General features: G+C 33.7%; 4 protein-coding genes and 1 non-coding gene across 7 annotated transcripts; 4 read left to right on the plus strand and 1 right to left on the minus strand.

Annotated features, from left to right (window-relative positions):
• Positions 1-802: 802 nt before the first annotated feature.
• Positions 803-3,515, plus strand: LOC25490674 (receptor-like protein EIX2). 2 transcript variants are annotated; one of them, XM_024777642.2, is made up of 3 exons: positions 1,039-1,125; positions 1,277-3,171; positions 3,282-3,515. In XM_024777642.2, exon 2 carries the CDS (start codon positions 1,290-1,292, stop codon positions 3,153-3,155), a length of 1,866 nt encoding a protein of 621 aa, XP_024633410.1. In that variant the 5' UTR covers positions 1,039-1,125; positions 1,277-1,289; the 3' UTR covers positions 3,156-3,171; positions 3,282-3,515. The 2 variants fall into 2 exon arrangements, with proteins under 2 accessions (XP_024633409.1, XP_024633410.1); XM_024777641.2 differs by having other exon boundaries at positions 803-3,171.
• A 2,482-nt stretch (positions 3,516-5,997) lies between these two features.
• On the plus strand, positions 5,998-8,860 carry LOC25490675 (receptor-like protein EIX2). Its single transcript, XM_013604298.3, has 2 exons — positions 5,998-8,445; positions 8,555-8,860. Exon 1 carries the CDS (start codon positions 6,036-6,038, stop codon positions 8,427-8,429), a length of 2,394 nt encoding a protein of 797 aa, XP_013459752.2. The 5' UTR covers positions 5,998-6,035; the 3' UTR covers positions 8,430-8,445; positions 8,555-8,860.
• A 9,294-nt stretch (positions 8,861-18,154) lies between these two features.
• Positions 18,155-21,185, plus strand: LOC25490676 (receptor-like protein EIX2). The gene is made up of 2 exons (XM_024779195.2): positions 18,155-20,631; positions 20,741-21,185. The coding sequence occupies exon 1, from the start codon at positions 18,504-18,506 to the stop codon at positions 20,613-20,615; it is 2,112 nt and encodes a 703-aa protein (XP_024634963.1). The 5' UTR covers positions 18,155-18,503; the 3' UTR covers positions 20,616-20,631; positions 20,741-21,185.
• Positions 21,186-24,770: 3,585 nt separating this feature from the next.
• LOC25490677 (receptor-like protein EIX2) lies at positions 24,771-27,599 on the plus strand. 2 transcript variants are annotated; one of them, XM_024779176.2, is made up of 3 exons: positions 24,771-25,081; positions 26,198-27,208; positions 27,354-27,599. In XM_024779176.2, the coding sequence occupies exons 1-2, from the start codon at positions 24,808-24,810 to the stop codon at positions 27,190-27,192; spliced, it is 1,269 nt and encodes a 422-aa protein (XP_024634944.1). In that variant the 5' UTR covers positions 24,771-24,807; the 3' UTR covers positions 27,193-27,208; positions 27,354-27,599. The 2 variants fall into 2 exon arrangements, with proteins under 2 accessions (XP_024634944.1, XP_024634943.1); XM_024779175.2 differs by having other exon boundaries at positions 24,771-27,208.
• A 16,675-nt stretch (positions 27,600-44,274) lies between these two features.
• LOC120579799 (small nucleolar RNA R71) lies at positions 44,275-44,381 on the minus strand. Its single transcript, XR_005645544.1, has one exon. It is a non-coding gene; the product is annotated as a small nucleolar RNA R71 (small nucleolar RNA).
• Positions 44,382-59,072: the final 14,691 nt, after the last annotated feature.

Raw genomic sequence — 59,072 nt, forward strand, 5'->3', positions numbered from 1 at the left:
AATGTAGAAACAAATTGATCATTTACGGCAGTCAATGTACCATTTGTTTGCAATACAGAACTACAAATATCATGTCTTTAAAAATGTTATCATAATGGTCAAGTTAACATATGATGTAACTTTTTTTATTTTTTTGGAAACACATTTCATGTCATGGTTTATTAGAGGTTGCTTATAGTCTAGAACAATCATATTCACTTAAAATTTATATCATATTTTGACCAAAAAAAAAAAAAAAATTTATATCATATTCAATTTGTATTAACCAAGTGGTCGGGCTCCAATGGTTAATGAGCTCTCTGTAAAACAAATCCTTTAGGAAAACCAAGTTTAAAGTCCGGATAACTTGTGTCCATTTTCCTTATAAATCAGAGGGTTAACTACAAAACAAATTTAAATTTGTATTACTTTGTTAATTTTACATGACAAAATTGGAATTTAGTTTTGCCAAATATATGCGGTATTCATAGCAATTTCCTTTCTCATATCAAAAAGGTTCAAATGATGGCAGGGTGATCCACATAATTGTTATCCGCAAAATAGTATCAATTAAACATTTACCAATCGTAATCGTAATATGATAAGTTTTGAATAATTTGGTACCAAGTTTTAAACATGAGGTTCAAAGAAATTATATTATAACAAGTCTTCCATGCCTATTTCATTTTTTCTAACAATCAGACCCCATTTGTATCAATCGAAATTGTTGTCCACATACTTTCTTATCAAGCCTTTTCCAATTTATCTAATATAAGCACATTAAAATCTCATAACAAATCATAATCCCATTTGAATTAGACATTCTTCTTTGATTCAAACAATTATTCATCATGACCATTTTTACTACACAAATTTCACTTCTTTTGCTTATACTTTTATCTATAACCACATTCCACAAAACGGTGTGCAGCAATCACACATTGGTTCGATGCAATGAGAAAGATCGAGAGACACTATTAACCTTCAAAGAGGGAATCAATGATAGTTTTGGTATGATTTCATCGTGGTCGATTGAAAAAGATTGTTGTTCTTGGGAAGGAGTCTACTGTGACAACATTACTAGTAGAGTTACAGAAATTGATCTCAAAGGACATACTTTTCATGAGTCAGTCAAACTTTTGAAAGGTGAGATGAATCTTTATATTCTAGAACTTGAGTTTCTCAGTTACTTGGATTTGAGTTTCAATGAATTTGACGTGATAAGAATTCCGTCCATTCAACACAACTTCACACATTCATCTAACCTTTTGTTCCTTGACTTATCCTTCAACTACAGTCCTACTCTGCACATGGATAATCTTCAATGGCTTTCTTCACTTTCTTCCTTGAAATATCTCAACCTCGGTGGAGTCTTTGGAGTTGATCTTCATAAGGTAACCAATTGGTTTGAAGTAGTGACTTCACTTCCTTCACTATTAGAATTACAGTTGAGTCGGTGTAACCTGAACAACTTTCCATCTGTTGAGTTTTTGAATTTGTCTTCAATTGTAAGTCTTGATCTTTCTTCAAACAATTTCACCTTTCATTTACCTGATGGGTTTTTTAATCTCACCAAAGATATCACCTATCTTGACCTTGCGATGAATAATATATATGGTGAGATACCTTCAAGCTTGCTAAACCTTCCAAATTTGAGACAACTTGATCTTTCATCGAACATGTTAAGTGGTTTCATTCCTTTAACTCTAGGAAACCTCTCATCCTTAAATTTGTTATCTATTGGCTCTAATAATTTCTCTGGTGAAATTTCTAAATTAACTTTTTCCAAACTCTCTAGTTTAGATTCACTAGACTTGAGTAATTCAAATTTTGTATTCCAATTTGATTTGGATTGGGTTCCTCCTTTTCAACTCTCTTACCTGTCATTGAGTAATACAAATCAAGGCCCAAACTTTCCATCTTGGATATATACACAAAAGTCACTGTTTGATCTCCGCTTATGGAGCTCGGGAATTTTATTGGTAGATAGAAATAAGTTTACGAATCTTATAGAAAGAATACGCGGTGTACTTTTTCTGTCAAACAATTCAATTTCTGAAGACATATCTAACCTAACACTTTCTTGTTCATTGTTACATTTGGATCACAATAATTTCACAGGTGGACTCCCAAACATATCACCAATGACCAATCATGTTGACGTGTCTTTCAACTCCTTCTCTGGATCAATTCCACATAGTTGGAAGAACTTGTCAGAATTGAAAGAGTTGAACCTATGGAGTAATAGGCTATCTGGTGAAGTTCTAGCTCACCTCTCTGCTTCAAATCAATTGCAATTCTTGAATTTGGGAGAAAATGAATTTTCTGGAACCATACCAATCAAGATGTCACAAAACTTATATTTGGTCATATTGAGAGCTAATAAATTTGAAGGGACTATTCCACAACAACTATTCAATCTCTCTTATTTGTTTCACTTAGACCTTGCACATAACAAACTTTCAGGATCTTTTCCACACTGCATCTACAACTTGACTAATATGGTTACTTTTCATTTTTATTCATATTATGTTAACACAATTGAGTTATTTACCAAAGGTCAAGAATATGTGTATGATGTTAAGCCGGATAGGCGAACTATTGACCTTTCATCCAATAGCTTGTCTGGAGAATTGCCATTGGAATTGTTTCACCTTGTTCAAGTTCAAACGTTAAACTTATCTCACAATAATTTTGTTGGAACAATACCAAAAGATATTGGATGCATGAAGAATATGGAATCTCTTGACCTCTCTAGTAATAAGTTTTATGGTGAAATTCCTCAGACCATGTCTATCTTAACCTTTTTGGGTTATTTGAATCTATCTTACAACAATTTTGATGGAAAAATTCCAATAGGAACTCAACTTCAAAGTTTTAATGCATCGAGTTACATTGGGAATCCTAAACTATGCGGAGCTCCTCTTAATAATTGTACCGCAGAAGAAGAATCTAAAAATGCAACACAATCTACAAGGAATGAGGATAGTGAATCCATAAGAGAATCATTGTATCTAGGCATGGGAGTTGGATTTGCAGTAGGTTTCTGGGGGATTTGCGGTTCTTTGTTTCTTATTAGGAAATGGAGGCATGCATACTTTCAGTTTATTAATAGAGTAGGTGACAAACTCTATGTTACTTTGATCGTAAAGTTAAACAGGTTTCAAAGAAATTAAGCTCCTGCCAGTTAAGGTCAGTGTAACCTACAACACAGTTTTATTGATCTGATTATAAAGTATTTGTTTTATTTTGTAATACTATGCAAAACTTAAATCCATTTCATTTGCTTCAATCTTTATCAGGTGATTATTAATGTGGAAGATTCTGCATTTTTGTGAAAATCGTGGATATCATTTTACAAACAGATAAGAGTTGTATGAGATGAGATCAGACATGACTGTACAGCTGCTCCTGCTCATTTCAGATTTCAGGGAATGAATGCATTCATATTGTCAACTGTTCTACCCATATCTCTCTTTTATTATTGTACCAAATGTAGTGATTTTAGACAATCTTACAGATAGTTTTGTGGAGAAAGTGGATTACTTCTTTTTATTATCTCTATATTTGTCTAATTATATAAATATTTGCAATGAAAATACCAAAGTCTTACAAAAGAGGATAAATTTCAAACAATACAGACAAAGTCTTAAAAAACAGCATAAGATTTCTTGTTTGCATGTTTCTCTGTTTCTTTTCCTAGCTTCTTTCGTACTCCAATATTTCTTCATAATCATATTCAAACACTCTACGATCAATCACATGGTATAAACATTAAGAAAACAAAATGACCACAACAGTCACATATAAACAAAAAAGTCTCAAAGAACAGAATTGTAATTTGTCTAGAACTGAAAAATAAGAAAGTTCAATGCTTAATAGCAAATAAAAACACCATAAAAAAGTCTTCATTATCCTTCTCGTTACCGACTAAATCAACTATGCGATCTTCATTATGCAGTTTCTCCTTAATTTTTATGAAGAAATTCTTGCTGATGTAATTGGTTTTTATTGACAAAGTGGATTACTTCTTTCTATTAATTTATATATCAATTTATGCAAAAGATTTTGTAGAAACTGTGTTAAAATAGAAAATTTGGTTTCAAAATAAGAAGTAAACATGCAAAAAACAGAGCTGTTGATAACAGAGTTTAACAAATTGTAGTTACGTCTTTGAGTTGAATTGAGATACAATTTGTATGCATAGAAGGATTAAAAGTACCAACTACCAACCAAGATAACAATATATTTAATGAACATTAATATGCAGTTACCTCCCTAAAAAAAATTAATATGCATATAAGTCATTAAAACACGAATCTGGTGCAAGAATAATACAATATTCAGAAACATAGCAAAAGAGGTTGCAATTGATGGTTGTGAATGAAAAGAACGCGGTACATAATAAAAAATAAAAAATATCATAATGTCGATCCAAAATGACTAGTCTAGTTTGAAATTATCTGATGAGTCAAGCAAATGCCAGCTTCATTGTTTCAATATTGATTAAATGCGACAATACAATATGAAACAGAAAGGATGTTGCAAAGTCAATCACACAATTTTGTGACCCCAACAAGGGTGATCTTCAAGAACTCAATCAAACTGAAGATTATGTTGATTCTCAACTTTCTTGTGATAATGATGAAAGAGAACCACCATTATCATTCTTCTATTGAAACTCATTGCGATATTTCAAAGAAAGATGAATGAGAATCATTATGCAGATTGCATATTTGTCTTGTAATGACAGATAGATACATTTTTGTTCATTACTTGCAAAACTTATTCAATTCTAAATTTAAATGAAGGTTCGTTCGAATCAGAAGACACTTACATCAATTAGTCGATACAGGAAGAAGGGGAGGCTAGCGGAATTACTATTTTGTCGCACAGTGATCACAAGGCAAACATTGCTTGCTATGTACGTTGTATAAACATATAGGTAACACTGTTGTCGTAAACAACCTGATCTTGCGACCTAGTGAATAATATTGTGAACAACGATATGCTATATTATATCATCATCACCCATCCTTTAATTACTGTGCTAAAGTAAAGTTAACTTTCCCTTTAGTCAAAAAAAAGAAAAAAAAAAGGTGATGGAGACAGGTACTTGTGTGGAACATGAACTGTAGTATGTCGTGTGCCAGTTAATCATTTAATTGCAAATTTCATCACTCTTCAGCAAGAAAAATCCATAATGATAAGTAATTGCACAAGACAGTATTAAACATGAAATCATTTTTTCACTATTGCTAGTTAACATTTTTTCATTAAAAACAAATCTGGAAAAAGATTTTGATAATTTCTTTTGGACAACTCTTTAATTATATAAATATTTCAAAAGAAAATATTTGAAGTTTTCCTAGTCATTTTTCCAAGTCTTCTTGTTTGGATATTTCCTATTTTTTCTTGCTTCTTCCATACGCCAAATTTACAAGAGAAGTCACTACACTTCCACTTGAATCATTCAATTATGGTCACTTCAAGACAAAATTTTAAAACATGACGTTCATAGAAATTCTTTAAATTTAAGTCTTCATTGATTTTAAAAAGGCTTTTTGTTTGAAGCTATTTCTTTTCTATGGCAATCAGAATCCCATTTGTCGATGACACCAATACATACAAGTATATTTAATCACTTTTACTTTCATATATTATTGTCGATGACACTCGCAGATTATATGCGTAACTTTAGTCTGTACGACATATATTCATAGCAATTACCTTTGTCATATCAAAGAGGTTCAAATAATAACAACATTGTTGTCCACAGAAGTTTCAAATAGGTTTGGCACCAAGTTTAAAACATGAGGTTTGAAATAAATTCTATAATTCCAAGTCTTTCTTGCCTTTTCAAAGTCTTGTAGTTTTAATTTGGAGCTATTCCATTTTTTCTAACAATCAGACCCCGTTTGAATGTTGTCCACATACTTTCTTAGAAAACTTTTTCCAATTTGTCTTTTTTAAGCTTTCCCAGGACCTAGCATCTTATATAACCACATTGAAATCTCATCACAAATCATAATCCCATTTATTACAAACAATTATTCATGATGACAATTCTTACTACACAAATGTCACTTATTTTACTTCTATTTCTTTCTATAACCACATTCCACAAATGCATATGCAGCAATCACACAGTGGTTCGATGTAATGAGAAAGATCTAGAGATACTCTTAACCTTTAAACAGGGAATCAATGATAGTCTTGGTACGATTTCAACGTGGTCAACTGAAAATGATTGTTGTGCTTGGAAAGGTGTCCACTGTGACAACATTACCAGAAGAGTTACAAAAATTGATCTCAACACTTATTTTTATGAATATGAGCCAGTCAAAGTTTTGGAAGGTGAGATGAATCTTTGTATTCTTGAACTTAAGTTTCTTAGTTACTTGGATTTGAGTGAAAATAATTTTGATGTGATAAGAATTCCATCCATTCAACAAAACATTACACATTCATCTATCCTTTTGCACCTTGACTTATCCCACTTATATGGTCCTCTGCACATGGATAATCTTGATTGGCTTTCTCCACTTTCTTCCTTAAAATATCTCAACCTCGATGGAATTTATCTTCATAAGGAAAATAATTGGTTTCAAGTAGTGAATACACTTCCTTCACTATTAGAATTACAGTTGAGTCATTGTAACCTGAACAACTTCCCATCTGTTGAGTATTTGAATTTGTCTTCACTTGTAACTCTCCATCTTTCTGGAAACAACTTCACCTCTCACTTACCAGATGGGTTGTTTAATCTCACGAAAGATATCAACTCTCTTAGATTTGAGGGTAGCAATATATATGGTGAGATGCCTTCAAGCTTGCTAAACCTTCAAAATTTGAAACTCCTTGATCTTTCTAGTAACAAATTACAGGGACTAATTCCAGATGAAATAGGCCAACTAGCACATATTGAATATCTGGATCTTGCTAGGAACATGTTAAGTGGTTTCATACCATTAACTCTAGGAAACCTCTCATCCTTATATTTGTTATCTATTGGCTCTAATAATTTCTCTGGTGAAATTTCTAAATTAACTTTTTCCAAACTCTCTAGTTTAGATTCGCTAGACTTGAGTAATTCAAATTTTTTATTCCAATTTGATTTGGATTGGGTTCCTCCTTTTCAACTCTCTCAACTGTCATTGAGTAATACAAATCAAGGCCCACACTTTCCATGTTGGATATATACACAAAAGTCACTGAAAGATCTCGACTTATCGAGCGCGGTAATTTCGTTGGTAGATAGAAATAAGTTTACGAATCTTATAGAAAGAATACCCAGCGAACTTATTCTGTCAAAGAATTCAATTTCTGTAGACATGTCTAACCTAACACTTTCTTGTTCATGGTTAAGTCTGGATCACAATAATTTCACAAGTGGACTCCCAAACATATCACCAACGGCCGAGTTTGTTGATTTGTCTTACAACTCCTTCTCAGGATCAATTCCGCATAGTTGGAAGAACTTGTCAGAACTTGAAGTCTTGAAACTGTGGAGTAATAGGCTGTCTGGTGAAGTTCTAGCACACCTCTCTGCTTCAAAACGATTGCTATTCATGAATTTGGGAGAAAATGAATTTTCTGGAACCATACCAATGAACTTATCAGAAAACTTAGAAATTGTCATATTGAGAGCTAACCAATTTGAAGGGAATATTCCACCACAATTATTCAATCTCTCTTATTTGTTTCACTTAGACCTTGCACATAACAAATTTTCTGGATCTTTTCCACATTGCATCTACAACTTTACTCATATGGTTACTTTTCATATTTATGAATTGTATTCTACCACAATTGATTTATTTACCAAAGGTCAAGAATATGTGTATGATGTAAACCCGGATAGGCGAACTATTGACCTTTCACCCAATAGCTTGTCTGGAGAAATGCCATTGGAATTGTTTCGGCTTGTTCAAGTTCAAACATTGAACTTATCTCACAATAATTTCATTGGAACAATTCCAAAGACGATTGGAGGCATGATAAATATGGAATCTCTCGATCTCTCTAATAATAAGTTTTTTGGTGAAATTCCTCAAAGCATGGCTCTCTTAAACTTTTTGGAGGTGTTGAATTTATCTTGCAATAATTTTGATGGAAAAATCCCAACAGGAACTCAACTTCAAAGTTTTAATGCATCAAGTTATATTGGGAATCCTAAACTATGCGGAGCTCCTCTTAATAATTGTACCATAACAGAAGAAAATCCTAAAACTGCACTGCCATCTACAGAGAATGAAGATGATGAATCTATAATAGAGTCGTTGTATCTAGGCATGGGAGTTGGATTTGGAGTAGGTTTTTGGGGGATTTGTGGTTCTTTATTTCTTATTAGGAAATGGAGGCATGCATACTTTCGGTTTATCTATGGAGTAGGTGACAAGCTCTATGTTATTTTGACGGTAAAGTTAAATAGCTTTCGCAGAAATTGAGCTGCTGCCAGTTAAGGTTAGTGAAACCTACTTCAAGTTTTATTAATCAAACTATAGAGTAATTGTTTCATTACGCAATTCTAATCAAAACTTACATCCATTTTATTTGTTTCGTATTTTATCAGGTGAGATTATGCATGTCGCAGTTTGTGCCTTGTTATCCAAATCGTGGATAGAGTTTACCAAATAGAGCCAATATTTTGATATCAACAATTAATAATTGTATGAGATGAGATCATATGTGATTGTAATACTGTTGTTTCTGAATTCATGTTTCACTTGTTTTGATGTTTTTGTTTATTGATTTTCTTTTTTTATAATAGTCAGTGAATGGTTACATTCATTTTGTAAGTTGTTCTTTGGGCTTGGCCACACCTCATGTATCTCTCTCCTTAATTTTAGTTTAAAATGTTGTGCTTTGGACTTTTTTTTATCTATCAACATATTAGTTTATGCAGGATGGTTTAAGAACATGAGTTTGTGTAGACACTTTGCTGCTTCCAATATGCTTTGGACATTTGCTCTAATCATATGTAACTTGTATGTTGAAGTTCCACTTGAATTATTTTATCTTATTCAAGTTCACTTTTTGAGCATATCTCATATTAAGTTGACTGGAACAAACAATTGAAGTCATGATAAATCAGAATCTATCTTGAAACAAAAGCTTTTCTTTAATTTTGACTACTATCCTCACACCATTACTTTATAATAAAAAAAAAATGTGATTCACTTTTCAGAAAGAAAATAAGACTGACATCACTCACATGTAATTTTAACCTGAGACAAACATGAGGACATGTTGACATTGATGACTTTGAAATGATAGTTTGAGTTGTGTTATGGTTTAAGTTTAAACTATTAAGTGAGAACTTACATCGAAATTTATATTTTTGAAGTTAAGAAACACAATATCGCTATGTAGAACCGAAACATAGAGATTAAAGGCGTGTCCAATACCATGATAAAGTTAACAATTAATTAACATTTGCTGCAGCTTTGTTTTCTTTCTTGAGAACTTACACGAGGATTGGAAATTACAAAAGGAAGATCAAAGGAAAATCACTTAATTATAGTACAAAATGACAAATTCTGCAATCTACTAAAATTTTCAAGTTGTAGAGATTTACTATGACTAATTGTTTTTTTTTTTTCACCAATCGCATGACGGTCTAAACATATTTAGAATAGATCAAACCTGCATGTGTAAAGCGATATATCTTTGAAGAGAATTATTTCATGATGTGAAAAGTAGATCACGCTTCTCTTAGAGACCATTAAATCATAGGCTGGCTATTGTATACAACTTCTTTTTTACTTCACACACGTTTTGTTTTTATGTATTTTTCGGCCTACATTTTTCTTGGTGATTCTTGAATGTAGCCTTTGAGGTACAACTCATAGTAATAAAATGAAATAGTTACTGTTCGTCACAACGAAGAGATAATGTGGTCCAAATGCACAGTAAAATGTATAGTTAATGATATGAAATTTAAGTCAAGAATTATTCGGTCGGTATTTGAAAAACTTTTTTTTTTTTTTTTCAATTATGGAACCTAGGAAAAAAAATTAAGGACCCTCCAACACGAATACTAACATAGCATACACATGTAGCAAACGGAGTTTTCGCATTCGTTACTATGAGTCGTACCTCATAGGCTACATTATCTCTTCGTCGTAGCAAATGGAGTTTCCGTACCTCATAGGTTACATTATCTCTTCGTCGTAGCAAACGGAGTTTCACATTCGTTACTATGAGCCGTACCTCATAGGTTACATTATCTCTTCGTCGTAGCAAACGGAGTTTTCGCATTCGTTACTATGAGACTCATAGGCTACATTATCTCTTCGTCGTAGCAAACGGAGTTTTCGCATTCGTTACTATGAGCCGTACCTCATAGGCTACATTATCTCTTCGTTGGGGAGCGGTTATGGTGCATAAGGAAATTCTTATGCACCGTGCATAAATCCCAACATAATTGCTTCCTACACCCCCAAAGGAAACCAAACAAAACAAAAAAAAACGAACCAAACGCGGAAACAAACTGAATCATCACCGTCGTTCATCATCATCACCACTGGAATCTTCAATCTCATCATCAACACCGTCGTTCATCATCATCACCGTACCGAAATGCCAAAACCATTTTTCTGTGGAAATGGTTTCTGTGAGTTGTACTCCAAACCATTTTGTTGTGGAAATGGTTTCCAGAATCTTCAATCTCATCATCAACACCGTCGTTCATCATCATCACCGTCATCATCACCGTACCGGAATGCCAAAACCATTTTATTGTGTAAAACCATTAGATGTACTTAATGATTTTCAACAGTTGTACTCCAAAACCATTAGATATACTTAATGGTTTCCAGCAGTTTCCCAACCATAAATTCCTCTAACATCACAAAGATTTTGAATCTAGTAACAACTTCAGATCTTAAACTGTGAACACAAACCGTGACGAAACAATAACATATAGCAATCGACACAGCGCCACTGGATCGAAGAAGAAGAAGAAGAAAACACGAGGGAAGAAGCGGAGCGAACCAGTTTTAATATTTAGATCTACTCATTCTCGTTGTGTTTTTGCGCGATCCGAGTTCGGATTTGGCTTTAAAAAGAAAATGGATGTTGAAAAATGACTTTATTTTTTAAAAAGGGTGAGTTTGGTTCTCCAGCACGGCGCTGCCGCCCGGCGATCACCACGCCGGAATCATCATCTGTGGCCGGAAGAGATGAAGACTCATCTGAATTGTAGAGAGGGAGAGTTTTATGTTTTAGTGAGGGAAATGATTGAAGCAAATGAAGTTTGATTTGATGTAGTTTGAGAAGCCTAGAATTATTACACGTGTACACTAAATCTGATGGTTGTGAAGTGTTTATGCACGGTGCATAAGGATTTCCTTATGCACCATAACTTTTGCCTTTTGGGGCCCATTACAGAAGCCTCTAAAATAAACTGCATTGAAAATTGTTAAATATATTTGGATAGTCTCTAATAAGTAATTAGTTATCTACTCTAGTTTAGAGTGATGATAGAGGTACAATCTAAAAACTGAAATTAATATTAGAGATGCTTAAAGTTAAAAAATGCTAATTATGCTTAATATATAAAAGGAATGCATCCCTTTAGGCTGGACTTTTCATTGCAATTTTGCACCTTCATTTAAATTATGTTATCATTTTTATCATATTGATAATATTATTTAAAATTATCGATTAAAAATTACTTAAATTCCATTAAAATAGGAACAACTGTTTTACGGCAATGCAGAAGTATAAATTTTATGTTACAAAAACTGTAAAAGTAACATGTATTACAACTTTGTTTTCTTTATAGTGAACTTGAGGATTGTAAATATTTGGAGCCAAAGCAATTAAGGAACCTTCAATGAAACTTAATTATGTATTTGTTTTTAAATATTTTATTAGTTATAGCTTTATATACAAGTCAAAGTTCAATAAACAAAATAGTGTATCAGGAATGATTGCATTGGTTTTTGTATATAAAATGGATTACTTCTTTCTATTAGTTTATATATCAATTTATGCAGATGCTGGCAGAATCAGAATTTGTATAGAAATTTATTCCCACATACTAGTAAGCTTCTATTGTTCTCTTCCCACTTAGAAATTGAGGGTGGTGATTAAAAAGAAGTACATAAAAACAGAAACAAAAGAAGATAATAATGTCAATCTGAAACGAAGTCGATTATAGTGAAATTTGTGCACCACTGTGACCCTTCTAAGTTATAGTGAAGTTTCCACTTTGACCCTCAAGGTAGCTCAGATGCCACAAATTTTATAGCCTTTACTTTTGACCAAGTCGAGAGAGATAATGCTTTTTAAAAGAAAAAATTCAAAATCAGCTTTATTAGGTATTTCAGGACCTTCTAGTTGAATGGTAAACCCACATACAAGAAATTGAAAAGAAAAAAAAAAAAAAAAAAGCAAATTGGAAGGGAAAATAAAATACTTGAAGGAAATTAATTGCTTTACATACCACTGGACTATAACATTCATATCACTAACTCCAAAATTCAAAGTCTTCCCTACTTTTTCCAAGTCATCTTTGTTTTGAGCTATTTTCTTTTCTAAAGTCACTTGTCTATTTTTCATGGGTGGATGAACAGAATGTGACTCCCACCATTAACTACAAACTTTCTATTTGCCAACATATCAATCAATTAGGCAATAAAGCTTTCTTACAAACATGGTTTCTTTGGTTTTCTTTTAAAACGATATGTTTTTTTTATATAAAATAACCCAATTTGAGTTAACTCACGCTGAGTTAACTTACGTTCGGGTTACTTGAGGAAGTTTGAGGGGAAATGAGCAAAATGTTTGGAAGAAGAGCAATTTTCCTCAACAAAAAAAAAAAACCAGAATAATTTATTTTTTTTAGACGTAAACTCGGTCGAGTTTACGAAGTTTAACACGTGTTAACTCGGTCAAACTCTCAGACATTCCAATTTTATCAATAATTGAGTTTACATCCGAGTTAACACATTTTTGACACCTAAATACGTAAACTCGTATGAGATTATGAGTTAACACTCGATTTGTGGAACACTTATTCTTATCACTTACTCCAAAATTCAAAGTCTTCCCTGCTTTTTCTAAGTCATCTTGTTTTGAGATATTTTCTTTTGTAAATTACTAATTTGATGACTTATCTGATTTTGTGGTTTCAATTTGGTTTGATAATTCTATTTTCTTCGGTTTTAGTACTTTAACTTTACTTCTACTAGTTATATCCGTCTTTTTCGTTAATTTTTTACCCTAAATGTACAACGTGGATCTACAGTGTAGATGATTCACATAGGCTATTGATGTTTTTATTTTAATCATTGGATTAGTCTCGAAAAGAAAAATAAACGATTGAATTTTGAAGCTCTACTAGAAAAAGAAAAGAAAAAAAAGATAACGATGAAGCATTATTAGATCTAGCAGACCTTCAAAATCCAATGATTTATTTTTTTTTTTATAAAAATATTCAATGGTTAATATTAAAAAATTAATGAATTTTTGTGTGTAGCATTTAAAATATTGATCCACCTTAGACATTTGAGCTTTAAAGTTAATATTTCAAATAAAGCCATTTTGTTTAAATACATCATCAGATAGTCCTTTTTTATACCATGGTACATATGAAAAAAGTTACCAATTCATTTGCCAATGAAATTGTAGAGAAAACTAAAAGAAAACTGAGTATTTCATTTTGTTAAAAAAAAAAAAAAACTGAGTATCTCATTCTAATTAATCAACTGAATATCAATCGGATGTCATCTTTAATTATATGGTAATTGTGCATATCGCTCAATGTACCATTTGTTGGCAATGTTACAATGGCAAATGTAATGTAACATATGCTGTTACTTTTTCTTTTTTCAATGTACCATTTGTTGAGAGATTATCTTATGTTATTTTTAGCTTGTTTTTCAGTCATTTTCAGTAGGTTTTACCAGCAAAATAGAGGAGTTTTACCTATGATTTTGAGATATTTATATTGTTTTCTATATTTGAGTCTGTAATTCTATTCTTCCCAAAACATATCAATTTTATGGTGTTCTTGATGTAATTCACGAAGAAATCATTCAAATCGGGAAAGCAAGACATCCAAAGATTTATGTGGTGCTTGGGAAGATTAAGAATGAAGCTTCAATAGGCCTCAGAAGACTTTACAGAAGGAGAAATTATGTTCCCATGTTCCAAGACATCTAACATTGAAGCAAACACCTGAACAGGTGAAGACAACAAACATTTTCAGCACATAACGCACTCAGAAGCCCCAAGAGGCATAGAACGAGGCACACATGCGCCTATAAGCTGAAGGAAAGCGCCCAGGCGCATGCTATCATACCTTTGGAAATTTTGCAACCTTGCGCATCAAGCAACAAAACAAATGCACATGGGTTGTTTTGAAACGTATAACACAGCTCTATATTTCTATGAACTTCAGGTGTTCAGCTTCTATAAATACAAGCATATCTCAATGGTATTTTGCAAGAGCTTACAATACAAAAGAATTCAATCTATCTATCTATCTCACATGAATATTTTTCACAATATTCAAAAGCTCTTCAACAACAACAAAGAAAACTCCATAATCTCTCACTATATTTATTTGTTACTTATTCTCTTGAGTTTGTTTTTATAATATCTCTTTTGTTTGAGATATCATTTAAAATCTCTTTTGTTTGAGATTCCATTTTCTACCACAACCAACCACCATATAAAGTGTAACTTAGATCTCAAGTCTATTAGGATTAGTAGTTTGAGATAAGAGTTGTTTCAAACCTTTCTTGTGTGATCATGAAGCCTGCTGAGGATAATAATACATAGTGCAATCAGACTGATATGGTGTCATCAACAACTTATAGTGCTATTCAGAAGTTTATGATATAGCTGAATACTATAGTCGATAATCTCACACGAAGTGTGGGGACTTGAAGTAGCCGATTTTGGTGAACCAGGATAAAACTCTTGTGTTCTCTTTCTTCTCTTATCTCTTAATTTTAACTTAACACACTTCACACACTATCACATATAATTAACCATATTAGTTTTTCCGAAGTTTTTTGGTCCTTTAACCTAAAATTAATACTTGCCTACTAATTAATATTTATCTAGAACTTTCTAGTCCCATTTATTTATTACTATTTTATTCTTAATATCTCCAGAGTTCTCTGGTCACTTTATCGCTTTATTTATTTCAGTTATATATCCAAAACCTTCTAGTCCTTTTATCGCTTTATTTATTTCAGCTATATATCCAGAGTATTCTGGTCGTTTTATTAAGTTATTTATTTCAGTCATATATTCTAGAATTCTCTAATCCTTTTATTTACTTTATTTTAAATAAATAATACAGAGATCTTTGGTCCATTTAATTATTAATTAACAACATAAATATTTTATTTGTTTAACCCTCACCAAGAACTTTCTTGAGTATATAAATTGATTTAAGTTTTAGGAATAATTTTTAAAAGGGTTACAATTCAAACTCCCCCTTTCTTGCGACGTTTACTTCACATGCATGATGGTGCTAGGCGCCCAGTTGCTTGCGGAAAAGTCCTAATTTTGTGACTTTTTGTGGTAGAAAGCCCGCGTTTTTGGCCTAGGTTCAGGTGGAAGCTTTCCCTATAAATTCCGCCTTTATCATTTTTAATTTCTTGTTTAGAACTGGAACAGTTCAAGAGGAAGGCGGATTCTAGGAGCTTTCAGGAGAAGTTTCTCTCTTCTCTCTCTAAGTATTTATAGGGTAAATTTCTTTTGTAATTAGTTTTTAGTTACCATGGACAACTAAATATTTTTAGGCTAGGAAGATGAACCTTTGTTTTTTTTATTAGATAATTATTTATTTATTCAGTTATTTTCTATTCACTATTAAGATTATGTAATTTATAGTCATTGATATGTATATATATTTAGGAATTAATTAGTTAGTAGCTAGACAAAAGATACCGAAAACGAGTTTACCCTAGTAGATGTGTTTGTAGAACTTCATCTATGACTTGTGATTGGATCATGCTAAAGATTTTATTGGAAAGTGTTATCCTTAAGGGATATAAGTATGAACTCATATGGTGAATAGTATGGCTATCCTGGAATTCGCTTATCTATCCAAACTTTCATCCTTGTCGTAGTCCTTTATCTTGAACTGTAGTCATGGGAGGTTCTACCGTGTGGCGACCCCGGGCGGTCGTCCGGGTTCGATCGATAATTTTTGCACATTAGACTCAACCTAAAAGTCTATTAACACATTTACAAAAAGAAAAATTTGGGCAATCTGAAAATTGTCACACGTAAATAGGTCTTGGAATTTTATTTAGCACACTATTGACAGTTTCATCTCTCTTATTTTAACGGTTAATTGTTCAAATTGACTCTGTAATATACTTTATGTTTGAAAAATGACCCAATAAAATACAAAACATATATTCTAGCATTGTAACTTGAATTTCTTCTTATTTAATTTTGACCACCTTATAATATACGTGTAGTCTAAAAATGCGACCTACATGTTGAATTTTTTCACTATTTTTTTCTTACATGTTTAGCACGTTAAAATATAGCTTTACACAAAATTAAATTTCTTCGACCAGCGATAAATTAATTATGAATTTTTATTCCCTCATAATTATGAATTTCTTAAACAATTTATAATTAATTTGTATCTCGTTTAAAATTTACAAAATTTCATTGTGAAGGTTTCTTATCATGTTCTAGTCATGCCTACAAAATTAGGAAACTAAATTTGACTGGTGAGTATACGCTTACGCGGAACAAAATTTCAATTTTGCACGTTTCAGTTGAAAAATCAAAATAAATTTAAACGACTTCGAAATGTAATGAAACTTTACAAATCCCTTTTATGTATTTTTATAGATGTCTTTGCAAATAATGAGTTCAAAATTTGATTTATAGATCGAGATTTCTGTTGTTTTGTTTTTTGAGCTTTTGACACTTTAAAAATTCATAATTAATTTGTCGTTTGTCGAAAATTTATAATTTTTTTGTTAAAGCCATATTTTAACGTTCTTAACTCGCCGCTGGGAAATCATGAAAAAATTCAATCTCTCAGTTGCTTTTTTGGACTTCGCGTATATTACAGGTTATAAATAATAAAAATCTCGAATTACATGGTCAGAATACATGTTATTTAATTACAGGGTCAATTTTCAGACTTCACGTATATTACGTGGTCAATTTCAGTTAATAACCTATTTTAAATTGTACTTTTGTTGATAAAATGATAAACCTCTTTTATTTTGATTTTTGTAGTCATTATTTTGTTAGTACAGTATGATATAGTTATATGAATAGGAATTATATTCTTTTCTTTCGAGTTGCATAATTGTTGAGCTAACCTTTATACACTTCGTCGATATTTAATTGACATTTCAAAGGTTATGAAAATAGATGAGAGGCTACTAGGCTAAAATTATGACGAGTTAGTGTTAGCCTACGCGTCAGTCACGACCAAAAATTGGGTCGTGACAAAAGGTAATTATCCTTTAACAACAAATAAAAGTATTGCACTCAATTGATTAAAGATTATTACTTCAATTGCTGATAGATTGTAATTTCCTCAATTATCAATGGCAACCAATTAAGTGAATGTGAACATTCTCAGCAATTAGCTATATATATATGGCCTATCAAATAATAAAACATAGGCTTAATTGCACTTTTGGACCCCTATCTTTCCAAAAGTTGCGGTTATGGACCCCTAACTAATTTAAATACAAAACAGCCCCATATGTTTTGATTATTTGGCAGTTTTGGACCCCCCAAGGTAAAAAAAAAAAAAATGACACGTGGCACCTCACTTAGGGTGCCACGTCAGCGTTGACCGAGTCAACAATGGACTGGGGGTCCAAAACTGCCAAAGAATCAAAACATAGGGGGCTGTTTTGTATTTAAATTAGTTAGGGGTCCATAACCGCAACTTTTGGAAAGATAGGGGTCCAAAAGTGCAATTAAGCCTAAAACATAAGGTTAAAAGTCTTCTCTGTTTTTTCAAAAGTCTTGTTGTTTGGAACTATTTCCTTTTTCATGCTTTCCCATTACTAACGTTCTTTTATTTTCCTACCAAACGCACTCAGTCATGTCAAAGTCGGTTTTTTTCAAGCCATCTTCTTTTTTCATGCTTTCCGTTAGCAAACATCGTATATAATCACACTAAAATCCCCTAACATATGTCATTAAACTACCAAAAACTGCTTCTAGCAATCACATACCTATTTCAATTATACCTTTTTTTCTTCTGTTCCAAACAATCATTCTTGATGATCATTCTTACTTCAAAAGTTTCACTTCTTTTGCATCTACTTTTATTTATAATCACATTATACAAAAGCATGTGCATCAATCACACCGTGGTTCAATGTAATGAGAAAGATCGAGAGACACTGTTAACCTTCAAACAAGGCATCAATTATAATCTTGGTCGGATATCAATGTGGACAACAAAAAAAGATTGTTGTGCTTGGGAAGGTGTCCATTGTGACAACACTACCTGAAGAGTTACAAAACTTGATCTCAACGATTATTTTTTGGAAGGTGAGATGAATCTTTGTATTCTACAACTTGAGTTTCTAAGTTACTTGGATTTGAGCGGGAATGATTTTGACGTGATAAGAATTCCAGCCATTCAACGCAACATCACGCATTCATCTAAACTTGCCTACCTTGACTTATCCTACAGCTCAGCCGGTTCCGTGGTTAATGGTTTTCAAATGGATAGTCTTGATTGGCTTTCTCCACTTTCTTCATTGAAATATCTCTTCCTAAGTGGAATTGATCTTCATAAGGAAACCAATTGGCTTCAAGCAGTGAGTATACTTTCTTCACTGTTAGAATTACAATTAAGTGAATGTAACCTCGAAAACTTCAAGATCAAGCCATCTTTTGAGTATTTGAATTTGTCTTCACTTGTAACTCTTGATCTTTCTTACAACAACTTCACCTCCAATATACCTAATGGGTTTTTTAATCGTACCACATATGCCACCTACCTTCACCTTAAGGAGAGCAACATATATGGTGAGATACCTTCAAGTTTGCTAAACCTTCAAAATTTGAGATACCTTAATCTCTTTGAAAATCAACTACAAGGATCAATTCAAGATGGAATAGGCCAACTTGAACATCTTCAATACCTTGATGTTTCGAAAAACATGTTGAGTGGTTTTATTCCTTCAACTTTAGGAAACCTCTCATCCTTAAATTACTTATCTATTAGCGATAACAATTTCTCTGGTGAAATTTCAAATTTACATTTTTCCAAACTCCATAGTTTAGTTTCACTAAACTTGAGTAATTCAATTTTTGAATTCCAATTTGATTTGAATTGGGTTCCTCCTTTTCAACTCTCTCACCTTTTGTTGAGAAATACAAATCTAGGCCCACACTTTCCATCATGGATATATACACAGAAGTCATTGCAAATACTCGACTTATCGAGCTCAGGAATTTCGCTGGTAAATAGAAATAAGTTCTCAAGGCTTATAGAAAGAATATCCGGTGAAATTATTTTGTCAAACAATTCGATTGCTGAAGACATATCTAACCTAACTCTAAATTGTTTCTTTTTATGGTTGGATCACAATAATTTCACAGGAGGACTCCCAAACATATCTCCAATGGCAGATTGGGTTGATTTGTCTTATAACTCCTTCTCAGGATCAATTCCACATAGTTGGAAGAACTTGTCAGAACTGGAAGTCTTGAACCTATGGAGTAATAAGCTGTCTGGTGAAGTTCCATTAAACCTCTCTGATTGGAGACAATTGCAGATCATGAATTTGGGAAAAAATGAATTTTCTGGAAACATACCAGTTGGGATGCCACAAAACTTAGTAGTGGTCATATTGAGAGCCAATCAATTTGAAGGTACTATTCCACAACAACTATTCAATATCTCTTATATGTTTCATTTGGATCTTGCACATAATAAACTTTCAGGTTCTGTGCCAAAGTGTGTCGACAACTTGACAGATATGGTTACTTTTCATTTTATTTCTTTTTATATTACCACAATTGAGTTGTTTACAAAAGGTCAAGATTATATTTATGAAGTCCATCCGGATAGGCGAACTGTTGACCTTTCAGCCAATAGCTTGTCTGGAGAAGTGCCATTGGAATTATTTCGGCTTATTCAAGTTCAAACGTTAAATCTATCTCACAATAATTTCATTGGAACAATACCGAACACGATTGGAGGCATGAAAAATTTGGAATCTCTCGATCTTTCCAATAATAAGTTTTATGGTGAAATTCCTCAAAGCATGGCTCTCTTAAACTTTTTGGGTTATTTGAATCTATCTTACAACAATTTTGACGGAAAAATCCCAATAGGAACTCAACTTCAAAGTTTTAATGCATCGAGTTATATTGGGAATCCTAAACTATGTGGAGCTCCACTTAGTAATTGTACCGCAGAAGAAGAAAATCCTAAAACTGCAAAGCCATCTACAGAGAATGAAGATGAAGACTCTATAAAAGAATCATTGTATCTAGGGATGGGAGTTGGATTTGCAGTAGGTTTCTGGGGGATTTGTGGTTCTTTGTTTCTTATTAGGAAATGGAGGCATGCATGCTTTCGGGTTATATATGGAGTAGGTGACAAGCTCTATGTTATTTTGACGGTAAAGTTAAATAGCTTTCGCAGAAATTGAGGTCCTGCCAATTAAGGTTAGTGAAACCTACTTCAAGTTTTATCACTCAAACTATAAAGTATTTGTTTCATTATGTAATTCTAATAAAAACTTACATCCATTTCATTTGTTTCATATTTTATCAGGTGATTATGCATGTCACAGTTTGTGCATTGTTATCCAATTCGTGGATAGAGTTTTCCAAATAGAGCAAATATTTTGATATCAACAATTAATAATTGTATGAGATGAGATCATATGTGATTGTAACACTGTTGTTTCTGAATTTATGTTTCCCTTGTTTTAATGTTTTTGTTTATTTATTTTCTTTTTTTATAATAGTCAGGGAATGGTTACATTCATTTTGTAAGTTGTTCTTTGGGCTAGTGCACACCTCATGTATCTCTCTACATATTAGTTTATGCAGATGGTTTAAGAATAAGAGTTTGTTTAGAAACTTTGCTGCTTCCAATATGCTTTGCACATTTTGAGCATATCATATGTAGTGTTTGTATAAAAACTTTGCTCCCTTCCTTCAGCTATAAATTATTCTCTAATACTAGCATCAAGTTATTGTTTTTATAGCTACTCTTCACAATCAGTTGGTTACATTTGGTTGTAAGTAACTTCTAATTCCACTTGAATTATTTTATCTTATTCAAGTTCAATACTGAACACAATTGAAGGCATGATAAATCAGAATCTATATCCTGAAACAAAAGCTTTTCTTTTGACTACTATCCTTAAAGAAGTCCCACCATTACTTTATAATATAAAAAAATGTGATTCACTTTTCAAAAAAGAAAATGAGACTGGAACAAATTGATGAATTTAAGACAGCATTGAAATGTAAAAAATAAGGCATCGCATAAGTAGCAAAACATCACTCATGTAATTTTAACCTTGAGACAAACATGAGGACATGTTGACATTGATGACTTTGTGAAGTTATGAGATTGAAGATGTGCCAATGTCTAATATCGACATTAATCACTTCTATTTTCTTAAATTATTGACATGTGTCTGTGTCATATCTTGTGTCTAAGTATGTGTCAGTGATTGATAGTTATATCGCTTCCAGTGAAGTGAAGCACTACTCCGATGAAATTTATGTGTCTGGATAAATTATAGAATAATTATTGGTTCAAGTCATTCTGCTTGCTTTGTAATTACAAAATAAGCATATATATCTGTTCCATCAAAAGTACAAATATAACTATGAGTTTTATTTCACCATAACAACTCTAGTCTTTTGAGTATAATTTTTCATTTACAAAATTAAATAAAATTCATTCAAACCTTTCACTTTGCATAAACAAACAGGCATAGCGGAGTGCTCTAACTAGGAGTCAATGTGTGTGTGTGTGCATATATTATCAAAGCTGGAAACAAGTGAACAAAACCTGTTGAAGTATTTCAACTCCTATGTCTTTTTACTCTTGTATGGTTAAAGACATAGTACACATGACAGCACAATGCATGATAATTGGTTTTGAGATAAATCATCTAATAGCAAATGTCTTTTAAAATTGATTCAACAATTAATAATTTATCATGTATCCTATCATGTTTTTAACACAAATCATGCTAACTTATCAAACATTAGATTAAACGATGATATAATTATGTGTCATTTATAGGGTTTCTTAAAGGTCATGAAAATTAAAGTTGGCGTCTTTGCGTCCCAAGATTTTTCACACTTTTATTTAGGGAAAATAATTTTTTGAAATAAAAGTTTTAATTTTTTTTATTTTCCTTTTTCTGGAAAAAAAGTGCATATAATTCCTTTATCTAGGTTCACTAAAATTGATAATTACAATATAATTCCTTTTTCTGGCGTCTTTAGCCAGATCGGAATGGATTTCACCTTTGGTAGATGTAGACTTGGGGGGAAGTGTTAGGTGTGCTCTCGGCTCTTCAATGGGTTCATGATCTCCAGCTAGTTAACATGGATTTTGAGACGGATTCCAAAACTATCGTTGACAGTATCTACGACAATAAGCAAGGCATTTCTGATTTTCATGTTATTATCAATGAATGTAGATATTGACTTAGTAACCTCTAATGTGAGGTTTATTAGAAGACAGGTCAATGAAGTTGCCCATATCTTAGCTAGGACGCTCCATATCATGCTAGTTTCCGTACTTTTATTCGAATTCCATCTTGTATCTCAACAATTATTATGAATGTAATGCACTAAATTTACTCTTGTCAAAAACAGGTGTGAGCTTTGGAATTTGTGGCACATTTGACAGTTCTAGATATAATACGTGTATTCTGTTGTCTCTTTTCAATGTCACTAAATGGGTTCAAATGTTGATCATCATATTCTCATTAAAAACAAAATGGACGAAAAGATCCGGATAATTTCTTTTGGAGAGCTCTTTAATTATTTATATAAATATTTCAAAAGAAAATAATTAAGTTTTCCAAATCACTTTTCCAAGCCTTCTTGTTTGGATATTTCCAATTTTTTTCTTGCTTTTTTCTTGTTTTCCAAATCAATAATTTATGGAAACTTCAAGACAATTTTATAATATGAGGTTCATAGAAATTCTACTAGTCTAAGTCTTCATTTCTTTTACAAAGTCTTTTTGTTTGGAGGTATATCTTTTTTGTGGTAATCAAAATCCCATTTGGATCAACATGGGATAAATCGCGTCAATCACAACCATATGTAAAACAATATAAATGTTTTACAATTTTCAAATAATTTTTTAATGAATTTTAATGGATCATTAATAAAGATAATAAAGGTTTAGTTAATATGCATATCTCTAAACTATATGAGAATTTTTAAATAGACCTCTAAACTAAAACATGTGTAATCATATATATTCCTAAACCATGTTATAACCACTTTTTTTTACAAGTATATAATATGGATGTCATTTCAGTGTTGACAAATAATAGTGGTTTAACAGAAACACCTAATTGAAAATTATAAAATAGTTTAGGAATATGGTTACATATTTTTTAGTTAAGAACTTATCTAAAAAATTTCAAATAGTTTAGGGATCTCCATATTAATTAAACCTATAATAAATTGACAAACTTTTTTTGAGTTATTCAAATTCAATCCAGAAAAAACGTGGGTAATGAAGTTCAAAATTATTGTTTTGATATATAGTGAATGAGTTGCAATGCCTTGTAATATCTATTTTAATCGTTTGAATCACACTAACTTTCTGAAATATCATAATAATTTTTTGTCAAATTTGTATAAAAATAACACAACTTCTTGTATTGAAACTTCTACAAATTGAGTTGAAATTGTAAAACTATTGTCCACATATTTCTTATCAATTACTTCAACATTCCAAGTATTTTATTGCTTTTTCCTTGTCATCTTTTTCCGGAGCTATGTTTTTTAGCTTTTCCATAAGCTACCAAGTATTTTATTGAGTTGAAATTGTAAAACTATGTGATGCACTTTTCAAAATAAGAAAAAGAGACAAAAACAAATTGATAGATATTAGATAGCATTGAGATGAAGAGACTATAGGCATTACATAAATAGCAATGTTAGAAACAAAATGATAGATATTAGATAGCATTGAAATGTAGAAACAAATTGATCATTTACGTCAAAGTACCATTTGTTTGCAATACATAACTACAAATATCATGTCATTAAATTAGAGGTTGCTTATAGTCTAGTACAATCATATCAATTTAAAATTTATATTTATATCATTGTATTAGCCAAATTTAAAGTCCGGGTAACTTGTGTCCATTTTTCTTATAAATAAGAGGGTTAACAACAAAACAAATTTCAATTTGTATTACTTTGTTAATTTTAATTTTGCCAAATCTGTGTGGTATTCATAGCAATTTCCTCTGTCATATCAAAAAGGTTCAAATGATGACAGGGTGATCAACATAATTGTTGTCCACAAAATAGTATCAATTAAACATTTACCAATCGTAATCGTAATATGATAAGTTTTGAATAATTTGGTACCAAGTTTAAAACTTGAGGTTCAAAGAAATTATATTATTCAAAGTCTTCCCTGCCTATTCAAAGTCTTGAAGTTTTGAAACTATTTCATTTTTCTAACAATCAGACCCCATTTGTATCAATTGAAACTGTTGTCCACATACTTTCTTATCAAGCCTTTTCCAATTTATCTTATATAAGCACATTAAAATCTCATAATAAATCATAATCCAATTTGAATTAGACATTCTTCTTTGATTCAAACAATTATTCATGATGACCATTCTTACTACACAAATTTCACTTCTTTTGCTTATACTTTTATCTATAACTATATTCCACAAAACCATGTGTACCAATCACACAGTTGTTCGATGCAATGAGAAAGATCGAGAGACACTGTTAAACTTCAAACAAGGCATCAATGATAGTCTTGGTCGGATATCAACGTGGTCAACCAAAAAAGATTGTTGCGCTTGGGAAGGAGTCTATTGTGACAACATTACTAACAGAGTTACAAGCCTTGTTCTTAATTATATGTTGAAAGGTGAGATGAATCTCTGTATTCTAGAACTTGAGTTTCTCAGTTACTTGGATTTGAGTGAGAATGAATTTCATGTGATAAGAATTCCATCCATTCAACACAATATCACACATTCATCTAAACTTGTAGACTTTGACTTCTCCTGGAACTATCAGACTCTGCAAATGGATAATCTTGATTGGCTTTCTCCACTTTCTTCCTTAAAATATCTCAACCTTAATTGGATTGATCTTCATAAGGAAACCAACTGGTTTCAAGTAGTAAGTACACTTCCGTCATTGTTTGAATTACAGTTGAGTGCATGTAACCTGAACAACTTTCCATCTCTTGAGTATTTGAATTTGTCTTCACTTGTAACTCTTGATCTTTCAAACAACAACTTCACCTTTCATATACCTGATGGGTTTTTTAATTTCACCAAAGATCTCACCTGTCTTTACCTTGACAATAACAATATATATGGTGAGATACCTTCAAGCTTGCTAACCCTTCAAAATTTGAAACACCTTGATCTCGTTGATAACAAACTACAGGGACCAATTCAAGATGAAATAGGTCAACTAGCACATATTGAATATCTTGGTCTTGCTTGGAACATGTTAAGTGGTTTCATTCCTTCAACTCTAGGAAACCTCTCTTCCTTAAATTACTTATCTATTGGCTCTAATAATTTCTCTGGTGAAATTTCAAATTTACTTTTTTCCAAACTCTCTAGTTTAGATTCACTAGACTTGAGTAATTCAAATTTTCTATTCCAGTTTGATTTAGATTGGGTTCCTCCTTTTCAACTCTCTCACCTTTCATTGGGAAATACAAATCAAGGCCCAAACTTTCCATCTTGGATATATACACAAAAGTCACTGCAACATCTCGACTTATCAAGCTCGGGAATTTCGTTTGTAGATAGAAATAAGTTCTCGAATCTTATAGAAAGAATAACTGCTCCTCCGCATATACCCAATGAACTTATTTTGTCAAACAATTCTATTGCTGAAGACATATCTAACCTAACACTAAATTGTTTAATTTTAAGGTTGGATCACAATAGTTTCACAGGAAGACTCCCAAACATATCACCAATGGTCTATCATGTTGATTTGTCTTACAACTTTTTCTCAGGATCAATTCCGCATAGTTGGAAGAACTTGAATGAAGTGGGAGTCATCAACCTGTGGCGTAATAGGCTATCTGGTGAAGCTCTGGGACACCTCTCTGATTGGAGACAATTGGAAGTCTTGATCTTGGGAGAAAATGAATTTTCGGGAACCATACCAATCAACTTTTCACAAAACTTAGAAGTTGTCATACTGAGAGCTAACCAATTTGAAGGGACTATTCCAACACAATTATTCAATCTTACTTATTTGTTTCATTTGGACCTTGCACAAAACAAACTTTCAGGATCTATACCGAAATGCGTCTATAACTTGACTGATATGGTTGCATATGCTGACGAGGAATTGCCAGTAGGTACCATAATTGAGTTGTTTATTAAAAGTCAAAATTATGCGGTTCTAATCAGTCCAGATAGACGAATTATTGACCTTTCAACCAATAGCTTGTCTGGGGAACTGCCATTGGAATTGTTTCGACTTGTTCAAGTTCAAACGTTAAACTTATCTCACAATAATTTGATTGGAACAATACCAAAAGTGGTTGGAGACATGAAACATATGGAATCTCTCGATCTCTCTAATAATAAGTTTTTTGGTGAAATTCCTCAGAGCATGGCTCTCTTAAACTTTTTAGAGGTTTTGAATTTATCTTGCAATAATTTTGACGGAACAATCCCAATAGGATCTCAAATTCAAACTTTTGATCCATCAAGCTTCATTGGAAATCCAAAGTTATGCGGAGCTCCTCTTAAAAATTGTAAAAATTGTACCAAGGAAGAAGAAAATCCTAAAAATGCAGAGAATGAAGATGACGAATCTATAAAAGAATCGTTGTACCTTGGCATGGGAGTGGGATTTGCAGTAGGTTTCTGGGGGATTTGTGGTTCTTTGTTTCTCATTAGAAAATGGAGGCATGCATATTTTCGGTTCATATATGGAGTGGGTAACAGGCTCTATGTAACTTTGATGGTAAAGTTAAATAGCTTTCATAGAAGTTGAGCTTTTGCTAGTAAAGGTTAGTGAACCTAATTTAAGTTGAATTGATCATGATATAGATCAGTATTTTGTTTTATTCTTGGATCAGACTAAAGAGTATTTTTGTTTATTTTGTAATTCTATGCATAACTTTTATCCATTTTGTTTGCTTCATATTTTATCAGGTGATTATGCATGTGGAAGATCCTGCATTGTTATGCAAATCTTTGATATAATTTTCCAAACAGAGCCAATATGTTACTGTATTACTTGTTGTAATTTTTTTCTTGAATTGTAATTTTTTATACAAGTTAGTTACTGGTTTCATTCAGGTTGCCAACTGGTCTATGTATTTCTGTCATTAATTTGTGTTAAATGTAGTGATTTTGGATAATGTTCTCATTTTATGGAGAAAGTGGATTACTTCTTTTTATTATCAGTTTATGGAGATGGTTGTAGATGAGTTTAAGTAGAAACTTTGATTGCAGTTGAAAAGTAACATCAATAAAACTATATTAAGAATTTTCAGAAAGTGATAAAAATGATAGTATTGACATTATTGACAAAATAGTAAATAAAAAATTTACATCATTCTCAGCAAATATAATTAAGCTTGTAAGGAAATTAAAAAAATAAAAAAGCATCAGGGATTACATGTGAATAACAAACTGAATCACATGTATGACAAGTAATTTAAATTTAGTTTGCATGGTCAAGGAATCAGAATTTGATTAAGCAACTGAATCATATTTTTAAAAACTAAATGAGAAAGGAACAAATTGAAAGATTATATACATTGAAATTTTAAAAAATAAGGCATGGTATAATTTCAACCTTGAGACAGACTTGAAGACATATTGTTATAGATGACTTTTAATGGATAGTTTGAGTTGAGTTATGGTTGAAACTATAAACTAAAAACTTACATTGAAATTTATATTTGCATAGTTAAGAACGCAATGTCGATATGTAGAACCAAAACGTAGAGATTGAAGACATGTACAATGTCCAATATCGACACAATAGAGACACTTATGGTTACATTTAATCACTTCTATTTTATTAAATAATAGCTAAAATTTTGCGATCTAAAATGACACATTCCGTGGTCTACAAAAATGTTGACACTCTTCATCGTAGCCTGACTAGAAGGATCTACGTCTGCTTTTTTGGATAACATAACAAGTGCATTCATTGACAACTCTCAAAATCTGTATTGTTATCCACTACTAATCAAAAGGCGCACAATATATCTCTGTTTGCTGCATTGTTCCATATTTCTATGGCTCTCCAGTACTTCACAATTTGCATAAAAAGTGTTAACTTCATTATCAGTAACATGATGAAGATTCTGTACAACTTCAACAGCTCTTTTGTGTTAAAATAGCAAATTTGGTTCTAAAATAAGAAGTAAACATGCAAAAAACACAACTGTTATCACTTATCACAGAGTTTAACCAATTGTATTTACGTCTTTGAATTATAGTATCTGCTGTTACAGTGCATTTTGAATTATTGTAATTGGTTTGTGTTACAGTGCATTTTCAAATAATCCTTACTTTTTAACATGGTACATTTGGTGCATGAAATAATCACAGTTTTCTCTTCAAGAATTATGGGAAATATTTGGCACACTATACCTCTTCAAGAATTGAATGTCAAACGATAGGGCCGTGCCTACATGTTTGACAACAAGTATTCGCAATTTCTTTTTAGTATGCACTGATTCTGCTCCTCTCGATTTGCAATGCTACGCTAGATTGCAGCTGACCACTTATTAGGGAATATGAGCTATAATCAACAGTTTGCTTCATCCAAATCTACAATGTGTTTTGTGAAGAAGTCATCTTATTTGATTTGCAATAATAAGAAAAAATCAAAACTGTCATATCGGTCAGGTTTATGCGCGCTGGCAACAAATGTGATGTTGGTGAATTCGTTTCTATAATCTCCTATATTAAAATGTTTTTTTTTTTAATTAAAGGGCGGCTATTTTTTGGACTAATTAATTGAAAATTTTGAGGTTTTACCTCATTGTAATCAATATTTTTTCTTAATGATACGAGCTGATGAGTTTTCTTTGGTAAAACACAGAAATAAACTAGAACTTGATTCAATATAATTTTTTTGATATCCTGTCAAAGATAATTATCTACACTAACTTACATGTCTGGGGAAGAGGAAGAAAATACTGCTTGCTGGTTCTGAGGTAGATATGATTTTTGCGCCATGTGGTTTAAATTGTATTTTGTTTGATGCAAGAGTTTAGGATTATTGGAATTATTGAGAGTGAGATAATGTCATCTTCTTGTGCAGTTTGTAATATCTCATTACAAATAGAATGTCAAAATCATTACTAAGTTGCAACTGGTAATTTTGATGAGTTCCTAGTCTTTTACTATATGAAAAATTCAACAGATTCATTCATTCCGAAAACTTGGAGTTGAGAAACAGTTCCACATTTTTTACCACTACAACGAAGTTATCCCTAAGCACTTCCTCTTCTAATTCTTCAAAATAATGCTTAAACACCTACAACAAACACAAATTTCACTGATTGTTCATTACTTGCAAAACTTATTCAATTCAAAATTTAAATGAAGGTTCGTTCGAATCAGAAGAACACTTACATCAATTAGTCGATACAGGAAGAAGAGAAGGCTAGCGGCATTACTATTTTGTCTCACAGTGATCACAAGGCAAACATTGCTTGCTATGTTGTATAACATATAGGTAACACTGTTGTCGTAAACAACCTGATCTTGCGGCCTAGTGAATAATATAATGAACAACGATGCTATATTATATCATCATCACCCATCCTTTAATTACTGTGCTAAATTAAATTTATCTTTTCCTTTAGTCAAAACAAAAAAAAAAGGTGTTGGAGACAGGTACTTGTGTGGAACAAAAATAAAGATATAAAGTTGGTTTTAATAAGTGTGGAACATTGAACTGTCAATTAATCACTTAATTGCAAATTCCCAATCCAATGTCTCAATTGAAAGATTTGAAGCCATAGTACTCCTTCGGTCTTGGTGAATAGTATATCTCTTTTTGGAACAGAGCGACAATTCATCACTTGTGTAACCTCTAACTTCTCTTCCATTTGAATTACTCTTCACTAAGAAAAAAGCTTAATAACAGTTTTCGTCCCCTAACTTTCACGAAGTTGCGATTTTAGCCCTCTAAGAAAAAACTACAAAACTGCCCCCTAAATTTTGCAACTATAGCAGTTTTAGCCCCAAGGCCAAGAAAAATAAAATAAAATAACACGTGGCACCTCACTTAGGGTGTCACGTTAGCGTAGACTAAGTCAAAATTGGCCTTGGGGGCCAAAACTGTCACATGTGCAAAACTTAAGGGACGATTTTGTAGTTTTTTTTTTTATAGGACCAAAATCGCAACTTTAGAAAAGTTAGGAGGTTAAAACTGCTGTTAAGTCTAAGAAAAATCCATAATGATGAGTCATTGCACAAGACAATATTAAACATGAAATCATTGGGGAGAAAGGACATCCAAGTTAAACTATAACTTGCTACAATAATTAGGATGATTTGTCCAAGATAAACTAGTTTACATATTGATGATACATGTACAATCTTATAACTTAAATTAACAAAAAAGAGATGACAACCACTGCATATCCAAAATTAGTATTTCAAGAAATTAATAAAAGAAGCATTTATAGAAGCTTGAAAGTTTCTACCTTATTCTTAATTAGTGTAAGATTTGGAATTTGTGACCTATTTGACAACTCTAGATATAATAAATATTTCATATCATATCATCTCTTATTATGGCCTCCAAATGAGTCCTAAAGTCGATCACTATTGCTAGTTAACATTTTCTCATTAAAAACAAAAATGGAAAAAAGATTTTGATAATTTCTTTTGGACAACTCTTTAATTATATGCCCTAAAAAAAACTCTTTAATTATATAAATATTTAAAAAAAAAAATTAAGTTTCCCTAGTAATTTTTCCAAGTCTTATTGTTTGGATATTTCCTTTTTTTTCTTGCTTCTTTCATACGCCAAATTTACAAGAGAAGTCACTAAGAAATCACACTGTCACACTGGAGTACATCCTACGTACGCTAAAACTCGCACTGAACTCGAACGTGGGTTAACTCACGTCAGTTTTCTTTCTCTGAATCCCATCACTCAATAATTGTATGTAATTCATGGTCTTTTTCTGTATCAAAAACTTATGGCTCTATACATAAAGTCAGTTGTCTTTATACTATTTCATGGATATCAATATTCGAATACCACTATTTAATGGAAATCAATAATGGAAAACAATAATGAATGTCAAATAAAAATTGGTGGCTGTACGGAAACATATACGTGGCCGTCAAGCATACCAATTAGTGACAAAATCAAACATTTTTTTCTTAGTCTTCCCATATGATTCATTGAATTCATGAAAACTACACCAAATGGAATGGGACAGCCTCCAATAAGTAACCTAAGTGAGAAAGAAAACCTGCGTAAGTTAACTGACGTTGGGGTTTATTGTGAGTTTTTAGCACTTAAGTCACGTAGGTTGTATTTCAGCGTGACTTAAGTAAGTTGGGTTTAACATCTGCATAAGTTAACTCACATAGAGGTATTTTGAGAAGTTTGGTTGGGAATGAGCGAAACTTAATGGGAGAAGAGCAGTTTTCTACTCAAACATATACTATTGGGTTGGGCATTTTTTTATTTGGACAGTTTTCATACTTTTTTTTTTTGTAGGAACAGTTTTCATACTTGTTAATTTTATGTGTTATAGATTTTTTTTCTTCAAAAAAATTAGATTTATTTGTGAAATTTACTTTATGCATTTTAATATTTTATTTATTTATTAATTAATCAGTTGAACCGGTTCAACCGATTGAACCATGAACCGGAGGTCTCGTCGGTTTGATGACCGGTTCGGTTTTAAAAACATTAGTTCGAATCTCGAATTCCCACTTATTCATCTTAAAAGATAAAATTCCAGCCATTAAGATTACTTAACTAAAAAAGAATATTAATCCCTAAAAAAAATTAATGTCTAATAGTGCTCAAATATTGTAATTTAATCAACCGAGCATATTCTCCAAAAAAAAAAAAACTCCCCTTTAAAATCGTACTAATTATTTTTCCTTTTGAATTAAGGAAATTATTTATTTATTTATTTGGATTTTATGAGGAACCTTTTGTGTATTGCCTAGCAAAAACTTAATGTGCAGTGCAAGTTCCTCATAGTTTTAGAATAGAAAAAAATGAATATTAATATTAAATTGGAAGAAAAAAATTGAGTAAGAGTATCAAATTCACGTATTTCAAAAGTAATTTATAAATAGAATAGGCGATTTTGATTTTCTAAAAATGAACTAGTTACAAACCCGTGCGAAGCACAGGTTCAATGACGTATTCGATTAAAAAATTCTTTAAAAAAAGAGATGTTAAAACGATGAAACATTGTGATTCATCATAAAATATATATGGGCTGATTAAGAGAGCATATAATCAGTTTATGAGATTAGGAATTGACATAATATTTAGGATGAAAACAATTGGAACCAATAAAGGAACCAATGATGTGTGAATTTACATATTATCCAAAATTATAAAAAAGAGTGTTGTTGTAATAGAGTTACCAAAAAATGATTGATACCCATATTTACATCAAATGAAATCAAGTAAAGAAGTAGCATCAGTGAGTAAAGATACTCTAGTCTATGATTAGAGTTAAGGTGATTTGTTGAAAGTGCGGATCATGAACACCAAATCTTTATTTGGAAACGACTTGAAGGTGCATATTTTTAGGTGGCTTCTCTAGATCAAAAATTAACTTATCACTTACCTCTAACATATGTTCTCGGCAAAATTTGAACCATTGGCCGCTAAGTATTTTTTGTAACTTGCTCTCTTTGCCGTTATCAAGCGACACTTATACCTTTTTTGAGCTTGTTTGTCGGTGAGTGTGATTGTTTTCCGTGTTTCTTTTAGAAATGTCATTGATATCTCATTTGAGAAGTGCTAGGTACAAAACAAATTGCAGTGTTAATTAGAAGTTATATATATGTACATTTCTTAAACATTTACCAAAGCATTATAAAGATTTACCGTAGGAAAAGAGCATGTTTTATTTTGCTCAAGAGATTGGGAAAACAACATTACAATTAACATGATACTAATTGGAACCAATGAAGAAACCAACAATGTGCAGATTAACGTTACAATAGACTAACCAAAAAGGGATTTTTGTCAATACTTACATCAGACAAAATGAAAAGAACAAATGGCATCCCAAAAGTCAAGATAGTTTACGACCACAGTCCAAAGCGATACGTCAAAATAGTAGAAGTTCAAATAGTTCAACAACAAATATCTACTTTGGAACAACTCGAATTTGCAAGTTCTTCTATGACTTTTCGAGATCAAAGATGAGCTTACCACCTTCTTCCATCACTCGTTATCTGCAGAAATTGAACCACTGCCCACCCAAGTAATTTTCATAGCTTGCTCTATCGGCGGTAATGAGGTGACAGTTATACTGTCTCTGTGTCTGGTCATCAATGAGAGTGATTGTTTTGCGCTTTCCTTTCAGAATTGTTCTTGACACCCCGTTTGGGAAATGCTAAACAGGAAAATAACTGCAATATTAGTCTAATGCATATTTACATGGATAAGATGTATGCGAATATAGTTACATATAATTTATAACATAAAGGTAGCATAACTGATTTTAAGCTAAAGAAAATGTAACATGACTTCTAATTTATCTTCCTATTATCTTCCTATAAAGTCTAGATAAATGCATGCATGTACATTATATGTACCCCGTTGACCAATTAACATTGTTGAAACAAATGGAAACTAAGCATCACTTCCGCATGTGCATATATAGCTAGCACCATTTGACATTGATGTCTTCGAACATTTGGTGCAACTCTCATAATACAATCCAAACTGGTTAGGATTGAATTTAGGTTTTTTTTTTTCCAAATAGTGATGCAATATGTTTCCTAACACAAATTATGCACATGAAAAAAGAATGATGCAATATGTATTTTTAATTTGTGCGTAAAAAAACTCAAAGCATGTTTGTGCATAAAAAACAGACATTGACTTAGTTTATAAATTCAGCAATTGGCCTTGTTGGAACAAAATATGTTTCACAATGGACCTTAATGAGTTTTGATGATAACAAGGTATTAAAAATTGTCAATTGGTTATTGCTAATAATTGTTCAAGTGTACAGGACCAAATGCTAGTCAAGTAATTTAAATAGGTCTTGGAAGAACAAAGGAAAGCAAAGGAATTCATAGCATCTGAAGAAAACTGCGTCTGAAGTTTGGAGTGCTCCTGAAGCTAAAGTGCATCTGAAGTGATGACGTCATCAGAAGCAGAAGCTCATCAGAAGCAAGGTTTTCATCAGAAGCGATATCATCACCAGAAGCTACATTTAATCCGTAAATTCAAACTGAAGATCCAAAGTAGCTGTTTCTCATTTCAACTTTATCTAAGAAGAACGAAGAATTGAAAGGGAGGTATCAACGGCCATTTGGATAGCACTGAGTATTTGTCCTTCATTAACAGAGTTGACAATGTACAAGTGTACAACCACTACCTCCACTACTCTGTTTTGTCCACGCTACAAGACAAGACAACAGCTATGCCTGCAGAATTTGTGCCTTCAAGATGGGAATGAATTTGAAGTTAATTCCTCAAAGGACTACACCCAAATCAGGCAAAGGATTACTGGTGAATGATCAAAGGATTTCAAACGACTCTTTAGACGTGCTAATCATCTCAACGTCTCTTTCACACCTCTATATAAAGGAGTGAAGACTTGAAGATTGGTGATAGATATATACAAGTTAAAAAGCGCCAAAACTCTGTCAATTTGATTCTACAAAGCACACTGAATTTCTGCACTGATTTGATACATCTTAGAAATTCAAAAGTCTAGAGTCTTTAACGTATTGTAGTGTGAACACCACTGATTGCATATCAAGTGTTCAAATCAAACATATTTCATTGTATTTTTCTTGTTTGATCAGAAGCCTCTTGCCTGCGTTCTTGAGCATTAGAAGACTCTTGCTTAGTGCTTGAGCATTGGAAGACTCTTGCGTGTGTGCTTGAGCATTTTTGTGAGGTCTCATACTTAGAGAGTATTGAGCAGTTTGTAATCTTTGAGATTATAGTGAAATCTCCTTGGAAGTGCAAGGGGGACTAGACTACTTCCGTTTTGTGGAAGGAACCAGGATAACTGCTTGTGTCTTTCTTTTCTTTTCTCTGCTTTGATCTTTTCCGCTACGTATCTGATTCTGATCATTTCATCAGAAGCACTTACAAACTGCTTGTGTTTTCTTTTTCTCTTTAAAGATTCTTCTTCTGATAAAACTTCAGAAGCAGTTTGTAAGTGCTTCTGATGAAATGATCAGAATCAGATACGTAGCGGAAAAGATCAAAGCAGAGAAAAGAAAAGAAAGACACAAGCAGTTATCCTGGTTCCTTCCACAAAACGGAAGTAGTCTAGTCCCCCTTGCACTTCCAAGGAGATTTCACTATAATCTCAAAGATTACAAACTGCTCAATACTCTCTAAGTATGAGACTTCACAAAAATGCTCAAGCACACACGCAAGAGTCTTCCAATGCTCAAGCACTAAGCAAGAGTCTTCTATTGCTCAAGCACGCAGGCAAGAGGCTTCTGATCAAACAAGAAAAATACAATGAAATATGTTTGATTTGAACACTTGATATGCAATCAGTGGTGTTCACACTACAATACGTTAAAGACTCTAGACTTTTGAATTTCTAAGATGTATCAAATCAGTGCAGAAATTCAGTGTGCTTTGTAGAATCAAATTGACAGAGTTTTGGCGCTTTTTAACTTGTATATATCTATCACCAATCTTCAAGTCTTCACTCCTTTATATAGAGGTGTGAACGAGACGTTGAGATGATTAGCACGTCTAAAGAGTCGTTTGAAATCCTTTGATCATTCACCAGTAATCCTTTGCCTGATTTGGGTGTAGTCCTTTGAGGAATTAACTTCAAATTCATTCCCATCTTGAAGGCACAAATTCTGCAGGCATAGCTGTTGTCTTGTCTTGTAGCGTGGACAAAACAGAGTAGTGGAGGTAGTGGTTGTACACCTGTACTTTGTCAACTCTGTTAATGAAGGACAAATACCATTGCTATCCAAATGACCGTTAATACCTCCCTTTCAATTCTTCGTTCTTCTTAGATAAAGTTGAAATGAGAAACAACTACTTTGGATCTTCAGTTTGAATTTACGGATTAAATGTAGCTTCTGGTGATGATATCGCTTCTGATGAAAACCTTGCTTCTGATGAGCTTCTGCTTCTGATGACGTCATCACTTCAGATGCACTTTAGCTTCAGGAGCACTCCAAACTTCAGACGCAGTTTTCTTCAGATGCTGTGAATTCCTTTGCTTTCCTTTGTTCTTCCAAGACCTATTCAAATTACTTGACTAGCATTTGGTCCTGTACACTTGAACAATTATTAGCAATAACCAATTGACAATTTTTTATACCTTGTTATCATCAAAACTCATTAAGGTCCATTGTGAAACATATTTTGTTCCAACAAGGCCAATTGCTGAATTTATAAACTTAGTCAATGGTTTAGAAGTGGTTCTAAGCAAAGCTCACATCAAAAAGTTAACTTAATCAAGTTATTATAATGGGGCTCAGAGCCTTAAAATACTATACATCTACTCCCCCTTTTGTCATCAACAAAAAGTAAGTAAAGAAAAACAAAAGAAAGAGTATCAGAGCAACAGAAGGATAAACTTTAAAATACAGTGTATTAGAGCCAATGAAACAACATATATAGCAATGATTTTCAGAGAAACAACTTGAAAAATAGCATGAGAATTATTGAATTGATTCAGAAGCAATGATAAACCAGTTAAAATACATAGTTAAAGCAATGCAATACTTAAAACAAGATCTAAACATTCAAAAAGAATTGGTGTGCAACTAAGATTTGGATAATTTAGACACTTGTTCCAATAAGAATTTGATCTGCTCAGACTGCTTCTGAAGTTCTTCATCCTTGGCTCTCAGTCTTCTTCTTAGCCCTTCTTGAATTCTATCAGCCCTTGAGATGTAAACAGCTTCTGGATAGAACGGTGAATTTGCTAGCAGAGGCACATAATCAAGCTCCTTCACTCTAGCTGCTTCATGCATATCATCCAATAATTTCTTCAACATAGCAGAGTGAGATGAGACACATTTTGTGCTCAGTTGATCCAGCAGTTTATTGAATCCTTTCTTCAGATCCATCCATTGATCAAGATAGTGAATGGGAGGTACATGAACTGTTCTGAGAAGAATCAGTGACTGAATCTCATCACTTAACCTTATAAGCTGTTCATCAATATATTCAGATTCCAGGATGGTGTCTGGGATGGGTGTTTGAGATGTAGAAGGTTGATTAGAGGCTGTTTGATGGTCAGAAGAGGTTAGGTCAATTATTGGTGGTTCTGGTTGTTGTTGTTGTTCTGTGTTAGTCTGGGGTTGTTCTATGGTAGTTTGATCTAGATCAGAAACAGTCTGTTCAGGAACAGTTGGTTCAGGAACAGTTGGTTCAGGGATGACTGTTTTAGTTTGTGTAATTGTTTGTTGGTTTTCCAAAACAGTCTTTTCAGGGACTGTCTTAGAGGCCTTTGTAGGTGTAGGTTGCATTTCACCACCTAAATGCTTTTCTAAGTTATGAGGGTTGATGATCCTTGTTTTTGGGGGGTTTCTGAAGTAGTTGCTTCTGAAACTACTTCAGAGGCTTTTTGTGGAGATTGGTTATTTTGTGGGTTGGTTTCAGGAAATTGTATACTAACAGCTTCTGGAATTTGTGTTTGAAAAAAGTGATCAGGAGGCAAATTAAATTTTTCACAGATTTTTATCCTCTCTTTAGAGAATTCAATTTGGGTCTGCTCATAATCAATTGTTCCATAAGTTGTTAGTTTGGTAGGTTTGCGATTTAGTATTTTTTCAATGTGTTGACTAAGAGGTTGGTCATCTGATTCAGTGGATGATGATGAGGGTGAAGATGGAAGGTCAGGAATCTGAGTATTGATATTAGCTTGTAAAGAAGTACCTGAAGAGTGAGCTTCTGGATGAGCTGCTTCTGGAGCTTTAGATGCTGGTTCTGATGAAGTAGCTCCTGAAGCCTACTTGTCTTTCAAAGCTTGAGATAGCAGTTTTACTCCCTCCTGGACAGTTTCTTGTTCAACTTCAGCAGCTAAAGCAACAAACTCAGCAGCCTTCTGAGGAGCAAGCTTATACCCTGCAGCCTTGAGTTGTTCCTCTCTTTTCTTCTGCTGTCTCAGCTGCTTCCTCCTAGCCATCTCAGTTGCAGTATAATTTCTAGCATATTGCCATTGTTCTTCTGTAGGAACAAACATTGGCATTACACTAGGCTTATTACTCTTAGCCTTCTTAGCACTTGGCTCTTCTTCCAACACTCTTGATTTCTTGATTTTCTGCTTCTGAACATCTTCTTCAGAAGCAGGAACTTCTTCAGAAGCATAGCTTCTTTAGAAGCTGAAACATTTGCTTTGGATTTCTTGGGCTTTGGTGCTGCAACCTCAACCTTGGTTTCTTTTCTGGTCCTCTTGGAAGGTTTTCTTTTAGCCTCTTCTTCTTCCAAGTATTCTTCTTTTGAAAGGGGCCTACTCTTTGATTTTCTGCTCTTGGCAACAGGAAGAACACCTCCAAACATCTGTTCAGGCACATCTTTCAGACTGATCTTCTCCCTTGTCCTTTCAAAATGATCTCTGATATAGTTCATCTGAACATCCAGAGGATCTTGTTTGCAGATAGGAGGAAAATTGGGAATCAATGCTGATTTGGCATCAGATGCCTTCATATCTGTGGGTAGCTTCTTAAGGTCTTTTACATCAATTAGATGCATGGACCTCAGTGTTTCTCCATTAATAGACCACGTCAGAAACTTTTCAGAAAACTAACCTTTGGGTAATGGGACAGCTGTTACAAAAGAGTAACTGCAAACGATCCCACTAGCCATGCTATTCAGAAGCAAAGAATACCGCTTCTGAAGTTTTAGTGCTGACGTCATCTTCAGAAGCACATTTTCCTCAGAACCTCAGTTAAGAGCTTCTGATGGACCAAATGCTTCTGAATAGACTTCAGAACCAAACTTCTTATTCAGAGGCAAGCAAATTTTCAATCAGACACAAAGTGCATATTCAAATTTTTCTTAATAAAATCAAATCTTTCAACAGATAAAGGTTTTGTAAATATATCAGCCCATTGATGTTCAGTATCAATGAATTGTATATCTAAAATTCCTTTTTGAACATAGTCTCTGATAAAATGGTGTTTGATCTCAATATGCTTGGCTCTAGAATGTAGAATTGGATTTTTAGACAAACAAATAGCAGCAGTATTATCACAAAAGATGGGAATACTGTTAGCATTAATCTGATAATCTTCCAACTGATGTTTCATCCAAAGTAGTTGTGTGCAACAACTTGCAGCTGAAATGTATTCTGCTTCTGCTGTAGACATATCAATAGTTGCTTGTCTTTTGCTTGCCCAGGATATCAGATTCTCTCCCAGGAATTGACTATTTCCACTGGTTGATTTTCTTTCAATCCCGTCACCAGCATAATCAACATCACAGAATCCAATCAACTTATAATCTAGGGATTTCCTATACAGGAGTCCAAGATTAGTTGTTCCTTTCAGATACCTGAAGATTCTCTTAACTGCAGTTAAATGAGATTCTCTAGGATCTGATTGAAATCTTGCACACAAGCATACACTGAATAAAATATCAGGTCTAGATGCAGTGAGGTATAACAGAGAACCAATCATACCTCTGTATAGCTTCTGGTCTACTACAGTTCCAGTATCTTCTTTGCTTAAGGTGCAGGTTGGATGCATTGGAGTGTTCATCACTTTACAATCTTCTAGCTTGAACTTCTTCAGAAGCTCCTTTGTATATTTTGTTTGATGAACATATACTCCTTCTTTACTTTGGTTGATTTGAATTCCAAGAAAGAATTTCAATTCTCCCATCATGCTCATTTCAAATTCATCATGCATTAACTTAGAAAATTCCTTGCAAAGAGATGCATTAGTAGAACCAAATATTATATCATCAACATATATTTGCACAATCAAAATGTCTTTCTTAAGAGTCCTTCTGAAGAGTGTTGTGTCAACTTGTCCTCTTTCAAAATCATTTTTAATTAAGAAATTACTTAGCCTATCATACCAAGCTCTGGGAGCTTGTTTCAAGCCATATAGTGATTTCTTAAGTTTATAAACATGGTCAGGATGCTTAAGATCCTCAAACCCAGGAGGTTGTTTGACATACACTTCTTCTTCAATGACACCATTAAGAAAAACACTTTTGACATCCATTTGATATAATATTATGCCATGATTAATTGCATAGGATAGAAGTAACCTGATTGCTTCCAATCTTGCAACTGGAGCAAATGTTTCAGTGTAATCAATGCCTTCTTGTTGACTGTAACCTTGTGCAACAAGTCTAGCTTTGTTTCTGGTTACTTCTCCTTGTTCATTCTCCTTGTGCAATAATGTTCTTCTGACAAGGTTTGGTTACCAGATCCCACACATCATTCCTCTGAAACTGATTTAGCTCTTCTTGCATAGCTAGTATCCATCCATCATCTGAGAGAGCTTCTTCAACAGTTTTAGGCTCAATTATGGAAAGCAATCCTATCAAAGATTCTTCTTGTCTGAAGTGAGATCTTGTTCTCCTATGACTGTTTTTGCTTCCAATGATTAGCTCCTCAGGATGTGACGTTTTATGTTTGAATTTTGGTTGAACTACATGCTGAGTGTTATCTTGAATGTCTTCAGAAGCATTTTCATTATGTATTACTGGACTAGGTTCTGCTTCTGAAATAGACTCAGCTTCTGGACTAGATTCAGCTTCTGAATGCTTTTCAGAATCAGAAGGTTGATCAGATTCTGATGCATCTTCAGAATCAGTTGTACCTGCATTACTTTCACTTTGCTCTGGAGTTTTACTTCCAGGCTCTCTATCATCAAATTTAACGTGCATAGATTCTTCAACACAATGTGTTTCTGAATTCTACACTCTGTACGCCTTTGACCTTTCAGAGTAACCTAAAAAGATTCCTCTTTGAGCCTTGGCATCAAATTTCTTCAGATAGTCTTTAGTGTTTAGAATGTAACAAGTACATCCAAACTGATGAAAGTAAGAGATATTGGGTCTTCTTCCTTTAAAGAGTTCATATGCAGTTTTCTCCAACATAGGTCTGATATAGATCCTATTTTGAATATAACATGAAGTATTAACTGCTTCTGCCTAGAAATGTTTGTCTAAATTATTTTCATGGATCATGGTTCTGGCCATTTCTTGTAAAGTTCTGTTCTTTCTCTCTACAACCCCATTTTGTTGCGGAGTTCTAGGAGAAGAAAATTCATGGAGAATCCCATGTTTTTCACAAAAAGATTCAAATGGCTCATTTTCAAATTCTCCACCATGATCACTTCTGACTTTCAAAATTTTCAATTCTTTTTCAGATTGTATTTGAGCGCAGAAGCTGCTAAACACTTCACATGCATAATCTTTACTTTTAATGAATTTTACCCAAGTCCATCTGCTGTAATCATCAACAATGACTAATCCATATTTACTTCCATATAAAGATGCAGTGTTAACTGGTCCAAAAAGATCAATATGGATTAATTCTAGGGGTTTGGAGGTTGATACAATGTCTTTGGATTTGAAAGAACTTTTCACAATTTTCCCTTTCTGACATGCACCACAAAGTGCATCTGAATGATAATCAATGTTAGGCAATCCTTTGACAAGTTGTAACTTGCTAATTTTAGAAATTAATCTCCAATTAGCATGTCCCAACCTTCTATGCCATACCCACTTTTTATCATTCAATGACAGAAGACAAACTACCTTCTGATCAGCCAGATCAGAGAAATTAATTTTATAGACATTCTCAACTCTCTTTCCCTTGAATGTAATGGATTTGTCATCCTTGTTGACTAGTGTGCAGTTGGTCTTTGATGAGTCATTTATATACTATTTTAATATGCTTTTTAGTTTAGTTTTATTTAGATTTTATATATTTTTATATTAGTATTATTTCCTTTTTAGGATAGTTTACTTTAAATTGCAATTTATTATATTTCAGGGAAGAATATTGGATGGATTGAGTCTTGGAGCAAAAGAAAGGGATTTGGAGCAGATTGGACACGAAAATATGAAGATTGGGAAACAAAATATGTCTCCCACAAGTCAGAAGCCTGGCACGGCCCGTGCTAGCCTTGGCACGGCTGTGCCACCCTCCAGAAGACCTTTTGCTGCTTTTGCTTGGGCTCTAAGCTATTCTATTTTAGCGCACAATCTACCGTGGAATATTCTTGGAATATAATTGCTTAGATTTTAAGTCAATTGTGTACTATAAATAGAGTAGCTAGCCATCACAAATATTCATCTTTTCTTGGAATACAATATGTGACAATTGTCTTTCTAATAAAAGTTCATTTTACTTGTTATTTATCTTTATGCTTTCTCTCTTCTTCTCCTTGTCTACGATGAACGTCAGTGAGTAGACTTCTCTTGTCTTGGGATTGTTGGATAAGTCTAATGACATAATCCTAATCAAACCAAGCTTTAAACCTTAATCTTATGTAACCCTAATTCCTTATCTAAATTCACCGCTTTAACATGGATCAACCATTATCAAACTGTGGAAACGAAAGTGGAGGGTTTGATAATTGTTTATCCATCATCTCAAATATCAATTCATAAAACGAAAGTGGAGCTTTGATATTCGAACAAGTGAATTTAGACAAGGATTGCAAAGTCAGCGAAATAGGCTTTGCAATCTTTGAGACATATAGTTTCGATCTTCAAGGGAACTAATAACAATCAAGTCAGCGAAATAGGCTTGGTTGTTAGAGGAACCAAAATCTAATAGTAATCAAGTCAGCGAAATAGGCTTGGTTGCTAGAGGAACAAAAGAGAAACTGTCTTGAGAAATTAGGTCTAACATAAAGTTATAAGTTTAATAGTTTGGTTTGAGAAGGACTTGTCGTTAGGATGAACCAATAACCCCAAGGCTTTTATCTCTTATTTTATTATTTACTTTCAATTAAAAACCCAAAACTTTCTACCTTATAAAACTTTAGTCTAATCGTTATTTAAAGTTAATTGAGTTCATAACTCCCTGTCGGAACGATACTCTATTTTACTACTTCGGTAAGACCGTGCACTTGCGGTTTTATCCCATCAAATTTTTGGCGCCGCTGCCGGGGAATTATTGTAATTTGATTAACTTTTCAATAGTGTTTAGTCTAAAAAAAAAAAAAAAGTTATATAAGTAAATAAAATATATTTATATATAAAAAAAAAAAAATATTTCTTTTTCTTATCTTTTTATTTTTATATATTTATCTCTCTCTCTCTCTCTATATATATATATATATAAAACAAAAACCAAAAAATATATATATATATATTTATATATAAAATATATCTCTCTCTCTCTCTCTCCATAAATTAAAAAAAAAAAAACATATATATATATATATATTTTCTTTCCTTTTCTTATCTCTTTATTTTTTTTTATATATATAAAATATCTCTCCCTCCCTTTCTACTTATTTTTTTTTATTATTATTATTTTTTATTTTCTATCTTTAACCGTTTTGATTTCAGGCATGGCTTAAAGAAGATAATAACGATATGGATGAGAAACGTGCTCTTAAAGAGTATGGAATCGCATCTTCAGATGAGTCGTACGATGCTATTGTGTACCCAACGGTTGAGGATATTAAATTTGAAATAAAGCCTGCACTTATTTACCTGGTGCAGCAAAATCAATTTTTCGGATCACCCACTGAGGATCCGAATTTTCATATTTCAACTTTTCTAAGACTCAGTGGAACTTTGAAGGCAAACCAAGAGGCCGTAAGGCTGCACCTCTTTCCTTTTTCTTTGAGGGATAGAGCTAGTGCTTGGTTTCATTCATTGAAAATTGGTTCTATAATTTCATGGGACCAAATGAGGAAGGCATTCCTTTCCCAATTCTTCCCCCATAGTAAAACTGCTCAATTAAGGAGTCAAATCACACAATTCACTCAAAAAGATGGTGAATCTCTTTACAATGCGTGGGAGCGTTTCAAAGAAATGCTTAGGCTTTGCCCCCATCATGGTTTTGAGAATTGGCTTATTATCCACACTTTTTATCATGGTCTTTTTTTTTCCACAAAAATGAATGTTGATGCAGCTGCAGGTGGAGCTTTGATGAATAAAACTTACACAGGAGCCTATGATTTGATCGAGAGCATGACATACAACCACTATCAGTGGACAAGTGAGAGAGTTATCACTGAAGGTACTCCTCCACCCGCTAAAAAAGAGGCAGGTATGTGCCAAGTTTCTACCCTTGATCATCTATCTGCTAAGGTGGACACACTTCTTCAAAAATTTGATAAATTAACTGTAAGTGTCGTCACACCTGCTCTTGTTTCACCACCTTGTGAATTTTGTGGAATACTTGACCATACTGGTGTTGAATGCCAACTAGGTAGTGTTGCTAAAAGTCCCGAGCAAAAATTTTATACCTTTGGACAACAAACAACACCACCCGTTTATGCAAGCAACGAAAGAGTCCCTCAGAAATCCAGCTTGGAAATTTTACTAGAAAAACATGCTATGGAGCAATCCAAGCAATTTCAAGAACTTAAAAATCAAACTGGATCTTTGAATGACTCTTTTGTCAAGCTTACATCTAAAGTGGACTCCATTGCTACTCACACTAGAATGCTAGAAACTCAAATCTCTCAAGTAGCCCAAAAAGTAGCTACTTCCTCTCAAACCCCCGAAGTCTTTCCAGGTCAAACTGAAGCCAACCCCAAAGACCTTATAAATGCTATTCAACTTAGGGACGGTAAGCAGTTAGAGGACCCCATTATGAAAACTAAGACAATTGAGGGTGAGATAGAGAGTGAAAAGCAAAAAGGTGAGGAAGTCATAGGAGAGAGTGATAAGCCAATCGTTTCACCACCTTATAAACTCAAAATCCATGTCCCACAAAGGCTTGTTAAGCCTAACCTCATAGTGATTGAGAGTTTTTCCACCCCTTGTGTGATTGTTGAGAGTGAAACCATTGAAAAAGCTATGTGTAATTTGGGAGAGAATCTTAGGTTGATGCCACTATCCCTTTGGGAAAGATTGGGTATTGGGTAGAGAAACCTTCTCATCGTCAAGCTAATGACTCTAAAAAAGCGCTTCGTGGGAGGCAACCCACGGGTTTAATTGCTTTTATTTTGTTTGTTTTTTTGTTGTTTTAATTTATTTTGTAGGTATTTGTCCAAAAATGATGCGAAAAATGAAGAAAATTGAACCTTGCATGTCCAGAAGCTTGGCACGGCCAGTGCCAGTGATGGCACGGCCGTGCCTGTAACCTAGCCATACTTCATCAACTTCCAGAGAGTTGGCACGGCCCGTGCCTGTACTGGCACGGCCGTGCCATGGTCCTAGACCCTCTTTTACCATTTTTTTTTTCACTTTTCTTCTTCTTCCTTCATTCTCAAACACAAACTACCCTCATCCTTCAACTTCCCTCTCTAAACCTCCATAACATCAACATTTAAACCTCCATTCATCATTCCAAACATTTACCACCAATCAAAACCAACAATCATCCATTCAAACACCAAATTCTACACTATTTAACCCTAACCCAAAAACCAAAAAAAAAAAAATCTTCACCAATCTCCATCATTAAACTCATCAACCTCACTTAAACCCCAACCCATCAGTAAACCAACCTTTCCAAACCAAAACCTTACCAAACCATAACCTTCCCTAAAACCCAAACCAAGTTAACTAGGTCAATGGCATAAAAAAGGCAAGGAGATTGAAAGCTCTAGAAGTGGTGCAAAGAAAGAGAAAGCAACATCCAAGAACCATGGCATCCATTTTAAAGATGACAAGCAAAGGAGTAGGTCTAAAGCTCTTATCTCTCAATCTATTTATGCTTGTCGATACACTGATAATAATGCTATGGATAGACTAGGAAAGAGGTAGGGACTGATGAGGAATGATGAGCTATTTATGAGAAATGCTTTATAACCACCATGTTAACATTTGCTATTACTTGCTTGATTATCTTGTTTCAATTGATAAAAAGAAAACCGGATGATAAGGGTAATATAATGGTAGATGGAATCATCACTTTTATTGCTAAGAAGTTTGGGGTGAGTATGAATCAAGGGATCAAGAGGATAGATGAGAACTACTATCTAAACTTTGATACTACTTTGTCATTCCTTAAAACCCATGACCCTACTCACAATTACCAATATGCATGGAGAATCATTAGAGCTAATTGTTTGATTATTCTACCTAATTCGGACATTACTAATCTGGAGGTGGTGGAAAATTTGCTTTATGTTGGTACTAACCCACAGGTACAAAATGATGGTGATGAAGAGGAGGTAGGTGCAAACTTGCACCATTAATAAGAAGCCGGTGGAAACTATAATGATGAATGGTGGGCATTGATGCAAACCGAAGTTCAAAGAACATGCACCGAGCAACAAAGACAAGGTGTTGAAATGATCGGGCTAAGAAACGATGTCCTAAGGGGCAATCAAATAAATGAATAAAACAATCAAATGTTCCGATACATGATGCAACATCTTCACCTCCAAGGTCCACCTTAAGGACTTCAATAAAATTGTGAGCTCTCCTCTTCCTTTACTCTTCTCTACTTCTCTTCTTTCTTCATCCTCTTCTTCTTTTTCTTCTTCTTCTTCTTCTTCTTTTGAATCATTGAGGACAATGCTTCTCCTAAGTGTGGGGGGAGCCTAATAAAGTGTCTTTAGTCGTAGTGTTTCCAAACTCCCTTGAACTTTATTCTTTTGTTTTGTTTTATTGTAAAAGGCATGGTTAAGTAGCTAATTTTTATTGAAAATATCATGACACAAAAAATTTCATTGTCTCCTCTTATTTTGTTGATTCTTGTACATGAAAGCAAACTCTTGTGTTTTAAGTCTTCTTGATATACCCACATCTTGTTTTAAAGTGAATAAAATTCTCCAATGAGAAAAACACAAAGTTGCTTCCCTTGAGTAAATGTATGAATAGGTATTTTAAGGAAACGTGTTTTAATCTTAGTGGTGCATTAACCTTTAAAGATTCTCAAAATGCCAGTAGTATAAGTTAGTATAAGGGAGTTCATAAAAAGCCAAAAAGCCAAATAAATTCCAAGATCTCATCATTGAATCTAGATTGGGGAAGGAGGTAGGCCCTCCGACTTCCTACGTGAAGATGATTGTTATCTTGAGGAAAAACTTTAAAACGCATCATTGAATCTAGATTGGGGAAGGGGGTAGGCCCTCCGACTTCCTACGTGAAAATGATGTTTTAAGGGATACCATTGAATGTAGATTGGGGAAGGGGGTAGGCCCTCCGACCTCCTACGTGAAGATGTTGTTCCTTAAATAAAGAACTTAAAATGTGCAAATGGCAAAGAACAAAGATTCTCAAATACTCCCATCTCTCTTATATGAATTATAGAAGGAATCTTTCTTGGTTGGTTTAGTGCTAAGATTAGACCATGTTTCCTCATAATGCCTATCTTATACAGAGCAAGAAAAGGGTTGGACTTCACACACACACTCACTTGAAACTTGATCGTTGGGTTGAATAAAAATTACAAGAAATGCTTGAGTTTGTGATTAGTGTACATTTGGGATTTAAGCCCTTGAGGAGACATGTGCTTTAATTGAATTGTCATTTGATATAACTGTTGGTGCTACTATGTTTATGCCTTTTGCTTGAGGACAAGCAAAGATTCAAGTGTGGGGGAGTTTGATGAGTCATTTATATACTATTTTAATATGCTTTTTAGTTTAGTTTTATTTAGATTTTATATATTTTTATATTAGTATTATTTCCTTTTTAGGATAGTTTACTTTAAATTGCAATTTATTATATTTCAGGGAAGAATATTGGATGGATTGAGTCTTGGAGCAAAAGAAAGGGATTTGGAGCAGATTGGACACGAAAATATGAAGATTGGGAAACAAAATATGTCTCCCACAAGTCAGAAGCCTGGCACGGCCCGTGCTAGCCTTGGCACGGCTGTGCCACCCTCCAGAAGACCTTTTGCTGCTTTTGCTTGGGCTCTAAGCTATTCTATTTTAGCGCACAATCTACCGTGGAATATTCTTGAAATATACTTGCTTAGATTTTAAGTCAATTGTGTACTATAAATAGAGTAGCTAGCCATCACAAATATTCATCTTTTCTTGGAATACAATATGTGACAATTGTCTTTCTAATAAAAGTTCATTTTACTTGTTATTTATCTTTATGCTTTCTCTCTTCTTCTCCTTGTCTACGATGAACGTCAGTGAGTAGACTTCTCTTGTCTTGGGATTGTTGGATAAGTCTAATGACATAATCCTAATCAAACCAAGCTTTAAACCTTAATCTTATGTAACCCTAATTCCTTATCTAAATTCACCGCTTTAACATGGATCAACCATTATCAAACTGTGGAAACGAAAGTGGAGGGTTAAACCCTTTGAGTTCTTCTTCAGAAGCTTTTAGTTCCAATAGAGTTGTTTTTTGTTGTTTCATTAAATCAACATATTTTTCTTTTAAATCTGTCAACTCATTGGTTCTGTGTTCAAATAGTGATAAAAGTTCTTTTAGAGAATCAACAAGTTCTTGTCTGAGAATTTTGGAATATACCTCATTTTCATCTTCTGAATCTGATTCAGCTTCTGATACTGCTTCTGATGATACTGTTGCCACTAACCCCATGGCTGCTTTTGCATCATCATCTGCTTCTTCTTTATCAGAACCAGATTCACTGTCCAAATCTTCCCAGGTCGCCATCAAGCTCTTTTTTGATTTGCTTTCTGAATTTACTGGAGCTGAAGCTTGATTTCTTGGGTTTGCTTTTAGACTTCGCCTTCTGAAGATCAGGGCAATCTGTTGGAACAAAATATGTTTCACAATGGACCTTAATGAGTTTTGATGATAACAAGGTATTAAAAATTGTCAATTGGTTATTGCTAATAATTGTTTAAGTGTACAGGACCAAATGCTAGTCAAGTAATTTGAATAGATCTTGGAAGAACAAAGGAAAGCAAAGGAATTCATAGCATCTGAAGAAAACTGCGTCTGAAGTTTGGAGTGCTCCTGAAGCTAAAGTGCATCTGAAGTGATGACGTCATCAGAAGCAGAAGCTCATCAGAAGCAAGGTTTTCATCAGAAGCGATACCATCACCAGAAGCTACATTTAATCCGTAAATTCAAACTGAAGATCCAAAGTAGCTGTTTCTCATTTCAACTTTATCTAAGAAGAACGAAGAATTGAAAGGGAGGTATCAACGGTCATTTGGATAGCACTGAGTATTTGTCCTTCGTTAACAGAGTTGACAAAGTACAAGTGTACAACCACTACCTCCACTACTCTGTTTTGTCCACGCTACAAGACAAGACAACAGCTATGCCTGCAAAATTTGTGCCTTCAAGATGGGAATGAATTTGAAGTTAATTCCTCAAAGGACTACACCCAAATCAGGCAAATGATTACTGGTGAATGATCAAAGGATTTCAAACGACTCTTTAGACGTGCTAATCATCTCAACGTCTCTTTCACACCTCTATATAAAGGAGTGAAGACTTGAAGATTGGTGATAAATATATACAAGTTAAAAAGCGCCAAAACTCTATCAATTTGATTCTACAAAGCGCACTGAATTTCTGCACTGATTTGATACATCTTAGAAATTCAAAAGTCTAGAGTCTGTAACGTATTGTAGTGTGAACACCACTGATTGCATATCAAGTGTTCAAATCAAACATATTTCATTGTATTTTTCTTGTTTGATCAGAAGCCTCTTGCCTGCGTGCTTGAGCATTAGAAGACTCTTGCTTAGTGCTTGAGCATTGGAAGACTCTTGCGTGTGTGCTTGAGCATTTTTGTGAAGTCTCATACTTAGAGAGTATTGAGCAGTTTGTAATCTTTGAGATTATAGTGAAATCTCCTTGGAAGTGCAAGGGGGACTGGACTACTTCCGTTTTGTGGAAGGAACCAGGATAACTGCTTGTGTCTTGCTTTTCTTTTCTCTACTTTGATCTTTTCCGCTGCGTATCTGATTCTGATCATTTCATCAGAAGCACTTACAAACTGCTTCTGAAGTTTTATCAGAAGAAGAATCTTTAAAGAGAAAAAGAAAACACAATTCAACCCCCCCTTCTTGTTTTTTTCTCACCTTCAATTGGTATCAGAGCTTGCTCTGTTATCATAATCACTTAACCGTGTGACAGATCAAGATCCAAAAGAAAAACATGTCTGGAGGAGAGGAATCAACTACATCCTTAAAATACACAAGTGTCAAACATGACTATGATACTGCTGAAAGGAAATCAGATTCTGGAAAAGCTCCAAAGTTCAATGGAGATCCAGAAGAGTTTTCATGGTGGAAAACCAATATGTACAGCTATATCATGGGATTGGATGAAGAACTATGGGATATACTTGAAGATGGAGTTGATGATCTGGATTTGGATGAAGAAGGAGCCGCTATTGATAGAAAGATACACACTTCTGCTCAGAAGAAAACTTACAAAAAGCATCACAAGATCAGAGGGATTATTGTTGCTTCTATTCCTCGTACTGAATATATGAAGATGAGTGACAAATCCACTGCGAAGGCTATGTTTGCATCACTATGCGCCAACTTTGAAGGCAGCAAGAAGGTGAAAGAGTCTAAAGCTTTGATGCTAGTTCATCAGTATGAACTTTTCAGAATGAAGGATGATGAGAGTATAGAAGAAATGTACTCAAGATTTCAAACTTTAGTTTCTGGATTGCATATACTGAAGAAAAGCTATGTTGCTTCTGATCATGTTAGTAAGATTTTGAGAAACTTGCCTTCTAGATGGAGTCCCAAAGTAACTGCCATTGAGGAAGCTAAGGATCTAAACACTTTAAGTGTTGAAGATCTTGTCAGTTCACTCAAAGTGCATGAAATGAGTTTAAATGAGCATGAGACCTCTAAGAAGAGTAAATCTATTGCTCTACCATCTAAAGGAAAATCTCCAAAATCTTCAAAAGCCTACAAAGCCAGTGAATCTGAAGAAGAATCACCTGATGGAGATTCTGATGAAGATCAATCTGTGAAGATGGCTATGCTGTCCAACAAGCTCGAGTATCTGGCAAAGAAGCAGAAGAAATTTTTGAGCAAGAGAGGTGGCTACAAGAACTCCAAGAAAGAAGATCAGAAGGGGTGCTTCAACTGTAAGAAACCTGGTCATTTCATTGCTGATTGCCCTGATCTTCAGAAGGAGAAGTCTAAAAGCAAACCCAAGAAATCAAGCTTCAGCTCCAGTAAATTCAGAAAGCAAATCAAAAAGAGCTTGATGGCGACCTGAGAAGATTTGGACAGTGAATCTGGTTCTGATAAAGAAGAAGCAGATGATGATGCAAAAGCAGCCATGGGGTTAGTGGCAACAGTATCATCAGAAGCAGTATCAGAAGCTGAATCAGATTCAGAAGATGAAAATGAGGTATATTCCAAAATTCCCAGACAAGAACTTGTTGATTCTCTAAAAGAACTTTTATCACTATTTGAACACAGAACCAATGAGTTGACAGATTTAAAAGAAAAATATGTTGATTTAATGAAACAACAAAAAACAACTCTATTGGAACTAAAAGCTTCTGAAGAAGAACTCAAAGGGTTTAACCTCATATCAACAACATATGAAGATAGACTCAAGATTCTTTGTCAGAAGCTACAAGAAAAGTGTGATAAAGGTTCAGGCAATAAACATGAGATTGCCTTGGATGATTTTATTATGGCTGGCATAGACAGAAGCAAAGTTGCTTCTATGATCTACAGCACATACAAAAACAATGGCAAAGGGATTGGTTATTCTGAGGAGATTATCCAAAGAATACAGTCTCAAGAGCTACTGTGATTGTATCAAGGATGGATTGAAATCCACCTTTGTGCCTGAAGGTACTGATGCTGTAACTGCTGTTCAGTCAGAACCTGAAGCTTCTGGTTCTAAGGCTAAGATTATATCAAAGCCAGAAAACCTTAAGTCTAAGGTTATGACAAAACCTGATCCTAAGACTCCAAAGACTGATTAAACCAGAATCTAAAATCCTAAAGCCAAAGGATCAGAAGAACAAAGCAGTTACTGCTTCTGAGAAAACAATACCCAAAGGTGTTAAACCTAAAGTATTGAATGATCAGAAGCTACTCAGCACTTACCCCAAAGTACAAGGGAGGAAAAGTAAAACCTCCAGAACTAACCAAAAAGGACCCATGAAGATATGGGTACCTAAATCTGAATTGATTAAAACTGCAGGTGTGCCTAAGGGCAAGAGAGAAACAAAGGTCATGGTACCTAGACAACGGGTGTTCAAGGCATATGACAGGAGAGAAAGCTTTGTTCCTTACCCTTACCATGAAAGATGGAGGAGAAGTGAAGTTTGGTGGCAACCAAACTGGAAAGATCATTGGTACAGGTACTATTGGTAATTCCTCCATTTCAATTAATAATGTGTGGCTTGTAGATGGTCTAAAGCATAACCTATTGAGCATTAGTCAATTTTGTGACAATGGGTATGATGTAATGTTTAGTAAGACCAACTGCACACTAGTCAACAAGGATGACAAATCCATTACATTCAAGGGAAAGAGAGTTGAGAATGTCTATAAAATTAATTTCTCTGATCTGGCTGATCAGAAGGTAGTTTGTCTTCTGTCATTGAATGATAAAAAGTGGGTATGGCATAGAAGGTTGGGACATGCTAATTGGAGATTAATTTCTAAAATTAGCAAGTTACAACTTGTCAAAGGATTGCCTAACATTGATTATCATTCAGATGCACTTTGTGGTGCATGTCAGAAAGGGAAAATTGTGAAAAGTTCTTTCAAATCCAAAGACATTGTATCAACCTCCAAACCTCTAGAATTAATCCATATTGATCTTTTTGGACCAGTTAACACTACATCTTTATATGGAAGTAAATATGGATTAGTCATTGTTGATGATTACAGCAGATGGACTTGGGTAAAATTCATTAAAAGTAAAGATTATGCATGTGAAGTGTTTAGCAGCTTCTGCGCTCAAATACAATCTGAAAAAGAATTGAAAATTTTGAAAGTCAGAAGTGATCATGGTGGAGAATTTGAAAATGAGCCATTTGAATCTTTTTGTGAAAAACATGGGATTCTCCATGAATTTTCTTCTCCTAGAACTCCGCAACAAAATGGGGTTGTAGAGAGAAAGAACAGAACTTTACAAGAAATGGCCAGAACCATGATCCATGAAAATAATTTAGACAAACATTTCTAGGCAGAAGCAGTTAATACTTCATGTTATATTCAAAATAGGATCTATATCAGACCTATGTTGGAGAAAACTGCATATGAACTCTTTAAAGGAAGAAGACCCAATATCTCTTACTTTCATCAGTTTGGATGTACTTGTTACATTCTAAACACTAAAGACTATCTGAAGAAATTTGATGCCAAGGCTCAAAGAGGAATCTTTTTAGGTTACTCTGAAAGGTCAAAGGCGTACAGAGTGTATAATTCAGAAACACATTGTGTTGAAGAATCTATGCACGTTAAATTTGATGATAGAGAGCCTGGAAGTAAAACTCCAGAGCAAAGTGAAAGTAATGCAGGTACAACTGATTCTGAAGATGCATCAGAATCTGATCAACCTTCTGATTCTGAAAAGCATTCAGAAGCTGAATCTAGTCCAGAAGCTGAGTCTATTTCAGAAGCAGAACCTAGTCCAGTAATACATAATGAAAATGCTTCTGAAGACATTCAAGATAACACTCAGCATGTAGTTCAACCAAAATTCAAACATAAAACGTCACATCCTGAGGAGCTAATCATTGGAAGCAAAAACAGTCATAGGAGAACAAGATCTCACTTCAGACAAGAAGAATCTTTGATAGGATTGCTTTCCATAATTGAGCCTAAAACTGTTGAAGAAGCTCTCTCAGATGATGGATGGATACTAGCTATGCAAGAAGAGCTAAATCAGTTTCAGAGGAATGATGTGTGGGATCTGGTACCCAAACTTTGTCAGAAGAACATTATTGGAACAAAATGGGTATTCAGAAACAAGCTGAATGAACAAGGAGAAGTAACCAGAAACAAAGCTAGACTTGTTGCACAAGGTTACAGTCAACAAGAAGGCATTGATTACACTGAAACATTTGCTCCAGTTGCAAGATTGGAAGCAATCAGGTTACTTCTATCCTATGCAATTAATCATGGCATAATATTATATCAAATGGATGTCAAAAGTGCTTTTCTTAATGTTGTCATTGAAGAAGAAGTGTATGTCAAACAACCTCCTGGGTTTGAGGATCTTAAGCATCCTGACCATGTTTATAAACTTAAGAAATCACTATATGGCTTGAAACAAGCTCCTAGAGCTTGGTATGATAGGCTAAGTAATTTCTTAATTAAAAATGATTTTGAAAGAGGACAAGTTGACACAACACTCTTCAGAAGGACTCTTAAGAAAGACATTTTGATTGTGCAAATATATGTTAATGATATAATATTTGGTTCTACTAATGCATCTCTTTGCAAGGAATTTTCTAAGTTAATGCAGGATGAATTTGAAATGAGCATGATGGGAGAATTGAAATTATTTCTTGGAATTCAAATCAACCAAAGTAAAGAAGGAGTATATGTTCATCAAACAAAATATACAAAGGAGCTTCTGAAGAAGTTCAAGCTAGAAGATTGTAAAGTGATGAACACTCCAATGCATCCAACCTGCACCTTAAGCAAAGAAGATACTGGAACTGTAGTAGACCAGAAGCTATACAGAGGTATGATTGGTTCTCTGTTATACCTCACTGCATCTAGACCTGATATTTTATTCAGTGTATGCTTGTGTGCAAGATTTCAATCAGATCCTAGAGAATCTCATTTAACTGCAGTTAAGAGAATCTTCAGGTATCTGAAAGGAACAACTAATCTTGGACTCCTGTATAGGAAATCCCTAGATTATAAGTTGATTTGATTCTGTAATGCTGATTATGCTGGTGACAGGATTGAAAGAAAATCAACCAGTGGAAATTGTCAATTCCTGGGAGAGAATCTGATATCCTGGGCAAGCAAAAGACAAGCAACTATTGCTATGTCTACAGCTGAAGCAGAATACATTTCAGCTGCAAGTTGTTGCACACAACTACTTTGGATGAAACATCAGTTGGAAGATTATCAGATTAATGCTAACAGTATTCCCATCTTTTGTGATAATACTGCTGCTATTTGTTTGTCTAAAAATCCAATTCTACATTCTAGAGCCAAGCATATTGAGATCAAACACCATTTTATCAGAGACTATGTTCAAAAAGGAATTTTAGATATACAATTCATTGATACTGAACATCAATGGGCTGATATATTTACAAAACCTTTATCTGTTGAAAGATTTGATTTTATTAAGAAAAATTTGAATATGCACTTTGTTATACCCTGATTTTGGACCTAAAAATACTCGTCCAAATTTCTTTTCTAACACTGATATTTGTCAATTCTCTATTATTTTACTATGAATCTTTATTCTCTTTTAAACGTATTTTACTGCCTCTGTCTGTCTTTTCCTGCATTACAAGTCATTTAAGAACTTTCTGAAACGTCGCATTACTTTTCTTGCATTTTATTTCAAAAAACCATGCAAAAAGGGTATTTTGGTCATTTCCTGCAGTGGAACCCATTTTAGTCCCTGTGTTTGCCTCTGAGTCTTTTCAATTTGTCTGTACAAATCATTATTGAGTCTTTGTTTAAAAATCATTTCAAAAAATTGCATCTGAGTCAGTTTAGTCCCTAGGGGCATTTTGGTCTTTTCCTGTCAAAATTTTGACAGGGAGGTATTTTGAAATACCTCATGTCAGTTTTTGGTTCGTTTTAGTCCTTTTGTTGATTTTATTTTAGGTTTCACTTTACGTTTTGTCAGGTTACCAATTTTATTTCAATTTTATTTTTATTTTTGCATTTTGGTCCTCAAAGAGGTCCAAAATTGCTTTTCAGTCCAGAACTCTTTTTTTAAAATTGCATTTTAGTCCAAAATATTTGAAAATTCCATTTCAGTCCTTTTTTATTATTATTGCAGTTTAGTCCTTTTATTTTTCCTTTTTGCAGCAAGGTCCTTAAGTCCAAGACAGGTGTCATTTTCTCATTGGTTCAGAAGCACACATGGCGGCCTATAAAAGGCGCATTTACTGTACAAGTCAGAAGGAGATCCATTAATCACACGCCAACTCATAAACACAAATCCAATTTTTCTCTCTCAGCAATTGAATCAAAACAGAAAATTTCCCCAGAATTCCTCAAGAACACCAAGAACACAAAACCCTAACCGTTTCCAGAAACTCCAAAATTCATCAGAAATCAACGAATTTCACATCAATCCTCAGAGATTCGTGTGAATCTTCATCACTGGATTGAAGATTCTCCTGCAATTCTAAGTGCGAGCTCACATTGAAGCAAGCTCAAGCACTGATCACAGGGATTCTCTCACGCAGATCTAAGAAGCAAGAAGCAAGCTCAAGCACGTAATCACAGAGAGAGAAGTAGAGAAAGAATCGGAGAAGATGAAGAAACAGAACCGTTAAACCGATTTATTTTCGGTCCAGAGAAAATCAAAGATTCGTCAAAGAACATTCAAGTTTTCCGAAGATTTTCCCTATCAAAAGTTTCAACCAAAACTCAGGTAAAACTCATCTTTCTCTTTAAAAAAATTATAATCACGGTTAAACCTGCTTGAAAACGAACAAACAGATCTAAAATTTCCAGAATCACAAAGATAAAATCATAACCGTAAACACCAAAACCTAGATCCATAAGGATCCAAGTTTTGAAAGCAAGAACAAGCACCAGAGAAGTGATAAACGACGAAACGATGTAGATCCTTAAAGATCTAAACGTTTTCTTTCAAAAAAGATCAAAAAAATTAGTTTCAAAACCGCACGAAGATTTTCAGATCTACGTCGTTTCAAGCTGTGTTTGAGAAAATCTTTGCTGGATTCGTGTTTAGGGTTAAAGGACGAATCGTTTGATGTGAAAATCTTTGAATTCTGGAAAATTAGGTCGCCGGAAAGTGCATAGGCTCGCCGGAGAAGATGAAGTTTCCGGCGGACCTTCAAGGTCTCCGCCGTAGCTTCATCCTCACCGGCGGTGAGTTTAGAGAGAGGTGAGAGGTCTGAGAGAAGAGAGAAGTTTAGAGAGAGAAAGGGTTTGCAAAAAATAAAAAAACCGGTGCTAGTGCATTTATATAGGCAACTGAACCGGACCGGTTCAAGACCGGTCCAATCCCTTCAATCCTGAGCGTTGGATCTAGGGTTTCCCCCCTTGGATCAATCCAACGCTCCCTATGCATCCGGATCCTGTGGTTTTGGGCTTGGGCTTTATTCTTTGTTTTTTCTACGTTTTTGTTTTTTTTCTTGCTATTTGCACTGTTTTTCTTGCTATCTGAACCTGTTGCTTGCTCACTTTTTTTTACAAAAAATTCCTAAAAATCCTAGTTGTTTCTTGATATATTTTTGGTATTTCTATGGTGTTTTGCATATTTTTGGTTATGTTTTTTGTTCTTGACACTTTGATATGTGACATGAATAAATGATATCCAATCTTGTGATGAATGTGCCTCTGGTCATGTGCTTTTTTTGCTGTTTTTGGATATGATTTTGTAAATTTCTTGTTTTGCAAGCAACAAGTGTTTGTCTTAAGAAATAAAGTGTCAAATTCCTCTATGAATTTGGTGTGATACTTTGCTTGCATGTGTCTCTATTAATTTCATGTCATAGCTTGAAACAAAATCTCTTTCAAAATTGCCATGATGTGAGGATTATGAGTCACAAGCACATTTAGGTATCATATCAAATTTTTTTTAGGTTTTTTACCACTTTATTACTTTCTTTTTGCCATCCTTATGCAATTTCTTTTTGTTTATTTCCTACTATTTTGTGCTTTATGATTACTAACCATTTCATTTCATGTGCCATACATTTCATAGCATTTCACTATCTCCTCCACTTTCTTTAGCTTAGCATTTATTTTTGCAAGTTTTAATTCATTCGGTGATGTAATTGGTTATCATTGGTTTGTAGCTTGGCAAAGAGGCCATAGAATGTATTTAGGTAATTTTTGTAATATGGACTATGGACACTATGACGCACCGGCACGCACACACTCACCCTAGATGTATGCCTAGGATTGTATGTGTAGATATGTGGCTAGGATTGCATGGTTAGATGAATGCTTAGGTTTAAACACTTAGAGAAAATCCAACTTTTTTCCAAAAAATATGCAAACAAACTCGCTTCAAATATTTTTCATAAAAATGGAGTCAAAACTCCAACAACTTTTCACCTTTTATTTTCTTAATAAAATTCTCAACTAAATCTAATCATTTAGACCTTTTTGCAAAATCACTAAACAAACCCTCACTTTTTCATACTCTAATGCTCATGAAGCCTCTCAATCCCTTTCTTCAAAATCATTTTCAAAATTTAAAATCAAACGACCAAAACAAAAAAACAACAAGTCTTTTTAGCAAGAACTACGCCGGTTTTGATCCCGTAAAACGGTACGTAGGCAAGGGACTTTAACCCCTCCAAGCCGAAATAAAATCAAAATTCTACTTCTTCTCACCCCCATTCTTCACTCAAATAAAATCTCTTCTTTTCAAAAAGTAGGCAATAAAAATGAAGCGTAGAAATAAGCTTAGGAGAACGGTTCTTATGGAATACCATAATCGCTCCGGTTGCCTAACACCTTCCTGTAGCGAAAACGACCCCCGAACTTAGAATCTAAGGGTTTTTC

The sequence above is a fragment of the Medicago truncatula genome, chromosome 3 (genome assembly GCF_003473485.1).
Source record: "Medicago truncatula cultivar Jemalong A17 chromosome 3, MtrunA17r5.0-ANR, whole genome shotgun sequence".
Lineage (NCBI taxonomy): Eukaryota > Viridiplantae > Streptophyta > Magnoliopsida > Fabales > Fabaceae > Medicago > Medicago truncatula.

What these genes read in the sequence shown, in the direction of transcription:
- LOC25490674 (XM_024777641.2), top strand. Translation starts at nt 831, where the DNA reads ATGACCATTTTTACTACACAAATTTCACTTCTTTTGCTTATACTTTTA.
- LOC25490675 (XM_013604298.3), top strand. Translation starts at nt 6,036, where the DNA reads ATGATGACAATTCTTACTACACAAATGTCACTTATTTTACTTCTATTT.
- LOC25490676 (XM_024779195.2), top strand. Translation starts at nt 18,504, where the DNA reads ATGAATCTTTGTATTCTACAACTTGAGTTTCTAAGTTACTTGGATTTG.
- LOC25490677 (XM_024779175.2), top strand. Translation starts at nt 24,808, where the DNA reads ATGATGACCATTCTTACTACACAAATTTCACTTCTTTTGCTTATACTT.